General features: G+C 38.2%; 1 protein-coding gene across 2 annotated transcripts; it reads right to left on the reverse strand.

Annotated features, from left to right (window-relative positions):
- Positions 1-4,099: 4,099 nt before the first annotated feature.
- LOC149805017 (galectin-4-like) lies at positions 4,100-41,066 on the reverse strand. Of its 2 annotated transcripts, XM_089946540.1 has the most exons (9): positions 40,909-41,066; positions 40,200-40,282; positions 36,598-36,805; positions 30,228-30,350; positions 25,036-25,110; positions 21,336-21,404; positions 19,884-19,972; positions 13,445-13,661; positions 4,100-7,222 (listed from the first exon to the last, which is right to left on the reverse strand). In XM_089946540.1, the coding sequence occupies exons 1-9, from the start codon at positions 40,927-40,929 to the stop codon at positions 7,106-7,108; spliced, it is 1,002 nt and encodes a 333-aa protein (XP_089802666.1). In that variant the 5' UTR covers positions 40,930-41,066; the 3' UTR covers positions 4,100-7,105. The 2 variants fall into 2 exon arrangements, with proteins under 2 accessions (XP_089802666.1, XP_089802669.1); XM_089946543.1 differs by lacking the exon at positions 25,036-25,110.
- Between the last annotated feature and the right edge of the window lie 31,023 nt (positions 41,067-72,089).

The raw sequence follows: 72,089 nt of genomic DNA on the forward strand, positions 1-72,089 counted from the left end.
CCAGTAGCTTCTCGTGGATCGGTGGTTCTTCCCTGGGTTTTCCAGGGTTCTTCCTCCACCAGTTATACTGGCCGCCATGTATAGCCTATCTTGTGCTGAAAAATGGCGTTAAACCCTAGAACAACAACAACCAGGGTACTTGTAGCTCAAAATTCTGTTATCACAAGTCAGACACGTTGTCAAGAAGCTGTCCACTTTATAGAATTCATGCTTCATATGTAGAGACATTGAACATGTATTCATTTTTGCTGTCTGTTGTGGGGGCCCCGAAATGGCTGAGTGGTCTAAAGCGCTCACCATTACAGATCATTGCCATCTCACCTCTGTCTGCATGGGTTCGACCAGTGTGGGTATGTGAGAAAGCTTGCCAGCAGCTTCTCGTGGGTCGGTGGTTCTTTCCGGGTTCTTCCTTCACCATTTATACTGGCAGCCAGGTATAGCCTATCTTGTGCTGAAAATGACGTTAAACCCTACAACAACAACAACTGTCTGTTGCGATATTAATGTTTAATGTATTAGATGTTTCAGAATTCTAAATTTTACAGTCATTTCCGTCATAAAACTCCATGTTATCAGATAGACTAGACCGTTTCAAGGTGGTCATTTTCATAGCTGAACAGACGAGTTGAATTCATTTGAACATTGCATGCATTAAATAAGTATTGTTCTTAAAAACCAGTGTGATTATATTTTGTTGAAGTCAGATTCATATACAAAATCTATTATAATAATTATCTTGCACAGTCATTATGAAATAATTAATGGTCCATTTAAGTAAATTCATCTTCCCGCATGTGTTATGTAATCATTCTGTTTGTACTCATCTGTCATTATTACATGGCTTATTCACTGCAGACGTTCAAATGGAGTAATTGAACTCCAGGTTTGAAGCCCAGATGCAGCAATTAGTGGTAACATTGGTTTAAAGGACAAGTCTGGTTTTCTCGGTGAGGGGAAAAGGCTCTGGACCAGTGGGTTTGCACTACAAGGAGGTTATCGAGGGATCATTTAGCAGCAGCTGGCCTCGCAAGGCCCTCCTTAACTATTGGGATGATCTGTGGAATCAGAAATGTCTCATGATCCTCAACTGGATTCCACAATAACATGTGTTCCAATTTTGAATCGATCTACTTTCAGTGTCACTATGTGAAATCTAATTAAATATCACTACAAGCAAAAAAGTCATGCATGTTGATAAATCAAATATCAATTGTGTGTCTGTCATATATCATTTGTAATTTACCATCATGCATTGACCATATGTCAATAAATGGACATGTCGTCGGCCATACTTTTATATAATTCCATATACATATGGAATCATGTTTGGTGACAAGTTCCATACATTTACCCACTCACATATGGAATCTTGTTTGGTGACAAGTTCCATACATTTACCCATTCACATATGGAATCATGTTTGGTGACAAGTTCCATACATTTACCCATTCACATATGGAATCATGTTTGGTGACAAGTTCCATACATTTACCCATTCACATATGGAATCATGTTTGGTGACAAGTTCCATACAGTTACCCATTCACATATGGTATCATGTTTGGTGACAAGTTCCATACATTTACCCATTCACATATGGAATCATGTTTGGTGACAAGTTCCATACATTTACCCATTCACATATGGAATCATGTTTGGTGACAAGTTCCATACATTTACCCATTCACATATGGAATCATGTTTGGTGACAAGTTCCATACATTTACCCATTCACATATGGAATCATGTTTATATTTGCTGAAATTCCCTTTGATCAGTTCCATTTTAGGAACAATATTTTCTTACATCAATTGCTGAACTTTTATGAGCATCATTTTGTTATATCCACTGTAAGACTTTATGTACATAAGTAAGGTGACCGTTTCATTCATCATTCATATACATTATATATAAACATGTTATTTGCAAACTTGTGTTTGTGTTTTCACTGTATCCAATGCTACCCAGCTTATATTAAAGATCTGATGCTGGTAGTCAGTGACTACAAGTGGAAGAGAAACTGAAACTGGCATTATGAATGAAGAAAACAAAGAATGCCCAGTGCAAATGTTTCAACATTATGATCCATAGGAACACTCTGTAAATACACTGAAACAAATGGAAACAAAAATACTTGTGAATAAATCCATTGCAAATCATTGTGATAAACTTGTTGTTTGCTTCTACCACCTAATGAGATGTATGGATGGGTTGAAACAGTTATTTGAAATGAATATATATTGTAAACAGTACATTCACGTGCTTCTATCAAATGTCAAATTTGATTGATACAAGCAGAATGAGATTGTTCAACCCATCAAAAGCATAAGCCTAGACATTGAAAAATAATAGTGAAAAATATTTCAAACATAAATATCTGCAGAGGAACTGAGTGCTTCTAAACTGGTAGTGAAAATGGGTAAAATACCACAAATGTTAAGTGAAATATTAATGTTGCATATAAAGCATGAAGAAAATTTGTTTAAAATCTCAATTTGAGGAAGACAGTGTTAGGATTGTGTGGGATATATAGAGGATCTCAATGATTTAATAATGAATGTACTAAATGAGTTGAATAATGTCCAGCTTTTGTGAGCCAAGACTCGCACAAGGTGGACATTATTCAACGAGTGTCAAAAATTTATATTAAATCATTATACATTTGAGATTCTTTTAATCAGTTTTTATTTCAGTGGAAATTATTTAGATGGAAAGAAGAACAAATAATTTCGTTAATTCTGACAGATGTTGCACCTTTCATTTGTTGTGCATAAAAATATTCCCCCAAAAAGTTGAACTAGTATTAATGTTGAAAAGTAGATTATACTTTTTTTACAATCTACAAGTCAAAGAACAAGTGTCCTTCTGAATAAAGAGAATATTTTACATAAAATCAATTTTTAACAAAATGTCCAATGCTCTTGATGTCACACTGTTTGATGCAGTAGCAGTAGGTGGTCCATGTTTACATTACCTAACATGTCACATTCACAACTAAACATTACACTTTTGCAATATTCATCTGAAAGAAGGTTTCCTGGATGCAGAAATTTCCATATTTACTGTAATGTATTTTTGACTGGATATTTGCAGTGACTGACTTGGAACAGCAGACTACAGAATATGTAAACAAATTTCATTTTGAGTCAGAATTGCATCACATATTTACTGCATAAATAATCAGTGGTTGCATAAACTTCTGGAGACTGGTTTATGTCCACGTTCTTCTGTGAACAGAGGTAAGTGTGTTTACATCTCTAAGTTAACATTTAAACCATGCTTGTGTATAGGGTGGATTCCATACTTCTGGTTTACCACTACCACCACCACCCTTGAACCCCAACTTACAGATTCGCTATGAACTGAGCAATACCCTTAGTTTAACTTGTTCTTGTCTTGGGGTTTTAGCTATTTCTCATGTCATGTTATACATGACATAACAATCCCCTGCAGTGGTAAATTGGCCATATAATATTCAGAAAGATGATACCATTTTTCCCCCAATTCCTTTTATGAATCAAATAAAACAAATGGCAACCAAAATGTTCATTGACAACAAAACATTCCAGAAGTTGGAGTTATAAAAGTTTTCCCATGATTGCAGCCAATCATTAAAGAGAATACTGCACAATAATTTCATGGACTTATCTGGACCAGTCACAATCATATAAAGTGAGATGTTCACATGTTATAATATCAAAAATGAAACTGCACACACTATAGGCAAAGAGTACCAAGAATGTGATAAGTCAAAATACCAAGTCATGACTTTTAAGATGGACTGAGGGTCTCATTCCTTTTTGGCTTGATAAGCTGAAAAGTATATAGGTGTCATGAGAAACCTTATTATGCCACTTCATTGCTATTCCAAAAATGTTTAATGTTTTTTTACTCCACATCATCTGCATTGCTTACATCAATGGACTTTTTAAACATTAATTTAAATCTGTACTTCATCAGACTATCGTGAGATGCATATTATTTCAGCAGGAGGAACAAGAAACGAGCAACTGAGGATTGTGCAGTAACCTATTTTTGTTGGTCAATCTGGATTAACTCCATGAAATGGTTTTAACTTTGAAAAAACAGACAAAAACTATTCTAAAAATGATATTTAATGCCAGTAAAAGTTACAATCACTTGCAAGAATAAACAATGATCAATAATACTATCAGAATATTTATGATTAATAAAATTTTTCCATGGTTATTCAAAAAACTGTTTTGGGTACTGCAGCACAGAAAGCACCAAGAATTACCACTTTGTTGCATAAAGCACCTTTCATAGTTTTGGGTTTATATCTTACTGTAAAATACAAAACTGGATGGACTAATACGAGATGCATACATTTTTTGATGAATAACTTGTGATAGCAGCACAAGAAAATAATTGTGGGTCATTATTATTAGAAATATAAAAAAAAAATCACCATGAGAATTGCCTAATGCCACTTGATCTAGTAATGACTTAAGGAGAAAAATAAACCCCAACCTAACTGCTTGCATATACTGTGCTGGCAGATCTAGATTGATAATTTTTTGGAACAGAGTATATGTTTTTACACGAGTAATAACTAATATATATGTATGGCAAATTGGCTTACGACAAGAGTACTCTGAACACTTTATGTACCCATCCATCACACCACCCACCCCATCTTCTAGTCCTCTATGTAATGGTGGCATGGCTGACGTGAGATTACTGACCAATGGGTCTTAATGAACTGAAATTTTGGTCAAGGCATGCAGGCTCGAACTAAATTTGCACACAACCCATCAGTTTCTTGTTATATTTACCATGATTCCTACATTTAATCTGCAGACCCCAAGAGATGCAATTTTTCTGAAGATATACTTAATTAAAAATATAACAAACAATGACTAGTTTTGAAATACATGCACAAAACTGAAATACAAAGCACGTGAAAAATATGCATACACCAAAGATATTTCAGAAACATTTGAATTCTAATATCTAAATGATTATAATCCTTTATGAAGGTTTCAGCTGTAAAACCCATCTTTACAAACCATCCTTTATACCAAACATTAAATGCAAGATAGGTGGTCTCTCAAAAGAGGTAATAATACAACATCATTGATTTGTGCATCAAGATCCTGGTTAATGGCATGTTGGTCTCTAAAAGCAGCAGCCTGGTTTTATACTGTACCATTGAGAACACATAACAGAAGATAGTTTTACCTTTAGCTCTAAATGAAAGGCATCATGCTTTGAGTATTGTAACAAAGTATATAAATTGTGGCATGGATTAATTGTGAATATAGAGAATATTAAATCTTCAATTAGATTTAACCTACTAACCCATGATTGGTTTTATTTGTATTCATTGAGCAAATGCATCCTTATTTTGGGTTTTCCTTGGAGTTTTGTATCACATTAAAAGTAAAATAGCTCCCAAATTTTGACATTTAAAAACTGTATTTAGCATCTTTGAAATTTTTTTATTCTCTCGACAAAAATGACAATTTTCAGTGTAAGATACTCAATTCTTTTTCTCTTTTTGACGTCCTGTCAACTTAACAATATTTAGTTGGTCTCAATACAAGTCCAGAATACTGATACTCAGATATGCATAAATATGCAGCATTTGACATGGAACTCATCCACAAGAAAGTGACTTGTGTTAGTACATAGTCCTTAATGTGAAAAAAATTCAAAATCTTGCACTATTAGCTAACCTTTTGTTAAGAAGCCTCAGTCGTTCTTAACTTCTATGGACCGTTTAGTCTGCTCAACCACATCTTGTTTAATTCAAGGCTTGCTTTATCAGTACTATAACATTTTAAGTATTTTAAGCTCTTGAAATGGACACCGATTGATGTAAAGTAAATTAATTTTAATAAAGACTCACAAATTATAGACCACCTCATTAACTGAAAAACAACCTGTTTAAATTCAGATGTATTTATGAAATGAAATGAGCAATTAGACGTCACATTAAGTGAAAATTAGTGAAACTGTTACCCGAGTAAATATGATGAATAAAATTATAACTCCTGAAGAGATATGACTCTAAAAGATTTAAGGGACAAAAAAGTAATTTGCAATATACTTTCATGATGTGTAAAACATCTTAAAAAATATCTGAAGTTCTACTGTGCTGAAATGTAGTCAAAATTAATCATGAATCAATGCAAGTTATCGAAAACAACATTTACAAGCGATTTCAAAAATATGCAATTAATTTTATTTACAGTTAATTTCTTTTTAATAAAAAATATTATTCATCAAATAAAATTTAAAGAATCATCATTTTCATTTTTTTAATCATGACAAAGAGGTTAGGACTTGGACACTCAGCCCACAATAGAAACATTGTTATATAACATACAATCCTGAACCCATGCTCATAAGTTTGAGTGGGCCTCTCACAAAATGATTTTTTCTTAGCTTTACAATGATTCATCCTAAGTATGAACAAAATCCATCAAGGGGGTTTAGGAAATAAAAGCAAATAATAAAAATGTGAACCAGAACCTTACTACAAATTTGTACGACCATGACTTTGACCACAAGTCCAAAGAGGCAAGTGCATGTCATACAATGAATTTTTTCAGCTTCATAATGATTCCGTTTCAAGCATGATCAAAACCCACCAAAAGGTTATGGAAATATTTGCAAATAAAATACCTGTAACCAAAATGTTACAACAAATTTGTTTTCTTCCACTGTGACCTTCATCAGAAATTCAAAGGGATAAGCGTGCATGTCACAGAATGAAATGCATTGGTTTCATAATACATTGTGCAGTGTATGATGAGAATCTATCATGGTTCCTGAACTGTACACAAATGAAAAACTTTAACCAAAGCTGAAAGATTTGTTGATACTAATACGGCAGCCATTGCAGAAAAATGACTGCAATGTCTCACTTTTCCACTGATTTGGGCTCAACAAAAAGAAGGATGATATACGTGTATATTTTGTGAATAAAGATATGATATCAGAAATAATGCTATAAGTTTATTTATATAAAAGTATTTTTGAAGTTTTGTAATCATGGTCATCCAGACTGGTTTTAAGTTGAACAGCCTTTGATTTAACAAATACAGCAGGTAAACCAGTCAGACCCTGATGCACCACTCTACTGGAAGCGGACTTGGGTCAGCCTTACATCTCCATCAATCCTCAAGGTATCGACACGATTTAGTGGCTGCAGTCGATGACTGAACTCCAAGAGATGCTGGTTATTCACAGCAACCTAATAATGATAAATGATATGTAATATATTTAATATGTCATATAACATATAATATGATCAGGAGGCAGTTAAAGTGTAAGGTTTGTTTGTGTAGCTTTAAAATGCAAGCTAATGTAATTGGAAACCATTTTCAAATTATGTTATAGCAAAAAAAATCAGCATTTTAAAACCATAAGGAAAACAAATTATTAATAATAATCTAAGGATAAACCAGCTCTGAACTTTATATTATAATTTGTTTTCAATCGAACTGGTAAATAGTCAAATATGGCAAATCAATTAAGATGTTGAAACTCTTTTTCTAAACAGATCTAACACAGATTATCTACAGTGACTGTCAAAGATAATCATGAACCATATTAAAATGTTTATTTCCAATCTCAATTAAAATCTTTATTAATAATTATATCGAGTATGTTGGTGTAATATACATTTTAACTGTCTCTAAAGGGTTAATCGACATGCAGTTTTCTTTTGCTCAAAAATTAAGGGTCACAACTCCATTTATAGTACTTATAGTATTCATACATGTATGGTAACTTTCAGTCAACCAGACTCTCAGGTGGCTCTACGAGATCTCCACCATACAATAATCTGGTTAAAGCTACAACGACTGCTGTTACTAACAATGGTGTTCAGTCAAACTTTGTACAAAACAAAATTACAAAAAAAACCAATTTTTTGCTATCTTAAAACCAATCTAGACATAGCTTACACTAGGCCACGATTCTAGTACAAGCTTAAAGAGTCACACGACAGACTGGTCAAATGAAACTAATTTATCATGCTTACTTGACTGCATAACCTCTACAGACCTAGCTAAACCATCATACAAGATAAAGGAATATCAGTTTCTATGACATTTATGTGAAATGATTTGTGAAACAACTAGCATCAAAGTACTGAGAATACTGAAGTGTTATATATTTACATAAGATCAGATGGAAGAAAACTCCAGATAATAATATTTATGGTCCTATTTACAATAGTAGACATGCTTCTCTAAATAACTGAAAAAATCGTCTTTTCATGTACCAAATAATTAATAATAGTAATAATACTGTGATTGCCTTTAACCAGCCATTTCTAATGTTTAAAATATGCCCAAATGTGCAAAACCCAAGAGACACGACTATATATGGTCCAAACCCCTGACCTAAAATTTAACTGAACAAGCCAGTGCATATATAGTTTTGTTAGCTTTATGAGGGCTATAAATAAAGTTGGTTAAAATTTTTAGTAATATAAACTATATTTGGTAACACAGAATGAACACTATGCCATAAACATGGTAGGCATGTTCCTTCATGCCAAAAAGCCATAATCAACTAGTGCATTGGGAGATGGCAGATTAATTGGGTTGATGATTAGTAACAATTGGACAGTGATTATATACAAGCATTATATAGCAAGGTATCTGAGATGCATATGAAAACTGAAGTATAAATATGTGGCATGTTTGCAAAATTCAAAACATACACAGATTTTGCCACTTTACTCAATCTTTACTCAATAACTGTTTTAACAAATGTGACAAAAAGAGAAAACACTTTAAGGAATGATGGACTGATGAAACAAAAAGATATATTTTTCTTTCCTGTGCCATATACTCACATGTATTATCTCACAAGCATAAGAATTGAATGACTAACTTTGAGATGCAAATTTCAATGTGTAGAAATTAAGAGGGGGAAACAGTTATCCTTATAATTCAAAGCTGAATATGCACCTAGCTGGTGGAGAAAATGCGAAGCGGTGAGGTTTTCACCAAAACTCTACAGTTCAATACCAATTAGGATAAAAAAATCTATACTTATGTCATAAAAAGTAAATCCAGCCACAAAAAATATGCATAAATTTAGAGACTTCAAAAAGCAACTTTTATCTTGTTTCTACTGGTAATAGTAAAAGCTTTGAACACAATGAACCTCAATGGATGGTCATAAGGACATAATTTGTTTACAACATGTAACACACAGATTATCTGGAGATGAAAAGACAACAGTTTAACAGGCTACAACAAATGAATTAGATATGTCAGGAAGTCACTTTTTGAAACAAAGAGGAGTATACAGTTTGAAATAATGTGACAGCACATGCAATGCTTTTTTATGATAATAAAAGCTTCAAGATAAAAAATAAAATAAAACTGTCTACATTCCACTGCTGGATTTCAAAGAAAGGAATTTACTCTTGCTTACAAACATCAAAGACATGTTGCCCATATCATACTTGTGTACATGGGGACATATCTATTAAGATATTTCAAAGTCAAGATTTAGTGTAACAGGACATGCGTGTGGTTTTACACTGCAATGAATCCATGTGGACAAGAGAAAACAAGAAGGACCACAATTTTCTAATTTTGCACATAACCAAAATGATGGTAGCTATACTGCATGCAACAGAGTACAGTATGCACTGTGCCACATTCAACCAAGTGGCATTGCATTGGATTGTGTGCTGCATACCACGGCATAGCAAGTGGCATCAGTTAAATTTACAGCAATTTAAATCTCCATCAAATGTAAAAATTAAAGCTGGCTTTTATTATGAAGATTATCGAAACAGATAAAACAAAGGCTCAGAAGATGTTATAATAATTGATCTGGTCAGCCAAACTGCTATTTAACAGCACCTTAGCATATGATACAACCATCAACAGCATGCACCAAGTAGATCTCAATATGTATTAAATGGAGAATTGGTATCTACTGGGTATGACAATTTCTAGGCCCACCTAGTATAGGAAAGTAAAAATCATAGTTGGGCAAGTGAACTTTCCCATATTGCCTTTGCCGGGCTATTATCAAACATCAGACTTTTTGCTCTCTAATGTAGTAATAACATTTTTCCATGCAAACAATGGTTTCAAGTTTGTGCACCATGATATGCAAATAAATGTATTTGCTATATTAATGGTCCATGTAATTCTGACAAAAGGAGTGCCCTAAACAGCCCATTATGCCCCATGTTTAATGGTTTTCTATGTAGATAATGGAATTTTTTGGAGGAGGAGCCACTTTTTCTTCAAGTCACAGTGACCTAGTCCTTTGACCCCAAAATCAATAGAGTTCTTCCTTATCCCAAGTGCAAGGCATCAACAAAGTTTGGCAACAGTATATGCAGACCTACCAACCCTGATGAGTCAGTCTCAGTAAGGCAGTTGCATTTTTTTACCATATAAGACTGACCAGTTTTCAGTAAGGTTTAACAAAATATCAATAACTGCTATTGTAAAGCTGGAAAATGTAATTAAAAGTTTGATGCATAGATGATAAATATTATGTTCAACTGAAAAGTTTGTAAAGGATGCGTAGACTTCATTTACCACTAGTACAGTTGCATAAACTCTAGTTCCAAACCCTATGCAGCTCAATGGCTTGTTGCTATCTCTCAACTTGACATAACTCTTGGAAATTCTTTCCATTTCACAAGATGACGAAGTCCTACAATGTAAGACACATCACCCAACATTTTTGTTCTAGGGGGTGATGGGTCTTACTACATAACAAACAGAGCTGTGTAGTATGTTTTGATGTCGACTAACAGTAATTAACAAAAGTAACATTTTCAGAAATATCACACATAACTGGCAACCAATAATGATGCCTTTCTACAAAGTAAAGTTATAATGTTTTTGTCAGACTTTAACTACCTTGATGTCCTTTCTCTAATAAATTTAAATTCTCACAAAAGAAATGGACCTGCTTTCAAGTTTCGTTGGCCAACATTTCAGTTGGTTGGAAAGCGATGAAAGCCAGGAATGCTGAAATCAGGTTAAGTTCAAATAATATTCTTTAATGACTTGAATAAAAATATATTATGCCTATTGGAACTGAAAGCAACATTTTGTTTCATTCAAGAAACATATCCCCTACATGAACCTACTTAAACACACTTTGGCATACCTCAACTACCATTGCACTGCAACAAATTCAAATGTATGTCAATGGAACATGAAAATGCATCCATTTGCAAGTGTCATATTTTCATTCTGCCAGGATAAAGGCAGCACAGTAAATATATTAATTACATATAAATTAGTGTCGATATAGGCTGCCAAGCATGAGGTATTCCTGAAAGGTTGACTACTCATTCCGATGTCAACCGACATCGGAACACGCTATACAAGGCTGTTATTTGGGTAGTAAAACATCGCACTAAAACAAAAACATGTGCTATGTCTTGCATTGTAGGACTAAAGACGATAGCAATCATATCTCCCACCACGAGACATACTGAAACTGGCCTGTTATGTCTGATAAACGTAATTGTGTCCTTTCCAGCTTATATTCACAAGAATCTGAATACTCCTTTTTATTCTTCTATATTATTAACACTTTCTAGAAGCTTATTTTCCCTTTCATCTTAAACATGCATCGCCAATTTTAAAAATTCTATAATCAACAATTTGATCATGCAGACACCTCGCATGCACAAATATGTGCAGTTTAAAGTGTCTGGGGTGCTGCTCTAAAGTTAGTGTGGTTCCCTGACTAATTTCACTAATTCAGCAATGATCATTTTTCATTAGTTTTTGCTAATATGCTGTAAGTCTGTATTTTAAGGGTAATTTTTGTAAGACTTAAGGCAAAATCATAAGAGTTGACAGGTCTGTATCATAAGGTGGACAACTCGAGTTATTAGGGAGAAATGAAACTGGTAATAAATGGATGGACACATATACACCATATGAAGTTGAAGATCATAACTTGATTAGCTATGCCTTATGGCAGGAAAATTAGGACAGCAGGTACTCAGTGAATGTAATAAGTATCCAAATTATAAATCAACTTTTATACAACTTGAATGAGAGAACTGAGGATTATCATCAAATCAGGGGATTTCCCAATAATGTTAAAATGTAAAAAAAAAATATAAAAAATGCTAATTCTCATATTATAATGACATAAAATATCTGCTACAACCACTTCAATTACATTCTTTCAGTGAAACACTGTAAATTACAACTTGGAAAAGATTTTACTTAGAAAATCCAAGAAAGTTTTTGTGACACTTTTAGAAATATGTGGAAAAACTGCTTAGGTGAATATTGGCTTCTTTTTACATGAATTAGGAGTTTTGGACCAAGGGTTGGCAACCCTGGCCAGAAATTGGTATACATCTGTTGTAAATTCAATAAAACAAATCTGAATTATAAGTGTAAGATTTGGTTCATAAAAATAAAAAAGTAAGAAATAATTATCTGAAGGTGGATTTAAAGTTTAGTTATGTTTTTGTAATTAAAAGTTTCAAAAAAAAAACATCACTTCAGAACAGGTTCTAGGTTTCATTTGATAGAAATATTTTAAGAATTTTCATTTTTTTCTAAAACTGTAGAATTGTTAGCACAGAATTAATAACTATTGTGCTCTTTCCATTTTATTACTATATTAATGAATGGCCATTTTTGAAATTTGAAAGGAAGACATTTTGTAGTGAAGATACCATATATATTCACTTCTAAGCCAAGTTCAATGCACTGGCAGATCTGGGTCTATGCAGTTTGTTGGGAGTAATCTGTAGGGCAAGCAAGAAGGACCATGATTTGCCAGTACATTATGTGATACAATCAAAGCCCATGTTATCTGCTGTGAATTGGACTTGATTTGTAAGTGAGTATATGTAATCTATTAAATATAAAAATAGTCCTGACATCACAAAACATAATTTCCTGCTGGACAAAATGCCCCAAATTAAAGAAAAGCAACTATCTCCTGAACTTTTTATTTTTATTTATTAAAATAATGAAATGATCTGCACAATTAACAAACTCTTTAAGAACAATAACCTAAAGGCCATAAGTCCTGGAGTAATATCTAATTATTGCAAACGCTTAATACTGATAGAATTTTCTTTTTTATTAGAGAGCGACAAAAGTGATTTTCACTGACCAACCACTGCCAGATTTTATAAAATAAAATAAGTAAATAAGATTGAAGTCTATTACTCCTACAGACTAATTGATTAATTGAAATCAATCCCATGCAAAAAGCATTACAATCAAGCCCCTCAAGATGCAGCAGTGTGAGGATTGCAAACAAAAGGGTACACTTTGAACAACTGTAAAATTGTAGGCAGATATTTTTTAGCAAAGAAAAATGGTATAGCTGGTTGATGCCAAGTGCTGTTTCAAGATAAGCAAGATGTTTTTAGAGCAAAAAATGAGGTTTTTTTTAATTGATTAGAGAGGAGAGAAAGTATTAATCATTTTAGTACCTTGTACTGGTGCCCTTCAACTAATATTATCATTTCAAAGGGTACATTGGGCATGAAGGGGAAGTAAGACACGCCTCTTTCCTCAGCACCCCAGTTGTGATCCCGGTGGTTACGGACCAAAGTGTTCATTTCCCCACGGAAATTAAAGCGTGCATCAACGACAATGCCGATGTGATTGGGCTCATGACCCATCCCATTTTGGAGATAAATACTGAACCTGTAAAAAGAATTGTGAACAATTCGAAATATTTCTGATTTAAATATTTTTTAGCCAGTTTCTGAAGCCAACTTTGCCAAATGTGCCTGTAAAATGGAAGAAAAAAACATTAATCCCTCTGGTTTAAAGAAGGAATATAAAAAGCATTAGCTTCAACCTCAGAGTTTATGAACATATGATTTTCCAACAACAGTTTTGAATTCAGACATTGTACATTTTTTAATGAGTCATACATGTGAACCTCCAGGATGAGAGGGTTTCCTCCAGAGATGAAGGGTGTCTCCCATCCTTCTGGTCACTCACTGAAATCTCCCATGGATGCAAAATTATGATTAAAAATGTTTATTTTTTCCATTTCGTTTACACCTTGCTTTAAGTCCAGTCCACCCCTTCAAAAAAGTTGATTTTAAGATCTGAAATGGTGACAAGAATGACACCAGACCATGAAGTTTTATTTACATTTCACACCAATGCCAATCCCCGACCTAAAAGCATGAGATCTCACAGAATTGACTAAATTCTCAGACTACTTCGTCAAACCTCACAGTACTTTAAAAGATTTACAGGTGTATATAACAGTAATTTAGATCAGGACGAGTAGTGTTAAATGGATCCATGTCTGATGTACAATGTATCCGACAAAAGTGTTAAATGGATACATGTCTGATGTACAATGTATCTGATGAGTAGTTATGTAGGATACATGTCTGATGTACAATGTCTCTGACAATAGTGTTAAATGGATACATGTCTGATGTGCAATGTCTATGACAACAGTGTTAAATGGATACACATCTGATTTACAATGTATCTGACAAAAGTGCTAAATGAATACACGTCTGATGTACAGTGTATCTGACAACAGTGTTAAATGGATTCATGTCTGATATACAATGTATCTGACATTAGTGTTAAACTACAACCTTCCAAATCCAGGCCTACTAGACAAAGGGCAGTAACTCTTGTCCATAAATATGGAAGGCCATACACAACTTAGATTTAATGGAAGGCTTATTCCGTATGTCTATCAAAGCAAAGCCCAAATAACTGACAAGGGGAGATAATGGACAAGGAGTTATTGCCCTTTGTTGATACATTTAGATAGAAAAGATGAATTTTATATTTTAGTAGGGCTGAATTTGGGAGGAAGCAGGCTTATATTCCTAATGTTAATTTGATCAGGGGAATTTATTCAAAGGTGAAAAGCAGATCTGGATCTACAAGTTCAACTATTGATTTCAACAGAACAGCAGAGAATATAACCCACTGGTACTACAATGGCAGATCAGGGTTTACACTCGAAACCTGACCCACTAGGGCTTTATACAATGGCAGATTTTGGATGACATTTGTTCTACTACTGATTTCAATAGAACAGCTGAGAACCTGATCTGCTGGTTGCATCATACAATGGTAGGTCAGGGTTTACAATGAAAAGCTGACATGCTAGTGTATTACACAATGGCAGATCAGGGTTTACACTGTTCTACTATCAATATTAATACAACAGTGGAGAACCTGACCTGCTAGGGCAAGTATAAATGTATCTCACACAAAATTTGATCATTATATTAACATAACAAGGAAAATGGAAAGTCCTGAATCCATCTGTTCCATATGTACGCATCTTTTCTGGGATAATAAATTTAAGCTGATGTAGCTTGCTCAGCTATCAGAATTAAATATGGCTGACCCAATTCAATTAATCACTCTGGTACACTAGTAATGGACCACAAAAGTAAACAAAAGTCTACCATTTAATAAAATCATATAATCACCTTTGTGTTTATCACTAATATTGAATATCATATTCAATGTAATACCAACACTTTGTGCTTCCAAATTATTGACTGGGCAAATTTCATGAGGTCAAAGTTCATCATAATAAGTGCACACCAAGACCACATCAGACGCATGTCCATACAAGATGAGTAAGCTCCCTTCATCCATGATGGGAGCTCTTCATTCTAGAGGTCTATATTACCTCTCTCTTTCAGTGTGGCTACACAATGAAACCCATGTAATGTCTGTTTTTGACCAGATCAAGTAAGAAAACAAGGCTTAGACTTGAGCAGTCTATCCCTTCTGTACACATTCTGGTGCATGTGCTTTTTTAAATGGATATTTTAAGCAAGTTTTGATCAAAATAAAGGGGAGGGTACATATTTAAGCATGTTCAGGCATTACACTGGCAATCAAAAACAGTATACTGGAATGTGCTTTTTTAAATGGATATTTTAAGCAAGTTTTGATCAAAATAAAGGGGAGGGTACATATTTAAGCATGTTCAGGCATTACACTGGCAATCAAAAACAGTATACTGGAATGATTTCAATTATTTTTTAAAATATTTACAAATGTCAAGACATACCCATTTCAAGTTTGAGGTCAAACTTTTTTAAATCCAGCAGCAGAAATGTGACATTGTTAACTGAAATAAGCAAAATTTTCAACAGAAACTTATAATTATTCCTGTGAAATCTAGATAAAATACAGAACAGCTTTCTATAAAGGACAACATTCCTGGATCAGTTTCATTTTTTTCAAATCTGACATGAAAAGATACAAATAAACATCACCATTATACATTCTGCAGCAGTTAGAAAAGTGAAATGGATTGAGAATGATGTCACAGCTAGATGTTTGTATCCTGATTTTACAAAGTTTCTGAATGGTTTTGTACCATAACTGATGATTATTCACAATGTAAAAACATTAAGTATTATCAAACTGATTCCATAATTTGCATGTGGTTTTAAACTCGTCTAAAATATTTAAAAATTAGCTATGCTTTTTTTGCTTTACATGTAATCATTCCTTACATATCTGATCCACATCTAGAAAGTCCAACCCTTATATAAGGTAACTTTCCAGCTGCTGAAAAGGTGTCCATGAAAAGGATCTCCTTAAAAATGGACCACTTTTCACTTCTTATCCAGACTTCTCAACACAATTTTCATTCAAAAGATCCAACCTTACAAAACAAAGTTGTATATAATTCTCATGGTGTCTCAGTTCATTTTTATGTCACCTACTTTATTAGAGTTTACTCTGTATACAATTACTGACTTGTATTTCGTATTATTTGAAACACACCGACACACACATGCAGTAATGGCATAGGACTTTTCTGTTTTGGCACAAAGACTTGAAGAACCATTTAAAACCACACACAATTTTAAGTTAAGTGCACTATGAATTAGGAAAGATTTTATCAGATAATCTGACACAATTATTATTTATGCAAGAAATATATTTTTTTAATTCACAGTTCTATTTAATGCAGCTGCATAAGTACTCTGTCATGAACTTTCATATTTACTATTATAATTGCATGACTACCCATGGAGCTATATTCTATCAAGCAAAAAAGGTTTTGTGTGGAAGGTAAGCAACACTTAAATGAACAAATAAAGGTCAGTCATCTTTATAATTTTGAATTGGGGTCTTCTATTTAACCATAATTAATACTCAAGGAATGTGTTTTTCTTTTAAAAATATATCTTAGTGTACCCTGATTAGTCCAAGAGTTCATTTAAAAATAATACAAAATTCTGAGTAGCCCTGGGTGTACCTGGTCTAAGGCACTCAGTTTTACTGATCACTGCCATCTCACCTCTGTCCACATAGGTTCAAGCCTTGGGCTTGGCCAATGAGGGTATGTGAGAAAGCTTGCCAGTACCCTCCCATGGATCAGTGGTTCTTACAGGATTTTCCTCGGTTCTTCCTCCACCTGTGATACTGGCTGCCATGTACAGCTTATATTGCACTGAGAAATGGCATTAAACCGAAAACAACACCAAAAACAAAACTCTGAACTGCAGGGAGATACCTTGTAACACTCAGGGTCCACCAAAAGAACAATATCAAAGTTGACATTTGGAGAAAATGGGAAACAGATGGTATGTTTCTCCTCTTCACCCCAACACCCATCAGCTCGATGATTTTGAACCAAGATTTTTCGAGAGGTACCATAATTAAATCTAGCATCAAAAACAAAGCCAATATCTCTTGGTTCAAATTCAGGACTACACTGTAAGCATACACTAAATCTGAAAACAAAAAAGAAATTGATTTTTTTTTTCCATTGTAAGAATAAATACAATTTCACTGATAGGCAAAAAATTCCCATTATGAATAATTTTATTAGGATTAAATCAGGCATTAATTCAATGAAACACAATAAAAAAACATTTGCAATGGCAGTTTGAATTTTTCAAAAGACGTTACTGTAAATAGTTGCTGCTGTTGAAATCAAATTGATAGTCTATGATTATGAAATGTACTGTACTGACTTTGTAACATTAGTTATAAGCATGCAGTCTGGTTACAGTTTAAACAAATTCATATCACCTTTATAAGCAAGAGATTTTATAAAATACAATTTTAACCATGAGTAAACCAGAGAATGACACCAAACAGCTTTATCTGGAGGACTGTATCGAAGCATAATAATTACATGCATTTACAAGACTCATTGGTATTTTGGGGTTTTCTTTTTGGTCTGCAAAAGAAAGACATTATCTGTTATTGGTGACCGTTTTTCTTATGCTGGACCAAATGCCAAGAACATGCTCTTTTTGATGTTCTCGTTTTATAATCGACCTAACACTGAGATTTTAACTCAAGATAGAGTTTCTGCAAAATATTACTGGTCTGGTGTTCTGCCATAGAATTTTTGTTCATCATTTCTGCTTCAGGAACAGTGAGATTTTGCCCAAGAACAACCCTAACAATTCTCTTCTTGTTGGGGTGAGTTAATTTTATGGGAACACTTTTGACATGTCAAGAATGGTTACGCCCAAAACAGTTCATGGCAACAGCAGCAGCAATAGCCATGTAACTAGCCCAGAACAGGAACTTTTTGACCTTAAGCCCAGACACTCAAACTCATTATTTATGATTATTTCCTTTATATACTCTCACTTAAATCCAACTGCAAACAAAAAAGACCTTGATCTGCCCTGACATAATGTGTGAAGAGATACAATTCTATGCTGTTTGTTCTACTGATTACTCCTAACAAATTGCATAAACCCAGATCTGCTGGCATATTACACAACGGAAGATATAGGTCTGTACAGTTTGCAGTGGGACTCAACTTATAAGCAAGTATATACAACAGTTTACAGAATGAAAAATGTTTTTTTTACTTAAAGACAGATCTCAGCTAAACGAATGCTGTATGAATAATGTTAAAACTGATGAAAAAATGAAAGTCGGGGAAAGGAAAATTGTTCAAAAATCTTTTCAATCTACAGAAAGAGTAATGGACAGGAGAATAAAAGTATTTTAAAGGCTAAAGATGTAGCTTTTCAAGCAGAATAGATCATATGATGGCCTTTCACCCAGCATTCATTAGCACAACTTTCTTATAATGCTGTTCCTCCTAAACTGTTGGGAGAATGGTCCTCAAACATTCATCTCAAGGTCTAGTTGGTCCTAAATGAAAATGATGCCCTTTCTGCCATTCTGAAAATCTTATCTTTACTCCTCCTGAACAGCTGGTGACATTTACATGGGTTTCTCACAAAAAGACTTGTTATGCTTTCTAGTAGGTGCTAAATGAAAATGGTGCTGATTCAGCTTCAAAAATGGCTGAGATGGTGGCCATTTTAAAAATCTTGTTATCTCTCCACTTGAATGGATGGTCAAATCAATTTGGGATTTTCACTAAATGACATGAATCTAACAGTCTTATTAAATGAAAATGGTGCCAATTGCTAGACCATACTTCACAGAATCATAAATTGGGCAATCACACATGGTACATTGATATCTGATTCAATGCAAGTACTATATACAGACATATTATGAAATTTACCATACATTAGTTTTTAGCACAAAGTTGTATGGCTGTTACTGTACTTACAGTACTAATGATGTTTGGGCTGTCAGAACACAATAAAGCTAAAACCATCAATTCTAGTAAGATATACTACACTAAAAAATACTGAAATCTTTTAGCATTGGCTAGAATTTTAAAAAAAATTATTTTAAATGTCATGACATCTTTCATGCAGCATTTATTTTACATTTTACAATCAATCTTCTATTTCCTTTAACACATGTGTATTTATGGAAATTTATTTTAGTTTTCATCAAACTAATTACTGCAACATGTAATAAATGATCAGCAACCCAAAGGAAAATAAAATCTTATGAAAAAAAAAACTTTTGAGTGTACACATTCTACACCCTCATCCATTTGCATTTACTTACCTGGATGGGTTGGGGTTTGGGATTCCACTGATGAAGATCATTTTGCCAGGGTAGATACCACCTGGGATATTTTGCACGAAAGGCACTGGCTGAAACAAAAATCAAATGGATGCTTGAAGTGTGAAACCAAATTTTGTGTTACATTTAAGTTTTAATTCCGAACCAAGTTTATCTTCCCATATCCAACTACGGGCTCAGTTGTCCCATGCATGAATGGAGTTGATATAAATTTATTTCTACTGTTAATGTTTTAGTGGCTGCATCTATCTTCAGCTGGGAAAATTTGGGTTCTGTTGTTTTTTTTACACGAGTCTTCCATTTTAAAATATTTTCTTGAATTTCAGCAGACACCAACGATGGCCCTGAAGGAGCAGTATTTGGCTTGAAAAATTTAGGCACAAATTAACTGGAAGCTCATCAGATCTTGTTTGATAACATTATGCAAGACAAAGTTGAAGGTTTTAATATTTTTTAACAATTCTGTCAAACTTAAATCTGCAAAATTTACAATGTTGATAATTTGAGTGAGCAGTAAACTCTAACAAAAAAAGAGCAACTATGGACAGAAATATACATAGGCATTTGGATAAATTCCGTACTGAAATCGATTCAATATCATTTGCTAATATACTGAGGGGCTACTACACCTTTCAATTCCTTTTCATTTCTTCAAATCTTTTTATTTACAATAGATGAGCAGAAAATCTCATAGTAGTGAACAAACACTGCACACCTTTTTCAGTTTTCTATTTTAAGTCACAAGGGTCATAGAGAATGGCATACTGCTGTCATTTGTACAGTCTTGAAAAGCATTCCAGGGTACATGCTGTCAATATTGTACTGATTAATGGAGGAAGTCAGTTACACATTATTTCTATTTTCAGTAATGGCAACCATATCTGGTGGCAAATCAATACCATTTGCATTAACTTTAAAGGCCTTTACATCATGATACTCTCTGCCAAATCTGTCTGATATGGGACATCTATTTCACACAAAACAAAAGCCAAGGTAGCGATTGTAAACACACAAAAGATACAGGGCCATTCCATATCCTCATTTGACCTTACTTCTGGTGTGCTTAAACACAAGTTTGATTAACTTTCACCCAGCAGTATAGAAAGTGGAAAATTATGAACAGTAAAGAAGTAATTATTTATAACAATGACTGACCACTTCAATAATCTCTGTTGTTATTGTCGTCTGGTTTAACGCCATTTTTCAGCACAAGATAGGCTATATATGGCGGCCAGTATTAATGGTGGAGGAAGAAACTTGGAAAACCCGGGAAAGAACCATCGACCGACGATAAGCTACTGGCAATAATCTCTGTTGATTATGATAGCAAGTACAACCCAAAGCGAAGAGGCAGTCAGTAGCTACAGAAAATGGGCAGGAGTTCTTTTGTTTATCAGAGAAAATACAACTTTGCTGATAAGTACATGTACTTACAGGGTTATAAGCTGGGGCAGCTGGGAACGTCGGCGGAGGGGGTGGGTAGGTACCCATGGCACCAGGATACTGAGAAGAAAAAAACATAAAAAGTTAGCAGCAGAACATTCTAGTAAATGTATAATCTAAGACTGGTCATAAAAAAATTCACAATTAATTTTCAATGTTATAAATACTGTAAAAACAATAATGAATTAAAATATAAAACATGTTAATCCCGTACGAAATTTTCCACATGGATTGGATATGGAATCCATGTGTACTTTTACAGAAATATCCATATGGACATTTTTTTTCTAAAGCTGAACCACTCTTATGGATTTCAGTGCATCCATATGGAAATGTCATGGATTCCTTACATACTCCATATGGAAAATCCCATGGAATATACAAATTAGTCCATGAGATCTGTAAGTTGTTCATATGGAATAAAATTAAAATTCCATATGGAATTTGGCAATAGTCCATATGGAATTGGGAAATATACCATATGGAATTTGTAAATGGTCCATATGGTATTTGTAAATGGTTCATATGGAATTTGATAATAGTCCATCCTGTACAAAAATTTTCAGGTGTACTTAAAGCGGATTTCATTTTATGCGCTTTCTGCCTAAGCCATAAAAAAAATCTGCTTCAGATTTCTATTAAACTGCCTAATGATTCTTAGACAATATTGGGAATCAAAGACAAATATTCACAATAATTGTTTAAATGGATTATTTTGACAGACATTATCAAATAAGATTTAGGTTTTTCTTGTCCTCATTTTCTTTCTTGCATACAAAATCTAATCCATGATGGCATCACTTAAGTCTTTTTCATTTCACTGAAAAGTCTGGTGAGATTTCACAAATATTTCGACCAAAACTTTCAGTGAAATTTTAGTGAGATCTCATTAAAAATTTCACTGAAATATTTGTTAGGTTTCAAAAAAAATTTGACTAAAACTTTTGTAAGATTAACTAAAATTTTGATCATTATATAGTTTTTTTTTACCGAAGTTTCAGTAGTTTTTCAGACATTTCAGAAGGTTTCAAATTAATAATGGATATGAATTAAACAGGACTTTATTAACTAAGGTGATATTAAGTGTGCATGAAAAAAAATATAGATGTAATTATATGACATCCAAGGCAAGATACATGGGAGATAATAATAATAATAATAATGACTTTATTTAGAGAAGGTAAGTAATTAGTTACAGAACTAATCTACCTTGAGGCCTTCCATCTGTTATGTACACTATATACAGTATATACAACATGATGTGAAGAATCTGGCTTGACACTAAATAATTAAGTGATTTTAAAAATCAAAGTATCAAGCCTGGAACATATGCACAGGCATCTGTGAACACAAACATATATAAAATATAAAATATTAATCTGCATTGTAAAATTCAACTGTGAAAATAATGCAAAATTATAGAAAAGTATCTATTTGAGACATTGATTATGAAAAGAAGAAATGCTACGAGCCTCTCTTATGTCACTTGTATTGTGACTTGATTTCTGATTGATGTACAAACTATGATGCTGTTGTGGTCTCTTGAATTAGTCCTTGTTCCATAAGTAGCTCATTGCGGAATTTGACCGGATAGTTCATTATTAAAAAAAGTTTCGGAGACAATATTAAAAAAAGGGTCTGCGAAATTCTGATTTAAAACGGAAAACAAGAAAACTTGTTTGAGGGCAGTTAAATCCAGTTTAAGTTAAACAAAAATACAACTACAACAACAAAATCTGAAGAAAAAAATATAACACGTTAAGATGTGGAAAGAAGTTATTGTGCCCAAAATATAAAAAAAAATTACAGCTATCACAAACAGGAAATATAAATGCTGCTGAAAATCATTCAAATTGCACAAGAAAAAGAAAAGAAATTATTATATCTTATTGATATTTTTTACTGAAATGTCAGTGATATTACAATCACAAAATATCACTATATTTTCAGAATTTTTGACAAACTCTCAGTGAAATTTCAATCAGAAATTCCCACTGATGTTTTCAGAAATGTTGGTAAAATCTCCTAAAATACCATAATTTTAGTGAAAAAGAACATTTGAGTGAATGTCAAAAATGTTCACTGTGATTTTGCTAAAATTTCAGTCAAATTATCACTAAGGTATGATTTTCGTTGTTGTTGTTGTAGGGTTTAGCACCATTTTTCAGCACACGATAGGCTATACATGGCAGCCAGTATTAATGGTAGAGGAAGAACCCGGAAAACCCCCCGGAAAGAACCACCGACCCACGAGAAGCTACTGGCAAGCTTTCTCACATACCCACACTGGCTGAATCCAAGACTTGAACCCATGCAGACAGAGGTGAGATGGCAGTGATCCGTAATGGAGAGCGCTTTAGACCACTTGGCCACTCAGGGCCCCTATGATTTTTGTACAGCATATTTTAATAGGAAGCCAAAAAAAATATTTTTCAGAGTAAAAATCAGATCAAGCCCAAAATCCACCTTGCACCAAATTTTCTTAGTCCAAAGATTCATCTATGCTTGTACCGTTACCAGATATTTTCTGATCATGTCTACATCTTCTCTACTTTTTTTGTTCATGTCTTTGTTTTTAGACATCTGTGGAAATAAATTAAAGAAAACTGACATGCATGTGTTTCTTCAAATTTATATGAATATATATTCATCCTTCCACTTCAGCTACACTGTACTCTAACTCCCATCAATATTTCTATTTGAATCAGATAGCTTAGGTTATTAATTCTTCAGAGATCATTTTCCATGATGCTATAATACATGAACCTGCTTTCCATATGGAAAAAAGTGCTTATGGATTAAAGTTGCAACTTTTTTCCATATGGAATTTTCACTGGCAGTGAAGTACTTATGGAATTGATATGGAATAAATTGTCTGATTCCGTAAGTTTTTCAGTCCATATCTCTTCCATACGGATTCCTGAAGTATTCCATATGGAATCCATGAGAAATTTCTGTATGAGAAAGTGTATATATATATGTCATACTCAGAAGAATATAATCTCACTATGTCAATTATTTGATTGCAAGGAAAATTATACCTGAAAATTACAGAAAGAATCCTTTTCACCTAACACGCATGCAATACATGTGATACATGTGATGATCACTACGATTCCCTAATTCAGATTCTAAAGTGTGGCTCATAAAGTGAGAAAACTAAAACCTCTCCCTTCAGGTAATCATGAATTTCCCAAATTCACTGTATACATTTTTGAAACATCCTCATGAAACAAAGGCAAAATCTCCCTTATAGCTAAAGCTGTTCCAGAAGTATGATTTATGGAATGGCAAAGACAACTAGACAACTTTCTTTAATTACAGTGCCAATAAAAAATAAAATCAAGCTGAAGATGGATTACTGAGAAAAAGCACATCGTGATTTTTTTACAGCACAGTTCTAATGAGCAGTAATTGTATGGACATGGTGCTAGCAAGGTCAAACAGGGGCAAGATTATGGGTTTCTTGTTTCCATGAACAAATATTTGTTTGTCGAACAAAATATTACAAGGCAATTTATGGGGGAAAAGGGATATTGCATGTAATGTCTGAATGGTACACAAAACATTGTGAAGCATGCAATCCTGAACAAAGGAAAATGTGTCACTGTCATAGGAAAACATGGGAAAAGCTATGGTATATATCTCCTTGGTAGACCCCTATTAAGTGATGCTGTGGAACTGATAGTACCTGAACTGTTGAGTGTTGGCTATGATGAACTAGCTTTGATAATCCTGCATGCAGTACTTGTCCAAAAAATGATTCCTGCCAATTGTACATATTACAATGAAAAGTGTTTATTAAAAATATGTAATATCCATTTAAAAATACTCAACAATAATAACACGTGGTTGCTCCATGTAACACTAATAACAGAAAAAGTATGTTTTATATTTGTTGTGCATGGTGAATTTTTGCAGAACAATTGCAAAACAATTTTTATTCACTTAAAAATCTTCTGTTGACTATTTTTTCATATCTGAACATTTTCTGAGAAATAGCATAACAGTAGCTAAACTTTATCTGAGCATCTGCCTCTCAGATCCTACCAGAAGATGTCAGCAATCATTTTTCATATTAATTCACAAAAAGCTGTCCCTGGAACTTAAATTACTTTGTGTTGTCTCACTCATCCTTAGTGGCTGTTCAATCTATGTTTAAAGGTAATAGTCAGCAGTGACATGGAAATAAGTTTATTAAAAAAGCAGACCTGAACAGCAAATAAAGTGCAATTGTTTATACTGTGTTGCAGGGGATGAATGTCAATTAATCTGTCTTGTTTATGCTGTGTTGCAGAGGACAAATAGCAATTAATCCATCTTGCTTACACTGTGTAGCAGGGGATTAATGGCAATTAATCTGTCTTGTTTACACTGTGTTGCAGGGGACAAATAGCAATTAATCCATCTTGCTTACATTATGTAGCAGGGGATGGATGGCAATTAATCCATCTTGCTTATATTGTGTAGCAGGGGATGAATGGCAATTAATCCATCTTGCTTACATTGTGTAGCAGGGGACAAATAGCAATTAATCCATCTTGCTTACATTGTGTAGCAGGGGATGAATGGCAATTAATCCATCTTGCTTACATTGTGTAGCAGGGGACAAATATCAATTAATCCATCTTGCTTACATTGTGTAGCAGGGGACAAATAGCAATTAATCCATCTTGCTTATATTGTGTAGCAGGGGATGAATGGCAATTAATCCATCTTGCTTACATTGTGTAGCAGGGGATGGATAGCAATTAATCCATCTTGCTTACATTGTGTTGCAGGGCATGGATGGCAATTAATCCATCTTGCTTATATTGTGTAGCAGGGGATTAATGGCAATTAATCTGTCTTGTTTACACTGTGTTGCAGGGGAAAGCAGACTTCTGTTCACAGGGCTAAATTTACTGAATATAGCATGCTCTTGTTTATACCACTTTGCAGGAGGAAGCACGCACTTAATCCATAGGCTATTTTTAGAAACAGCAATAAGGCAAGCTCTTTGTGACATAATTTTTAAGTAGTAGTTGGTATGGCTAAAAAGTTAAACTAATTTTAATGTTTAAGTACTAAAATAGTGTGTATGTGTGTGTTGGATTTTTAACATAGCTTTAACAATTTTTCCATCATATAACTACAATGTCTGAAGTGTGGCAGTTATAGGGATGTTTAGCACTGAAGGCATCATGCCACAGACACCGAGCATCATATCCCACCCAGTCACATTATACTGATGCCAGGTCAACCAGTCCTAACATTAACTTCTTAAATGCTGACAGCCAAGTGATGCAGCTGCTAGTACCATTTTTATAAGTCTATGGTATGACTTGACGCTAACTGAAACCACTTCAGATGTTTACGAGAACCTCTTGTTTACCAAATTCAGTAAATTCTACCTTTGAGTTTTCATACTGTTAAGATAAGCACAGTACACAAGTCTCTTATGGCCTTTGACCTTCAACATGATACCATATAAGGGATCTCAATGAATCAATTAGTCACATGCTAAGTTTGATAAAATCATAATTTTTATGTTTATTTTAAAAGCACAAGTTACTTAACTGGTTCAATCAATGTATCCTTTAGATATATGAATAAACTGTTTGATAAAAATCCATTCATACTTGAGTTATCATGCTAACAACCCATGCAAGATAAAAATTAGTCATGACTTTTGACCTTGAAATCAATGTCAGTGCTCACTATTAATGTATTAATTAGAATGTACAACTTCTGGTATAAAATTCATTTGTATAAGTAAAAGTCCATGTGTTCATAACTTCAATAAAGTAAAAACATAAGCAGTGACCAATGATTTAGCCCAAGCCTGAGTGGGTATGGTTTTCAAACCTGTTCACAACAGGATGGACATGCTGGTCAGTAGAAATTTCATCTAGTACCAAAATACTGCATGAAGTGCTTTAGTGAAAACACACTGTCAATGCCACCATTCATACATGTTGCTAAAGTGTTATAGCAAAAACTTTTGTGTCAATATGTCCATCCATTCAGTAGAAATAGCAAGGTTTGGATAGCCCTGAGAAGATTTTTAAAGAATTTTTTCTTAATGAAAATTGAACCTTTTCCATCTGTACATGTATTTATTATTTTATATAAATATGTATAAAAGTAACTGAAAAGTACTACACTGTGACAGACAATACAACAAAAGTATAATTCTCTCTCTGCATGGTAGCTACAAGTGTCAAGTGTTTCTTGATCCACCCAATTTTATTATTTTTTATACAGCAAAAATAAAATGAATTTAAGGGTTTTAATGGCTTTTATTCCCTCCAGTAAAGTAAAAAAAAGTCTTGGCAAATTTATTAAAAGAGTTTTTCAAAAACTTCATGGGCTTTTCAAGAAAAACATAAACTTCTTTAAAATTCAAGGAGTTTCTAAGGCTATCACTCAAATTCAAGAGTTTGTCATGGCTGTATGAATGGTGAATAGTCGTGTACAGATTTTTAAAATGTCCATCATGGCAACCATTACAGAGTTTGGATCAGCACCATTTTAAATACAAGAACAATGCTGCAAGAATGCTGGTATGGACATCCAATCACAAGTTAGTGTTAGGAGATCTGACCTTTAAGAGGTCACAATGGCATTATTTTCATCTAGAGCCAACTACATATAATGAAAAGTATTTTAGCAAAACCCCATATCAATACATCATTCCTCCATCATGTTAAAATCCAGTTGTAACCATTACTACTTAGAACTAACCAGACATCATAAGACATCATTCTGTGAGACTCATTCAATACGACAATCTGTTCATCAGAAATGGCTGTAACAAAATTTTCAAGATGGTTACTATGGCAACCATATTAGCGGTCTTATCAACTCCATTTCCATTTAGGCCCAGCTACATCCCATAAGAGGGGCCCAGAGTGGCCAAGTGGTCTAAAGTGCTCACCATTATGGATCATTGCCATCTCACCTCTGTCTGCATGGGTTCAAGTCTCAGGTTCAGCCAATGTGGGTATGTGAGAAAGCTTACAAGTAGTTTCTGGTGGGTCAGTGGTTCTTTCCGGGGTTTTCCTGGGTTCTTCCTCCACCAATGCTACTGGCTGCCATGTATAGCCTATCTTGTGCAGAAAAATCACATTAAATCCTACAATGACAATATCCCATAAGAAGTCTTTCAGTGAAATTCCATTCATTACAACGTCATAGAAATAGCTATAACAAGATTTTAAAGATGGAAGCCATAGCCATCATTTTGGAGTTCTAATCAGCACCATTTTTCTTTAAGGGCAAAATACATATGATAATAAGTCTTTTTTGTGAAAATCTCATTTTAGTATGACCATCTGCAACAAAAAATTTTCAAGATGGGTACGATGGTAGCCACTGTAGAGATGTGTGAGTGATTTGGATTTTTAACGTAGCTTTAAAGAAAATTCATATCGCTACAATGTCTGCAGTGTGGCAGTTTATAGTGATGTCTAGCACTGGGGCATCATGGCACAGACATGTAGCTTGATGGCCGACCCAGTCAAATTATCGTGACACCAGGCCAACCAGTCCTAACACTAGCCTCTGAATGCTCAGCGCCAAGCGAGGCAGCTGTTAGTACCATTTTTACAAGTCTTTGGTATGATTCAGCCAGGGATGGAACCCAAAAACTCCTGCATCTGAGGTGAACACTCTAACGACTAGGCCACCAGAGCAGTCAATGTGGATGTCTGATCAGCACAATTTTAATGAAGAACCAACATCATGAGAATTCGTTTATGGAAACCTTGTTCGGCTAACATGGGTAAGTGAGAAATCTTGCCAGTAGCTTCTCATGGGTTGTGGTTCTCCCCGGGATTTTACAGGGTTCTTCCCTCCACCAGTCATACTGGCTGCCATGTAAAGCCTATCTTGTGCTGAAAAATGGCATTAAACTCTATAGCAATAACAATCATTTTCATTTCAGACCAACATCTTAAGAAGTCTTATAGTGAATATACCCATCCAATCAAGAATAGTGATAGCATGAGTCCCAAGATGGCATAGTGACTATAATGGACATCCAAGGGGATCCATCTTCATCTAGGACCAACTAGACACTTTGATGAATGTGTGAGCGAAGTTTCATGGCAATCCTAGCAGTTTTGCAGAAGAAGGAATAACAAGCTAGTGCTAATAGACACGAGACAATGGACAAAAGGAAGCAATATATACAAGAGTGGTTCAACTTCAGTCACCCATGGCCAAATGTGGTTCACAAGTCATTACTTTATCGCCCATGTTCATACAAAAGGTCAGTTCTATAATTAGAGTATGATATATACATATATATATATATATATGTATGTATATATGTATGTATGTATGTATGTATGTATGTGTGTGTGTATATATATATATATATATATATATATATATATATATATATATATATATATATATATATATGACCAGTAGAATTAAAAAGTACAGATCTCACAAGATCCAATTCAAGTTCAACAGAAAACATTTTAAACAGGGCAACTGTAACATGAAATACTGTCAGGTTATAGTGCCCTAGTTAGAATAAGGTGCTGTAACTTTATATACATTCCCTTAATCTTCCTTGCTGGTTGCAAGATCAAACAACAAATATATACCAAAACAAAATTCCTTTAACAGAAGTCAGTGCATGTGAAATACAGGCAAGTCAAGCAGCTTAAATACACACTGTTACTGATATGTATCCATACCAAATCTTATCAAAGCTTAAGTGCATGCCTTTGAATCCATCATCAGAAAGTTAAAGGTGATTATTTTTTGTTTTAAATCAATGGTCCACAGTATTTATAGTTCAGTATTACTATTAAAACCTGAGACTGTTCTGAATGAATACTGGCACAAGTTATGGGTAAGGGTCACATATAAAAAAAAGTTGCGTACAAAAAATGGTACTTCAATGCGAATTTCAAGGATTCTAATGCCTCCTTCTACTATCAGATGAGTTACAGCTGAGATTGGTGTTCTGTGTCTGTACTCGATGAAATGATGTCCACTGACTGACACCTGTAACATAATTAAAAGCAATTAGAAAATTAAACAAATCAGTGTTTGCACAACCAACCATATATATATCTAATAGTGCACAAGTTAAGTCCTACTGCAGAATGCATAGATGTAGATCTGCCATTGCATAACACACCAGCAGATCTGGGTCTATGTGACTGATTAGGTCTGATCAGCAGAACAAACAGTACACACCCTGATCTGCCAACACATTATATGACAACAGATCTGGGTCTATGTGACTGGTTAGGTCTAATCAGCAGAACAAACAGTACACACCCTGATCTGCTAATACATTATATGACAACAGATCTGGGTCTATGTGACTGGTTAGGTCTAATCAGCAGAACAAACAATACTCACCCTGATCTGCCAACACATTATCTGACAACACATCTGGGTCTATGTTGTTTGCAGCTGGACCCAGTTTGTACATTAGCACCATATATACTCTCTTACAAGTTTAGTCCAACTGGAAACCGCACAGACCCAAATCTGGTGGTGCATGAAGTACCATCAGATCTGGGTCTGTGCAGTTGTTAGAAGTAATCAGTAGAACAAAGAGTATATACTCTTGTCTGCAGGCACATTATGCTAACACAGATTAGGATCTGTTTGTATGTAGTTTGGATGGTAAAACAATATATGTACATGTACATGGTATGTTTGTCTTGATGCGAATGTTATGACAAATCATATTTAGTATTGTTGTGACCAATGACACAGATTTTAATCATCTACTTCTACACACATATTCATATTTCTTTTTACAACTAAAATTTATTTTTATTTACCTTCCACTGAAACTAATTTCATTTGTTCATTTTCAGTCAAGTTGCAAACAAGCAGTCTGCATACAAATTTGTCCATATTAATTTAGGTAATGCAATTAGTCACATGATGAAGATAAAATGTCATAATCTGCCATAAATAAATTAATTAAACAGCAGATGACACTATTTATTGCATTTACCAGCATGTACTGCGCACCTAACTGCAAACAACATAAACCAAGACCTAATTTAGCAAAATACATTAAAAAAATCTGGGTCTAAAATGTGTGCAGGAAATACAGAAGTAAAACAAAGTACAGACAAATTAAGCAGGCACCATCCATTTAATGGGGCGGGGGACCCTGCACAGTTAGACATGCTATTCACAGGCAATTATGCAGTAGTACACATAGCTGCACATACTCCTTGAAATATGTATATGCTAGTGTATAACTTTGATCACATTATCCTGACACCAGGCCGACCAGTCCTAACACTAACCTCTTAATGCTGAGCACCAAGTGAGGCAGCTGTCAGTACCATTTTTGTAAGTCTTTGGTATGACTCGGCCAAGGATCAAACCCACGACCTCCCACAGCCAAGCCGGATGCTCTAACCACTAGGCCATCGGAGCAGTCACAGATTACATGTAATGGATCAACCATGTAATGTGATAAGGCATGCCGGGAAAGTTTTGAAAAAAATGCCTGGCCCTCAAATAGCTTGGCAAAAAAATATCCTTGCTCTGCCGTGTAGAAAAAAAGAAGGCATTCCATCCATTATAGCATTTATAAAAATACGTTTTGCAGTACAGTTCCAATCAACAGCCACCCACCACCAGCTTATGATATGTGGTTGGTAACACATTTAATTTTGGTGATTTCATATGTTAAATTTATTGGTACACCATCAACTTAAAAATGTATTTACTTTATTAAAATGGTGAACAGCATATGTCTGATTTGATGCTAAACAGTGTATTGAAGATCTGGGTCCTCACTGTTCAAATTATAAACTCAAGCAAATAGCACATGTCTAGATCTGCCTTCATACAGAGTCTAGCACATGTCTAGATCTGCATTCTGCCTTCAGCTATATCGAGTCTGTTCTATCAATAACTTGTTGCATGTTTACACATGTCCTGAACTTTCCACTACTGCTGGGTCGTCTACATTATTAAGTGAGCATCCTGTTAGCTTTAACCACTTTATCTTATGCACAATGAGTCACAAGTAAATATCCCCCACAAGGTATTTACCACAATTTTCCAACGATAAGGTCATGTCCAAACCCACTGCTAAAAGAATGTAACAAAGTTTTAGTTAAGAAAATCCCTGTCCATTCATAATATTAAAAAAATCCCATATCACCCATATCAAGCCAAAATCTTTAACAATATTTTTATCTTCAGTATCTAATACCAAGAGACCGGATACCCCCATTATCCACCAATATCAATGAAACCAGGATCTTGACCTCCAAAACTTCATGCCTCTACAGTAAAGGTGATTAACAATGTAAACAAGGGATTGTCTCTGAGAATGTACAATGAATGAAAGTTCACAAGAGCAGTTTAATTCAGCATGTATGCATAAATCAACCCATGTATATAAGACTTAGCAAGCCAAGTTTTTTTCTAGTTCCTCAACAAAACTAGGGGAGGGCTGGGGTGGCAGTGATAAAAAAAAATCCATTGGTAATTCGGCACAGTTTAATAAAACCCTTGCAGAATAATCTGCCAACTCATGTGCAGCACACAAGAGGCTCATATGATGAAAGTAGGAAGAATGTGCAAATAAGCATTTTACTGGTACGTCTCATGAGCTTTGATAGGGCGGCCACTGACAGAATTCATGAATACCAGAAACTCCTTTGCATACATGGATAGATATTATGTTAAGGAGGCAGACCGACTGAAAACCTGAAATGATTATAAAACCAGATGAACAGCTTCCCTAGCTTTTAGTTAGTTGCAAAATAAAGCTCCCCAAAACCTCATTCTATGTGGAAAGCTTCTAAAAGTTAAAACCCATATGAGGTCACAAGCTTAATTTTTATAACTGTATACTTTTGGCATGCTCAGTAAGAACTTCCTGAAACATTTCTTGTTAAATGTAGTTTTGGAGACAAATTCCAATGGAGCTTGGAATTTTTACATGCATTTGAAAATCAGAATTAGTACTCCAGCACAAACAAACTTGCACCAATTTTCAAGCACATGCCTTATCTGAAACAAAGTTTTGGTTGTAAAAAGTGGACTCCGCTAAATAATCAGTGTTAACAGTTAATAATAGCAGTCACTAGATTTCAAAAGACATTTAGAGCTAGTTTTAAATGAATTTGAAACTACAACCTGAAGAGTTTATGATTTAATTCAATATGCTACAGTGCATAAGATATATGATGATTTCTTTTCTTTGTATTGATTAAATGTATATATCAGGCAATTAGGATTATTTGTATTATTCATGAATTTAAAAAATAAGGTTTTATCAATTATTTTTTTATACTACATTCAAAACCTAACATCTGAGCAGCCTGGGTTGGCTACCATGATGTGTCCTAATGGGCATGGCACTTAGCTAAAATTCCCTTGGCCCTAAATAACCAATTCCCTTGACCCTAAATAACCAATTCCTTTAGCCCTAAATAACCAAATCCCTTGGCCCTATATAACCAGTTCCCTTGAGCCTAAAAAACATATTCCCTTGGCCCTATATAACCAATTTCCTTGGCCCTAAAGCACCAAATCCCTTGGCCCTAAGTAACTAATTCCCTTGGCCCTAAATAACCAAATCTCTTGGCCCTATATAACCAATTCCCTGTGGCCTAAATAACATACTGGTATTCCCTTGGCCCTATATAACCAATTTCCTTGATCCTAAATAACCCATTCCCTTTACTCTAAATAACCAAATCCCTTGGCCATAAATAACCAATTCCCTTGGCATTATATAACCAATTTCCTTGACTCTAAATAACCAATTCCCTTGACCCTAAATAACCAAATCCCTTGGCCCTATATAACCAGTTCCCTTGGGCCTAAAAGACATATTCCCTTGGTCCTAAATAACCCATTCCCTTGGCCCTAAATAACCAAATCCCTTGGCCCTAAATAACTAATTCCCTTGGCCCTAAATAACCAAATCCCCTGGCCCTAAATAACCAAATCCCTTGACCCTATATAACAAATTCCCTTTGGCCTAAATAACATATTCCCTTGGACCTATATAACCAATTTACTTGGCCCTAAATAACCTATTCCCTTGGCCCTAAATAACCAATTCCCTTTACCCTAAATAACCAAATCCCTTGGCCATAAATAACCAATTCCCTTGGCATTATATAACCAATTTCTTTGGCCGTAAATAACCAATTTCCTTGGCCCTAAATAACCAATTCCCTTTACCCTAAATAACCAAATCCCTTGGCCCTAATAACCAAATTCCTTGGCCCTAAATAACCAATTCCCTTGGCCCTATATAACCAATTCCCTTGGGCCTAAAAAACATATTCCCTTGGCCCTAAATAACCCATTCCACAGGCCCTAAATAACTATTTAAGTTTCTGAACCGTAAACCACTAAATCAACAACAACTAGCCCTTCAATCACACAAGTCTCAATTTGGTGTGCTCATATCTGGTGTGGAAGTGAGAAAGTTGGCCAGTAGCTTCCTGTGGGTTGGTGGTTCTTACCAGGGTTTTTCAGTTCTTCCTCCGTATACTGGCCACTATGCATAGCCTATCATGAGCTGAAAAACGGTGTTAAACCCAAGACAACAACAACTACTTAACAACTAATTTGAATTTGTATAATGTCAGACTGACATAAAATCTCTTTATGGTGTGATACACCTCTCTAAATAACACACACCTGGATAACTTGTAAATCCACTTATAAAGCATGGTCAGGAGTAGATCCAATTTATTTTCTAGAAAACACCAAAAAGAATTGGTCCCTATTTATTGAATGTGAACAAAATTTCAATCCAAACTAGTAAGAAGAATTTTGTTATATTGCATTGTTTTTCACATTTGTATCAAAATTTAATCTAAGGTCAAAATTTAAAATTCTATTAATGTTAATTTATCAATGTTTTATTTATCAAACATGTTTTCAGGTATAAATTGTCTTGCATTGCAATTAAGTTTTGAATAAACTGAATAATTCTTATAATTAAGGAAGATATAACAAATTTAGTTTTGTGTTTCAAAAGCACGTGGCCCAAAACTTGCACCCTAGGTAACACCAACACTGCACACTTTCTGACAGTTGTCAAACACCTTGTTCGCTATGAAACTCAAAAAGTCTTCATGAGTAAAGTTAAATTATAAGTCTGGCATGTAAATTATAAGTTTCACTAAAATTGGCCACAAATAGTTTGGACTGAGAGGACACAGGTCACAAATATTACTTCTGATTCAGTACCCATGAATGTAGTCCCAATCTATTTTTAGAGCATTTTTAAAAATCTCATTTTGGTGGTGATGCATGCATTAGATTTAGGCATTTCTGGTACTGATTTAAAGAAAATTGTTTATTCATAGAATAAAAGCATTCTCACAGTTGTGGCTGAATGTAATTTGGTGGCATTGCACAGTGAATAAAGAGGCATCTGCTCCTGGTCTGGAAGTAAGATATGTGACCCACTGCCTGTTGATTCGTTTACAGTGCAGCCTCTCAAAAAAAAAAATACAGGTTAACCTATGACAAACTTCACTGAATTCATATCTGATGATATTTGGACAAAAAGGAAAGTTCGATACTGACAAATATTGGGACTACGTAGGAAATTTAATTGACCAAAGTCCTGTCAAGTAGAATGCACCTTGGATTCTTGAGTTCCCATAATACACTTGACAACTCAAGAGAACCCACTGATAAAACAAGTTTGAGACTTTATTTTAGCTACAAATAAATGCCCAGCTAGTTAACCTAAAACAAGAGGCCAATTCCAATCAGTCATGGAATACTCTGCACTGGGCAAATGTATAGGGAGGGTGGTGCACTTCCCCTAGCAATGGACTTCTGCCACAATATTATGCAGAAGCAGACCAGGGTCTATTCTGTTTCCATGAACTCATACTGTAAGTTGCACAAGCTGCATGGGTACTGGCTGATCCCATGATGCATTTTGCAGTAGCAACATACTTTACGTGTTTGCCAATTGGATGCATGATATGAATGAATAAATAACAGTATGAATTTTCAACTCAACAATTTATCTAACTCTCAATATGCATACAATTTTTAACTGAGAATTTATTTCCATATGGGTCAATTATATTTAAAGGCAATGTGCAAATAAACAAATGATGAGAGTAACAGGAACATTTTAAGAGGTTTTTGAAAATTGGTGTTAGTCTAAATCATGTTCTCACATGTGACAGTACATGTACATGTTGGTAGAGAGATAGGCAGGTAGGTACAAGTATAGCTGTGAAATATCATGCTACTGATGTTACACACCCACCTTATACTTGTCATGTTTGACCAGGATTTGCACATGAAATTTCTGGCCCTTGTGGAAGGGAAATCCCCCATCTCTCTCTTCATAACCCCAGCTGTTTCCTGATTGGGTGTTTCTTACCACCTGGTTCTCATCAAATCGGGGGTTGAAAACAAATGGTGTGTCACTCCGTGGATTTATGCTTGGCCCGCTTTGCAAACTTATGATGAATCTGCAATATAAATTATACCAAAAATGAGTAATGACACTGGTAGGAACTGTAGTCAAACATTTTTACCAAGGCAAACTCTTCCTTGTGGGTTAGATCACATGTACAAATACTCAACACATAAAGGGGAGAGGGTATTTATTTGATGGAATGAAGAAACACCCCTATAAAAAAGGAGAAAAAAAGTAAAAACATGACAAAATCTACATGAAAGGCAACTAGATCTCTGCCAAGCATCAGTCAGAAAAGACCAAAATATTCTTGCATAAAATAACAAGGTCAATGGTTAACGTGCATAAAAATATATTAACACACACTTGTACATGTATGTTTACTGACAAATCAACATGATCCTAGGTATACAGTGCTAAATAAATGGCTAAAATTATAATGGGCAAAACTGCAAAAGAAAACTTTTTAAATAATCCACATTCTTTAAATAAGCAAAAGATTTTTTATTCTGAGGGAACAACATCAAAAGGAAATCTGGTTTCAGTTATAATTTATTTTCAGCAAAGTACCTCCTCTCCTGCATACCATATATGCTCACTTATAAGACCAGTCCAACTGCAAACTGCACAGACCCATATCTGCTGGTGCATAATGCGCCAGAAGATCTGGGTTTGTGCAGTATGTTAGGAGTAAACAGTAGAACAAACAGCACAGACCCTGATCTGCAGGCACATTATGCTATGGCACATCATGATGGTTGTTATTTGCAATCTGATGACTTACAGTCTGGTATATATGGTACTGTAGCACTGCAAATGTATTTATTCATGCATGATGAATTCATAAACTGAAAATGTCATCACATTGTGAATCATATATTTTATATATTGTTTCTGTTAATATTCATAACTAAAATATTTGGACAATCTGTTGTTGTATCACGTAATATTCAAGGGCACTTACAGACCTAGCCTGCTGCCTAAATGTGACCTTGACTCGTGCATAAAATACTCAGCAATCTTACCAACTTCCAGGACAAAGCAGTATGTAAATGGGAGCTAGGGAGAAGTTTTGTTTTTCCCCAAAAATTGCAAACCCAACAACTTTGTGACAATTAAATGGTTGGTCCCTAACTGATGTACATTGTATTTCTAAACTGTTACAGTAAACCAAAGTTTAGATAAAGTATTAAACCTGAATTAGATACATTACACATTTTGTCTGCATTTGGTTGTTGTTGTTGTTGTAGGGTTTAACGCCATTTTGTCAGCACACGATAGGCTATACATGGCGGCCAGTATTAATAGTGGAGGAAGAACCTTGTCTGCATTTGGATTATGCATTTTTGAGAAATATGTTTATGAATATAGTTCCCATACTATGACTGGTTTTCCCAAAAAAAAGATAATTTGATAAAGATTGATAGGTTTTACAGTATAAAATGTTCAAAACCAGCCAAAGGACAAAGTAGTAATTAAATGGAATATCCACACAGACTGTTATCATAGAGATCAACCACAAGGAAATTAAACACCCACATTCATGGTCATAAACCACAGATGAATGACTATTTAAAAAAGCTTACGGATTTAAGCAAATTAGTTTTCTCAATCTTTAACTTAAAATCTATCATCTGAATATCAATTACTCTAATTTTCTCAGTGAGTTTTGTCATGTGACTCAACAAATATCTGCCATTTTGTGAGTTTTTGTTTAATCACATACCTGAATAATAAACAATAAATCCACTATAACAGGAAATTTTAAACATTCTGCTTACTATATAGGGGCCCCGAGTGGCAGAGTGGTCTAAAGCGCTCACCATTATGGATCACCACCATAGCTTACTAGTAGCTTCTCGTGGGTCAGTGGTTCTTTCCGGGGTTTTCCTGGGTTCTTCCTCCACCATTAATACTGACTGCCATGTATAGCCTATCGTGTGATGAAAAATGGCGTTAAACCCCACAACAACAACAACTTACCTATATACAGATGCTTGCTTCAATGTGCACATGATAGTCACATGAGAAAACAATGGATACTTGAGATGAGTCACATAACCAGTGCAACCAAAATATTCACATATGTGAATGATCTTTCATCTCATCTGACTGATTGCTGGATCAGACAAAACAGTCAGATGTAGCCATGAAATTCTAATTGGCTTGGGGGTTGATTTATTGGACTTATTTATTGGACTATCATTTGTTAACATTTTCACATATTAGTATATATATCATAATGTAATCTAGTTTCTGCTTGCAATTAGAATTAATAACACTGCACAGCTTTTGCTGGTTCATTTAAATTGAAGTGACTATACTACATGGCAAAATGACCAAAGTGGGGACAGAGCTATTAAGAGAATAATCTGGTTATTCTGGTGGTATGCAATTTATTAAAAAGTCTTACCTTTTAGCAAAGAACATAATGTAATTTCCCTAATGTCATATTCTTGGGATTGAGATGGGTCAGTATAAGGAAACTGAAGCATGTCAACGTTTCTGTCAGTTTATACCCAAATTCAATAGATTAAGAAAGACCTTGTCAGTAACATATAAGTAAAAAGTTTGATATGCTTTTGTCAAAAAGTTTTGATATCCTATCAGATAACGATTCAAGTTATGGTTTTATGTTTCTAATGGACCTGATATTGTTAATAAAGTAAATAAAATTTGAATATGGTTCTTTTTAAATTCACAAAGCCTGCGAGACTACCCTCCATGTCTAAAGTTTATATTGATGTGGTCATGCAGGCACATTTACTCAACTTAAATATATAATATTAATTGTTATTCTAAAATTTAATACTAATATAGTTGAACCAAAATCTATTCAGTTATGATCACTGAATGCTCTGCACCTTATCTGTCCTGAAGAAACTTAGCCAAAATTGTTTGATCACCATGGACTGAGAAGACTCAGGTCACAATGGTGGTGAGGTACTAAATTGGAAAATAGCATGTCAGGTCTAATTGTCACAATACTGGGTAGGATGACATTAAATCCAGTTTGTATTAGATCACACCTTTAGGCTGACCTCGTCCAAATATCATGTACTTTAACATCAAGTCTTGCTGTACATATTTGATGACCTTTCAAAGGAATATTAAAGTATGAGGATCCAAACAATGCAAATTGCCATTTAAAGGTATGTGTAATCAAATTCTAAAACAAGGCACCAGTTACTGAAATAATCACTACTGAACACACATATGACCTGTATGACTTTTTCACTATAGGTGTTGCAATCTATATTCTTGCCACTAAATATAACTTTTTTTCGTTATAATTTTTAATTTTTGTTACACTGTGCCCTGTTATAGATAACTTTTGAACAATTAGTTTTGTGCTGAATTTTTTTAATTCAGTTTGGCCCAAATACACAGTCTAATGACCAAAATGGGCACATAAATCTTATGAAAATAGAAAATGCAATACTCACTGTGAATGGTGGTGTTCAGCAACTCCATGAATGTGAATCTGAGTTCCATCCTGTAAACTAACAGGGCCAACATATGGAGTTTGCTGAAATATTAAACAAAATTATTTATACACAATATCCGATTTACTTGAATGCATTTGATCTTCAAAAATGATATTATTTTAAGACAATCTTAAAATACACATACATAACTGCTAGGCAATACCCACTTAATCTACTACCCCTCCCTCCATCTGATAATCTCTAATTAGAAATTCAATGCAGAGAAGTCAACTAACACGAATATACAGCTTAAAATAAAGTCCGAGTTTCCTTTGACCCTTGTCACCCCATTTTGGATATTTGGATATTTATGTTGGGGTGTAGGGAGTATAAATATCCAAATGGGGTGGCAAGGATAAGAGGAAACTCGGACTATTTAATATGTTGTGGTTAAAATGATGACTGGTCAATAAAATGAATACTGATATTAAATATACCAGAACAAAATACTGATATTAAATATACCAGAACAAGAACAGACGATGTAAAACGTACAAAGCACAAATAGGCCAATATGATATAAAATCTACCCATCACTAACAATAAGCAATACAAGCCAACCCTGAAAAAAATATGTCTAATATTTCCATAAAGCAACTTTGTCTACATGCTTATACTAATGTGAATAATTGTATACGATTACACAAATTATCGGAAAGTTTCTTACCGGATTGACGATTGTTGCCATCTTCGATGAACTGTTAGTGTCTGTACAACCCTTGACAATAATCTCGTGATACGCCGGTGAGTGGCTTTATGAGAAGATTTTTGACACCGGTGGGCGGAGGTGGTCAGCTGATGCAAATTTGACACTGGGGGTAAGACTGTTCATGGAAAAATTATTCTCGAGAACCATCGCGACTCCTATAACAATGAGCTTTATTTTTCTACCCACATGTACAGTGGGTTTTTTTAAAATGAAAATTATTGAATATTTATTCTTTTATCTTTCAGATTTTAAAACCATTCTTGATGACGCTGCTTCACAATTACAAAATGAACGAGTGTAAGCCACAGGCAGCTGATCAAGCGGGAAACCAATGATAACACATTTGGGAGTTAGTCCAGCAATGTAAGACATAGCACATGTTGTTTTTGTTTTAGTGCTATCACCGACCCACCCCCACAAAAATATCGAGTGATGTGTCTTACGTTGTAGGACTAAATTGAAATTGGAAGTGCATTATCATTAGTTTCCGCCTGAATCAAGTGCCTGTGGTCTAAGCCAGGGACGTCATTTCAACTTTTTCGGGGGGGGGGGGGGGGGTGGGGGGCAAAACTTGATTCAGGCAAATATCAACGCGATAGTAATAGCAGGAACGTCATTTCAAATGCCACCCCCACCCCCCACCCCCGACATCCCTGGTCTAAGCACTGATTTGCTGGAAATAAGTCTGTACATGAGCGGTGGTCACCCAGCAGCAGAGAGGGTGAACATACCACTTGCTGGAAGGTCCATTTTTGAAGAAAAGAAGTTTCCAACGGAAATGAAATATATAAGGTCAATAACGTCAAACCGAAGCCTCTAAATGACCGAGAGTTTCTTTTATTGGGTTAGCTCATTTTGTTACTTTATCTTTGTCGCTCGTGTTTTTCTAAATTTGTAAATGATTTATTTATCCTACGTGACACTTATTTGCGGTCGCACCCTCCGTTGCTGTATTGTGTGAGTAATTAAATCAGTATTATACCAGTAATTGAATCTTACACTAGTAGGTTAGCTCGAGAAAGATTAGAAGCTATTAGAAGACATCTTCCTATTCGTGATGCTCTCAGACAAAAGAATGCAAGAACGCCAGGAAGCACAAGTTGAATATGCAGAAAATAAAGAGCAATTTTTAAAACCTGTTACAAAGGTTACTGAAAGAGTTGCAGAAGCTACTGAAGGTCTTCTTTCCGCGTTAAAACAAACGGCTGAACAAACTGAAAAAATTGCAAGAAGAACTAAGCAGACAAAAAAGATTTTGAGAGCTCTTTCAGGCGAAATAGTTGCCAATCAACCTTCTGGTAGAGAGGAATAAATACTTGAAGGTATTAGTGAAATAAAAAAATCTTGCACCAAAATATAAAGTAAGAAAAGAAAATATTGTATTGATTAATAAATATTGAGAAGGTGATATTGATGATCTTAAAAAAAGTTAAAGAGAAAGATTTACCTCGTGTTGAAATGGTAGGTTTTATTCGAAAGGATGAACTTTTGAAACCTGAATATGTTGGTGTAACCGATGATAAATTTTTTAAATCGGTATATCGTATATATTACAACAAAAAAAACAGACTAGAGATGATGATCTAAAATATCAAAATTATATTACATAAATAAATAGATTATATGCAGAGTCATAAAACAAAACCAATTACACCTATTTCAACCGCCACCACAACCTCCTGAACCTGAACTCAACAACAAAAGCAACAATATCTACGACAAGAACAACAACAAAAACAACTAAAACTACAAAGATTAACTAAAGTTAGAAATAAATTTACACCTGAATGTTTAACAATTATTAATAAAGCGAAATTCGATGATGAACTATTAGGTATTGCCGTAAAATAGGAAGAACGAGATAACTATTTGAAACCTGAATATAGATCTTTGACAAAAGATGATTGGATTAAAAATGTGTTTTTCGCCTATGGTCTTCATCCTATTGATGATTATGGTAATGATAAACCGCTTTTTCAACAATTTAAACGTAAAATAGAACAACAGAAGACAATAACTGATCCGCCAATATGTGGCCGTGAAGTAATTGCTGTACTCGACGCTGTGTCATCATCAACATTACCACCCCATAAAGTCGTACACGAGTATACGAGTAGACGCGTCTTAAAGTATAATGGTTGATATTTACGGAAGATCTTCTTTTTTAATCGACATTGCCTAATTACACCATCATGAGATTCCTCGTAATCATTGATGATAAGATGTTTTACAAATTCTTTTTGCTCCATTTTATATAATTATATTATTTATTTGATCAAGTGAGACGTCAAAGTACACCGTGCGTACAATCCACTTCAGCCACGAAACAAGAGCTTGAGTGATTATATCCTATGTCTCGGCTCTCACCGGAAGGAAAAGGTGTTTGAGCGTGCCACAACTTGTCTCTGTGCGATTCAAGTAATTCAGGATCTAGGATGGCTGCTGTTCTGGACCTGATTATAGAAGAGAGTGAGCGAGTGACGATTCTGGTAACCGAAGGACAGTCACCTAATTTTGGCTACAGAGCCTGGTTGTGTCAAGAGAACCACCCAACACTCCGATCTGAACTGAAGAAAGTATAGGTCGCCTTAAAAGGCATGCAACTCAATTACCCTTTTGCATGCGGATGCTAAAGCTATCAGGAAACATGTATTGTTTAGTAGTAACTATAGCGAAGTGTGGGTTATAGGCTCGAATCAAATCTCAGACTGGTATTGGTTCCATTTGGAAACAGAGTGAGGGATATTTGTCCATTGAGGGCACAATGGGCTCAAAGGTCCGATAGGTCTTTATTATGCCGCCAAACATGCCTGCCATGATGCCGGAATGTGTCCAATATCATGTGGTGGTAGCGTTTAAAAGAGACTGGTCCAACTGTTTTTCATCAAAGAGCCAGAGAAAAAAGTTAGCCAGTTGAAGGGTGGAGACGCTTAAAGGGACGTTAATATTAGTTTGCCACCAATCTCTAAAAACACGCCACTTTCTCTCATAAGCCTTCAATCTGGAGGGCCTTCTTGCTCTCGAGATTCTCTCTACAGTCGAAGGTTTAAATTATCTGTCTCGCAAGGCTGTCCTGATAAGAGTCAAGCGTAGAGAAGAGGACGGTTCGGGAAGGAATGAAACACCAGTTACCGTGGTTGGATTTGAAGATTCAGGCTGGTCTGAATCTTCCTAGGCAGATCTATCTCTTCATAGGACAGATCGGTGGCTTAGAACTTGTCCCAACTGAGAGAAGCTATCAGAGTCATCTTGTAATTCTGACTCCTTAAATTCTGTATTATGTTTGGTATCAGGACTGCATGAGGGTAAGCAAATGTCCACAACCCTTCCAACTGATTGGGATGCCTCAATAGCCCAAGCTTCTGGCCCTGGCACTCAAGTAACGAAGATGGGTAACTTGTAAAGCCACCTTATCGCAAAAGGTTGATCATCGGACGCACCCAAACTTCATAGATCCGAGTGAAGACCGATTGATAGAGAGACCATCCCGTGTGAAGGACTTGACTTCTCCTGGATAGAGTGTCGACCAAAACAATGAGTCTGCCAGGAATGTGTCTGATTCGTACGTTGAACAGGAGAATATCGTACCAACGTAGAAACTGCCTATCAGAACACACTGGTAGGATGATTTGGTGCCTCCCTGTTTGAAGAGATAGGTCACCGCCACAGAATTGTCGGATTGAATGAAGACTGTTTTGCCTGTGAATCGATCTTTTTCAGAGGTGAAAGGCGTTGATGACAGCATTAATTTGAAGGATATTGATGTGTAGGGGACGTTTCCCTGGCTCCCACGTGCCATTGACGGTAGCGAGGTGCGGCAACAGATGGGCACCCCAACCGCGCGCACTTGCGTCGGTACATACCATTATTTCTGCTTGTGGCTTCGCCTCCGGAATTAACACAGTCATACATGAATCTTGTACATTGAATTCGAAAATATTAAATGAAAGTCACCTAATGTTTGTAAATATATATAATGCACACACTTCATTCTCAGCATATTTATTCTGAAACAAATGACCAGAAACCTGTCGGTATTGCAGCAAAGTGGAGAAAACCAGATTCATCAAGTACTGAGCACTTGTCAGCGATGTTTTTTGTTTGTATCATGTGACTACCGCATTGACATGTGCTCTATGCTTGGTGAGTCTGGTTTTCTAAAAGCTGCTGCAACACATTTCTGGTCGTTGTTTTCAAAATAAATATGTTGAATAATGTATGTTCTTTCATCTTTCTATAAAGACTTCGTAACTTTCGTTTATATTTTTGATTTCTGTTTTCCTACAGCAATATTGAAAATGTTTTTTTTTTTTTTTATAGATCACATGACTATTTGACTTCTGATGTCATTCGCGACCATCTTTAACACGATGAAACCACCAAAGAATTGTATGATATGACATAACTGCATCCTTAAGCTTTATCGAAGCCGACCTTGATATCAGTGAGATAGTGCTGTAAGAGTGCCCGGATTTAACAGTTTGCTATTCGCTCTTCTCTGACATGTTTACGTCAGTGTTATGCATGACTGTTACGTCACACGCATATAACTGTGCCCAGCGTACAGCACGAGCAGCTGACGTTTGTTGTAAATGACCCCATATATCTATCTACTGGTATTAAATTAATAACAGGTTAAAAGAAACAACAATGTATTGTTGTTGTTGTTGTTGTGGGGTTTAACGCCATTTTTCATCACACGATATGCTATGTATGGCTGCCAGTAATAATGGCAGAGGAAGAACCCGAGAAAAGCCCGGGAAGAATCACCGACCCACGAGAAGCTACTGGCAATCTTTCTCACATACCCACATTAGCCGAATCCTATGCTCTAACCCACGCAGACAGGGGCGATATGGCAGTGATCCGTAACGGAGAACGCTTTAGACTACTCGGCCACTCAGAGCCCACAACAATATGTAACAACATTCCAAACTCTTCAAAATAGCCCTCGTGTGCACGTGTCCCAACCCAAGGGCGATGACCTAATGCCTGTGTTAGAGGCACATGTGAATTTATCGCCTCATGCCCATTAAATGGGGGCCCTCCAGCCTTTAAACCACAGGCACTTCATGGGGAAAGCAACGATGACACTCCCAATTAACAATTAATCAAGTGTCTGTACTTTAAACACAGAGTTATAAAGTGGCGATCTAAACAGTCTCCATGTGGTAGCACAGTAGCAACATTCCCCGTACCTGGGGTTAGACACAAACATTCTTTTGAGATCTCCATCTACAAAACTTAAGAAATTATTTGAGACTTAGCCCCACCCACCCAACTTCTCCAGCCCCAGGGGCAGTATATAAAAGTCTTGAGATCGTTTAGTACATCTACTGACCTATTCCCAATCAAATCCCAAAGTTTACAATCTGTATATTCTGCGATAGACGTACAGATACCAACACATACCTGACTACATAATAGCTGCCTTATTTTTAAAGTGACGGTACAAAATCCATATTTTGGTATTCATGCACAGAAACAGGAAAATGCAACAGAAACTATACATTCAGACGTTTAGATATGTTATCTCATGACCCTTTCCCTTCAATTCCAGAATCAAGGCCAGTTATTCAATCGAAAGTACTCGCTACATGCTAAAGCGAAAAGATAAAACATATAGCGTATATAGGATATAGGCGAGGATCCTCATCCTTTACATAGTATCACTCATAGGCTATCGTGACGCCAACCCCCTAGGTTATAACCAGCGGAATACTCTCTTGTATTTTGTACGCCCGCACGATATTTTATAGTCCTCTAGGTAGATAACTGAAATATTTGCACAGAAACCATCTTCTTCTTTCAGTCAAGGTGACATTGACATTAATCCCTTTTAAACCCCAAAATTCGACGGACATCTTCCTAATCCGAAGTGCAAGTCATCCACAATATTTGGACAAGGTATGTGATGTAGAATTAAGGTTACTGTGCGGGAACCATTTTTCTTCCTTTGGTCATTGACCTTTACCTTTGACCCCGAAATCAATAGACTTCTTTCTTACCGTATTGAAAGTCATCCACAAATTTGGTTGATGTATGCCATGCAGAACTATCGTTGTTGTTGTTGTTGTTGTTGTAGGGTTTAACGATATTTTTCAGCACACGATAGGCTATACATGGCGGCCATGGTGGAGGAAGGACCCGGGAAAACCCCGGAAAGAACCACCGACCCACGAGAAACTACTGGCAAGCTTTCAAACATACCCACATTGGCTGAATCCGAGACTCAAACCCACGGAGACAGAGGTGAGATAGCAATGATCCGTAACGGAGAGCGCTTTACACCATTCGGGGCCCCAAGAACTAACGTGGTTGCATAGAAAGAAAAAAAATCTAAAAGAAAATGTCCGACAGTCAAAATGGCTGTTTTTCACCGTTTGGACCACAAATCAATGACTTCTTTCAAACCACAACTGCAAGCCATCCTACCGCTCCGGTGGCCTAGTGGTTAGAGTGTCCGGATCCGGGAGGTCGCGGGTTCGAACCCCGGCCGAGTCATACCAAAGACATAAAAATGGTACTAACGGCTGCCTCGCTAGGCGCTCAGCATTAAACGGTCAGTGTTAGGACTTGTCAGCCTGGTGTCAAGATAATGCGACTGTGTGGGACATGATACTACATGTCTGTGGTATGATGCCCCCGTGCTAGTAATCACTATAAACTGCCACAATACAGACAAGTAGAGATACCACTGAATTTTTTTAAAAAGCTACGTTAAACATCAAAATCACATTTACACACACAAGTAGTGAATGGGGATACTATACGTACAATGGGAATTAGCATTAAAAACACCCCTGGGTCAATATACGTACAATGGAAATTTAACATGGCGAAAAATCGTGGGTCAATATACGTACAAGGGGAATAAACACGGCGAAAAATCGTGGGTCAATATACGTACAAGGGGAATTTATCATGGGAATAGAGTTTGGGCTTGTTTAGGGACAAGGGGATTTTTTTGTAAAAAAAGGGGTAGGCAATTGAAAAGTCATTCTCTTTTCGAGAAATATGGCTGGCCCTGAAAAGGGCCTTTGGGTTTATGTTAATGTTTCCATTAACATAAAGGGCACCGCATTGGTCTTCTTCTTGTCCTTAGGCTGCGTCTCACTGTTGGCCCGTAAATCAGCACTCTTTTGAGGCATCCTTGTCTTTCGACGTAGATCCTACATATCCACAGACTGGTGTTTGTCCTGTGGACAACGGTCCACTTGGATCGGACATACATGAGCATGTCCGTCCTGAACATCATGGAAGACACAAGCGTAGAAGATTGCACATCGGTCCACATCTTGAAGCGACGAGAACAGGTGAATCAATGCACTGAACTGCGCTTATTTATAGGTAGAGGTAGGATTGAAACGGATTGAGTTCATTCACCAATCCGAACACGCGTTACAAAATTCAGTCAGCACGCATCCAATCCGAAGAGAGCAGTCTGTGACGTCATGTAGTCTATATAGATTCGCTAGCGCTTGTGTGCAGTCAATCTATGCGACAGTGATTCAACATGACGGAAACTCAGAAAACTATCCATTGGGGTGCACCAGCAGGGGAGACTGCCCAAGGGAACCCGGACTTACTTTCAGAAGAGGTGAATTGGGATTTTGTGGATTTTCTCTCCTCGCACGAATTTATTCCGGAACCTTCGTTACCTTCTTCATTACCGCAAGTGGAGAATTTTAGACAGAGACAGAAAGAAGAATTGGAGAAATTTATACAACGACAAAAGGAAGCGGAACAAGCTTTTCTCCTACAGCAACAGCAGCAAGAAGAAGAGGTAAGAAAAAAAAAACAACAGCAACAACAGCAAGAAGAAGTAGCAGCAAAGAAACAAGAGGGTGAAAATCAAACGGTCACGGTACTGTTGGACATTTTAGCGGAGTTAAGAAGTCTGAAACAAATGTATCAGACTTCTTTATTACGACCGAAGAGAATACGACCTTCCCGAGCTAAACACGTTAACCCTGTGACTAAGCCTACCGTACCACCCTTAGTGATTTCAACCCAATCATCATCATCATCAACATTACGCAGTCCAGAAGTAGGCCTTGGCCGTGGCAAAGGCTTAAGACAGTTAAAGTTGATTGCTTAAACTCACCCCTACACCAAAATAAAAAGGCCCTTTTCAGGGCCACCCACATTTCTCGAAAAGAGATAGCCCTTCAATTTTGCCAATAACTCAAAAAAAAATAACCCACCCATTTTACCCTTATAGTACGTGTCTGTGTACGAGTGCTTGAGTGTAGCTTCTTATTTTAAAATCAAAACTCAAAGACACTTACCTTGTATCATTAATTTATTCTTTTCTCCATTTTTTACAATCCAATTCACAATTCACAACATAACACTTTAATTAAAAGTTCATTGACTTCTTCTGTCTCCTTGTTTAGTCTCTCTGTTTTTTAAATTTTTTCACCGTCACACTCTTTTCCTCTTCTTCTTCTTCCTCCTCGCTTTCTTCCCTTCTTCTTTTCTTCTCCTGTTTCTTTTTCTTCACCTGTCTTCTTTCTTCCTCAGAAGAATCCCTCTCTTCTTCTGAAGAATCCCTCTCTTCCTCTGAAGAACCTCTCTCTTCTTCTGAAGAATTCCTCTTTTCTTCTGATTCCTCTTGTTTCTTTTTTGGGCAATCTGGAGACCAATGTCCTTTTTCTTTACAATAATAACAGATATCTTTACTTTTGTCTTTTTTAGCCCCTGTTTTTTTCTTTTTTGACGGTCTGGACACTCTGAAGACCAATGCCCTTTCTTCTGACAGATATAGCAAGTATCTTGACTTTTATCTCGAAAGGAAGGAGAGTAGTCCGTCGGCTGGTCTGAAGAGAATTTTCTAATGACCCCTCGCAAAGCTCTGACGAAACGTTCGATTTGGTTAGTCTCTTCCATCGTTGTGCTCGGCTTGAGAGTGAAATGAATAGTGAAAGGACAAGACACACACCCTTTTATATACGCTGGTCTGCCATGACTATAAATTAGTCTATGGTGTTTAAACTTGAGTCATTTGACGTTTTGCACTCAAGATGAAACGATCCTATTCATTTTAGAAGAGAGAAGAAGAAGAAAGTAAGAGGCAGAAACGTGATCTATCGCCTCGTACCAGGGCTGAAATCTTGGCACAAATTCATGCCAGTGATTTTGAAGAGGACATGAGTGAACCAGAATCTGAAACCTCTAAACCAAGTTCGCCACCCTTAGTCAACCCTGAAAAATACTATTCCATTCGAGAGACGGAAAAGCGCTCCTCTAGAAAATTTAGAACCACGGCTTACAAATACACGGTGAAGTTTAAAGATTTCAAGGCTGAAGTGCCGTTAGAGAAAGCAGAAGTGTTTATCACTGGGGTGTGGGATTCTTTGCTCACTGCACTCAAGCGACAATGTCAACCCAAAGAAGACGATCGCTTGAGACTTTCCATAGAACACGACGGTTTGAAATCCCCTGTTTGGATCGAGTTTAGCACCCCTGCAGAATTGACCGCTTCCAAAGTCATGGACAAGATTCAACACGTGCAACAATCTAATGACCAGTTTGACATCACCGATGGAAAAGCCACATTGGACATGACCCACGTCTCTCCTCCTCAAGGGGCCGGACGCAAAAAGATGTTATTGGTGAACGAGCTTCGCAGCATTAAGCGTAGCCTTGTCCAAATTCACAATCCTCATGACCAGATGTGTTTAGCCCGTGCCATCGTGGTGTGACGAACTTATGCCAACAAGAACGACACGGTAGAATGGAAAAGAACCTGGAACACTATTCAACGTTCCTATCGAGCCAAACAATGAAACAAAGCAGAACTCCTGTTGCAACAAGCTGGGCCGTCCAAAGACACACCCTGTGGCATTCCTGAGATGCAAAAATTGCAAGATGTTCTAGCTCCACGCTACACCTTGAAAGTGCACCCTCAAGAAATGCGCGGGCCTTTGTTGTTTCGAGGCCAAGATTTTAAGGACGGAAAATACATTCATGTTTATTATTACGATGACCATTTCGATACCATTACCACCATCACCGGATTCCTGGGATACGGTTATTATTGTGAGAAATGTGATTATGGTTATAACAATCGAGAGCAACACAAGCATTGTGGATTGAAATGCCCAGGATGTTTGGCCTCTCCACCCTGTCTGAGCGAAGAACCAGTGCCTTGTTCAACTTGTCTGCGCACGTTTGTCAGCCCTACCTGTTACCAACAACATTTGAAGACGCAAGGTTCACAGCAGAAATGTGCTTGTCAACTGCTGAGAATGTGCCCTACCTGTGGACAAGGCATACGTACCAATAGTACCAAGGCACACGTATGTTCAGGAAAGAAAAAATGTCACATTTGTCACCACATCGTGGACTTGGAACACCAGTGCTACGTGCAAAAATATCAACCCCCACCAGAGAAAGAGGACGGTCACAAGAAGAAAGGCAATTTCATCTTTTTCGATTTCGAATGCATGCAAGAGACCGGCATTCACATTCCTAATTTCTGCGTGGCTCATCGAGCGTGCGAGAAGTGCATTCAAGAACCTATCTTCAGTCATTGCCCTCACTGCAGCAAGATTCCTGGAGGGCGTGAAAAAATCTTTCGGGGACCGAACACGTTAGCCGATTTCGCTCGATGGGTCTTAGACCCCATCGACAAGACGTGGAGCAAAGAGGACATCGAACGTTACGGAGATTGTCATCGTCATGCCACGGTGATGGCTCACAATTTCTCCGGATACGATGGACAGTTTCTTCTCAGATACTATACGGAACATGGCACCGAACGTCCTAAAGTGACTTTGAACGGAGCCAAAATCATTTTCATGCAAGTGGGACAAGTGCAGTTTAAAGATTCGATGAGTTACTTGGCCATGCCTTTGAGTCGAATGCCTAAAACGTTTGGAATGACAGAAATGGCTAAAGGGTACTTTCCACACTTTTTCAATACGGAAGCCAATCAACATGCCGTTCTACCCCATTTGCCTGAGGCTCACTATTACGACCCCGACAACATGCGTACCGAACAACGAGAAGCTTTCTACGCTTGGTACCAGGCTCACGCCTCGGACCCTTTCGACTTTCAGGAAGAAATGCTGAAGTATTGTCGTTCCGACGTGGACATTTTACGGCGTTGCTGTGGAAAATTTCGAGAACTGTTCATGGAACACGGAGGGGTCGATCCTTTGAAAGAAGCTTGCACCATTGCCAAAGCGTGTTCCTTAGTGTATCGACAACGATTCATGCCTGAAAAGACTGTGGCTGTCATCAGTCCTCAAACGACCCACTATGTCAAGCGTCAATACTCGGTCAAAGCCCTGCGTTGGTTACATTACTTGTACGACAAGGATGACAAGTGGATTCAGCATGCCCGCAACGGAGGGGGTGAAAAGACCATCGGAACGTATTCGGTCGATGGCTGGGACTTAGAAAACCCCAAGATCGTGTACGAGTTTAACGGTTGCTTATTTCACGGATGTCCCGTCTGTTACCCTGACCGTGGCACTAAAAATCAGTTTTTACAACGAACCATGGAAGACTTGTACCAGGACACTTGTCAGCGACGCCTAAAGTTAGAACAGCAAGGATACCAAGTGGTGGAAATGTGGGAACACGAGTACGATCACCGAATGAAAACCGATCCCGAGTTTAAACGCCTCGTGGAAAGTTACCAGTTCATGGACCCGCTGAACCCGAGGGATAGTTTGTACGGAGGAAGGACCAATACCGCCTGTTTGCTGTACCAAGCCGACGAAGAGAAAGGAGAAGAAATCAAATACTTGGACGTGTGTTCGCTGTATCCCTACGTGTGCAAATATTGTCGCTTTCCTGTAGGGCACCCGCAATTGCTGACGGAACACATCGACCTGAAAAACATTCGACAATACGAAGTCTTGATCAAGTGTAAAGTTTTGCCTCCCACGGACTTGTACCATCCCGTCTTACCTCACCATTGTCAAGGCAAACTGATGTTTCCTTTGTGCCGTACTTGTGCCGAAACGTGCAACCAAGACCAGCCTTGTCAGCACACCCAGGAAGAACGTGCCTTGACGAGAACCTGGGTCAGCGTAGAATTGTTCAAAGCTCTGGACATGGGATACCAACTGTTAGAAGTGTACGAAATTTGCCACTTTCCTAAGACACAACAATACCACAAAGGTGATCCCAGTCAGAAAGGCATTTTCGCCGACTACGTGGATGCCTTTTTGAAACTGAAACAAGAAGCCAGCGGCTATCCTTCCTGGTGTCACACTCCCGAAGACCAAATACAATTCAAAGAGAAATACTATGAACAAGAAGGCATCTCTTTAGACCACATCGAAAAAAACGAAGGCAGGCGATCGTTTGCCAAAGTGATGTTAAATTGCTTGTGGGGTAAAATGGCACAACGACCGTGTTTACCCAAGACGGAATATTTGACAGAACCTTCCCGCTACTTCCAGATGATTCACGACAAAACCAAATACATGAAACACGTGGACGTCGTTCGAGAGAATTTGGTCTTGGTCAATTACGAAGAAGATTTGGACTTTGTACAAGACGACCCTTTTGGAAATGTCATCATTGCGGCTTACGTGACAGCTCATGCTCGCTTAAAATTGTACGAAGCTTTAGAACTGTTAGGGGAACGCGTCCTGTACTTTGACACGGACAGTTGCATTTACATCCATCACCCGAGCCAACAGCACCCTGACATCGAAGGAGACCCTTTAGGAGCCTGGACAGACGAGCATCCCGACGACAAGATTCTAAGTTTCGTCAGTGGTGGTCCCAAAAATTACGGCTACGAATACCGGGACAAACAAGGAGAAGTTCACACGACGTGCAAAGTGAAAGGACTGACTCTGAATTATCGTACCAGTCGAGTGGTCAATTTTGGGGTATTGAAAGAAGCCTTGCAATCGGGAGAGGATGGAAACTTTAAAGTGACCACCTATCAACCGAACAAGATTGTACGTTTACCCACTCATCACATCGTCAGTCGGCCCTTGGAAAAAGTCTATCAAATCGTGTACCAGAAGCGAGTTCGACTTCCCAATCATTTCACCTTACCGTATGGACACGTTGGTATAAAACATTGGTTGTAAGAGGATAGTTACCCCACCAGAAAGATGACTTCCCCACAGCAAGAATCGAGTGAGAAACCCGATGAGAACTCCAAGTTCAAACCCTACCATTTTCCAGTCTTCTTACCTGACTATTGTGATTGTGCTCGTCGATTGGACACGTTTCAGAAATGGCCTACGGATAGGGAAGGATTACCTTCTTCGCATGTTTTAGGTAGAAAGGATTTGTCTGCTTCGGACCTGAGTCAGGATTGGGATACGAGGTACAGTGTTTCGCTTGCGGACTGAAGTTACGAATGGATCTATGTATCTATAAAGATTCAGCTATTCTGGAACATACTCGATGGTCTCCGCACTGCCCTTACCTTTCTATGGCCTTTCCACCCATCACACTACGCTACAATGTTGACGGTACCTTAGAGACGGTACCTTCCAGAACAGGACACAAAAAACGTAAAAAAGGAAAGATGTACAAGCTGGAGACTACATTGCGATTAGTATAAAAAGTGGCTATGGTCAAGATCGATAGTTCGTTGTGACTACCAAGACCGAGCAAACATGATGAATACTTTCAGAGAAACACAGAACAAGTTGTTTAGAAAAGCACAATTCAAGTGTGAGGCTTCGGAAGTGGAATGCGATTGTGAGCCTTGCGATGGGTACGATGCTGTACGCTGTGACCTTAGCGATGCCGTAAAGCATCATGGGAACTTTAGTGTCACTACCCCTATCATGGAAAGGGATGCTGTGCGTGTCAAACCTGTGGGATGCGAAAGTGATGCCGCTCGTCCTCTTGGACACTTTACTGGGTTTAAAGGGGAATGTTCACCTTCACGTCTACTTCCCTACGGATGTCATCCAGCCCTGAGCAAACTCCTGCCCATGTCACTCAACCCTCATCGAAACGAACCTGTGAAAGACGAATATTCGTTTCCTGTGCGTTTGTCGGAATGCTGCGACTTTGAAAATCGTCTTCAATCGTTCAAAGGAAAATGGCCTAAGTATCTGGGAGGACCGACCCCCGAAGAATTAGCCAGAGCCGGATTTTTCTACTTGGGCGAAGGAGATAAAGTCAAGTGCTTCAGTTGCGGTGTGTCACTTCACCACTGGGAACCGCAAGATTCGGCCTACGTTGAACATGCTCGATGGGCACCGAATTGTCATTACTTACCCTTAGTGGGACCGAGACATTGAAGTAACTTACCATAATCTGCTCATGGATACTTTACAAGAGAACATTCGTGCTTTGCCTGTGGAGTTGAGAGAACGCATTTACCGAGAGCTGGTCAAAATACAAGTGAAACGTAAAGAACAATTGCATCCGTTACGTCACCGGTGTTTGAACCACTGGTACCTGAAGGCTATACAAGGATTGATTCAATTGAAAGTGTTCCATCGGACAGACATTGATGAACGATCCTCTAGTTTTAAAAAGGATTGTTTTGTTATGGACGATTCTACCTACATCATTGTAAACTTACTGCATCGAATTCCAGAGGAAGAGTTAACGAATTACCAACATCTTGAACACAATGTCAACTTAGTGAAAGAGGAAACTTCTGAACGAATTGTAATGTGCAAATTAGTAACTAAAGGATTTAAATTCGACACTGAAGTAAAACCATGTTTGTGCAAAGAGTACATTTCTTGTGTCAGACCAAAGAGGATTTAGTATGACCTATTCATGGATACTTTGCTACAGAACATTCGTGCTTTGCCTGTGGAGTTGAGAGAACGCATTTACCGAGAACTGATCAAAATACAAGTGAAACGCAAACTCAAAGTTATTCATCCGTTTTTAAATTATGCTCTGTTCCAAAGTACAAGAAGACTGATTATGAGTGGATATTACATCAGGCACAAAGTTAAACGAGGCTATTGGCCACCACCCAACGATTCCAAAAACAGTGTATATACTTATGGATACTTTACAAGAGAACATTTTGGGCTTGCCTGAGGAGTTGAGAGAAAGGATTTACCGAGAGCTGGTGAAAATACAAGTGAAACATAAAGAACAATTGCATCCGTTACGTCACCAGATCTTTAACCACTGGTACCTGAATGGTATAAGAGGACTGATTCGTCAGAAATTTTTTCAGTGGTCAGACCTTGTTGAACACTTTCAGTTTGGGGATGATGATGGACTAGACGTTCGTAATTTTGGTTACTTAGAGATTCACTTACTGCAACGTATTGAGGAAGACGAGTGAAAGGATTACCAACATTTGTTACATGGAACCTGCTTAGAAAAAGACGAAACATCTAGACAAACTCTGACGTTTCAGTTACAGTATGTAACATTTAAATTCCCTACTGGAGAACGAACATGTTCGGTTAGAAATTACCTTTATTGCTTCCGAAACAAAGACACTATAAAATCAAGTTGCCATGCCACGGATTATGTCACATATTATTGAACAGATTCCGTGGAAGGTACTCAATGACCATATTCAAACCGTGGATCATTACCATCAATTATTACAAGAACTGTATCCATTCAATTTGGGACGACAAGTGGTGTGTGTCTTAGTGACTTGTTTTCTGGGATTTCGTTTACCAGCCGATTCTTTGTGGACTCTTTACGATCAGTACTTACCACCTCAATGGCCTTAAATGGTCACGAAAAACTCCTTTTGCTCAAAGCCTTGCGTTTTCATCTGGATACTTCTCGACCTCAACAGGAAAAAAAGATTCGTCAACTTTTAGCTACCCAAGATGTGTATGACGATGTGTGTGTAGCTTGTGACTTACATCCCCATTGGACAGATGTCCGTGCCTGGAAAGAATGGGGATTGAGGCTTGGACCCAAGAAGTGGCCCAGTATGCACGAGAGTTGTTCAAGGAAAAAAGTTACTTTTCAACCCGTGTTAGTGACGGTGCCAGAAGAACCCATCACCCAGGACGGGACTGTCGTGGACAGGCCTGAAAGACCCTTTCGGGAGGACACTTGTGTGACCTTACCCCCTACTATAGAACTGGTTAGAACATTACCCAAAACATGTTGTTGTTGTACAGACACTTGATTTTATTCCACGTTAATGGTTATCATGTGCCTTTTATTCTTGTACTTAAGCCTTTGGCTTTTATGTATTTTTGTCTTTCGTATTCATGTTTGAAAAAAAACATTCAATAAACGTGTTCTGAAAAAGTATATAAACTCTTGTCTTGTTTGTTTTCGTGTCACAAGTGACATTTCTCACACAATGGCTACCTCTGCTGTCTCTGCTCCCTCTTCCTCTACTGTCAAAGTCATCGACGAACACTTAGATCGTGCCAGTTGGCAGGCTTTGTATCTTTGCCATCCCTTTAACATGCTCATTGCTGGACCTAGCGGTTCAGGCAAAACCGAATTCGTCAAACGTTTGATCGAACATAAACATCATTTGATCGATCGGCCACCTCAACGAATCGTGTGGTGTTACAAAGAGTTGCAATCGGCGTACAACCTCTTGCGAGAAAGTCAAGGCGATTCCATCGTGTTTGTGGAAGGCATTCCTAAAGAAGACGACAGCATCGTCTCTGACTCCCGTCAAACCCATTTGGTCATTTTCGACGACATGTTAGGAGAAGACGAAGAAGAAATTAAATTGTGGTTCACGCGCAAAGGGCATCACCGTAATGCCAGTGTCGTTTACATCACCCAAAATTTGTTTCAACAAAGTAAAGCCCATCGCACCATCAGTCTCGATGCGCATTACGTGGTCTTGTTTAAAAGCCCTCGAGATAAATCGCAAGTGCAAGTCTTAACCAAACAGTTAGGAACGACTTGGCTGACTCAGGCGTACGACGATGCCACTCAAACGCCACACGCCTATTTACTCGTCGATTTGAAACCTACGACTCCCGAGGATTTGCGATTTCGTACCCACTTGTTTCACCACTGGTGCCAAGACGGAGGGCCTGTCCTGTACACGTCTCCGTCCTCGACTTCATTTCACTCCCCATAAAAAATCTATAAAAACCTCAGACCCTTTTTCGTCTGTCTCACACAGTGTGAACATGACGTCCCTTCAGTCGCATCTTCCCGTCAAATTGATTCGTGCCTTGTATGGCATCAGTCGAGAAAAAGATCCACAAACACGAGCTCGTGTCTTAGAAGCTAGTCTCAAAGAAGTCTTACGATGGTTCACGGTGACGGCACGTCAATTACTCCAAGGAATCATTCAGATTCCTCATCAAACCAAACGCTTTTTCGATCGAAACAAAGTCGCTTTGGTCCTACTGGCCCATCCCCGCATCGACACTCAAACCAAAAAACAAATCATTTTGAAACCTGGAGGGAGCGGTACTCTAGGAGGGGTCATCATTCGCTCTCTCTTAAGATGGGATCCTAATGCCCCCAAACTTCTCCCCAAGAAAAAAGTCCAACGAAGCCCCAAGAAGAAAAAGACCAGGTCCCCAAGGAGAACTTCTCCAGTGGCAGGACCCTCCTCTTACCAGACACCACCCCGGAAAAAGAAAAGAAGCCCCCAGAAAATGAAACAGAAAAAAAGTCCCCAGAAAAAGAAAAGTCCACAGAAGAAAACTAGTCGCAAGAGAGGCACTTCGGCCGGGACGCAACCTTACACTCGCAAACCACGACTTGCCACAGCGGTGACTGCGTCTCCGGTAGCCTCACGTTCATCCACTTCTCCGTTAATGACACCCAGAACTGAAGAGTACTTGGAGACGTTGATCACACCAAGAACTTCTCCGTTGATGACCCCCAAAAGAACTTCCCCAGTGGCAGGACCCTCCAATTTAGTGGCAGTGGCTGCTGCTCATAAAGTACCTTCTCCCAAAATCAAAGTCCAAGAAAGATCGGGCATATTACAAAGTTTACTGGATTTGTCCAAGCAAGAACTGGCTCGATTTAGTCCGTTACGTACCCCTGCACGACGTGTCATGCCTGTCCTCAAACTGATACGACGTAAAGACAATCAGTGGCGACGCGTTCCAGTATAAAAAAGGCCTGTGACCAAGTAGGGTATCAGTGTTTTTTTGGTCCTCCTGAAGACTCAAAGATGTCACCTTCCAGAAACCCCAAGGAAAGAAAAGGAAAGGACTGCCACGTTTAGCCAAACATGGGGACATGTTATCTGTCCTGTCCAGAGCTTCTCCACCCCTACGAAAAAAACTCATTCAAACGGCCTCCAAAGAGGTCATCGATACCGTGTGCGAATGTTGTTTGAACGTTTTGAAAGGCACGATTCCTTTGTCCAAACACCAGAAACAATGCTTAAGCAAGCATCGTCACGTTCTTCGCCAAATGGTTCGAAAGAAAATTCCCATTCGTCAATAAAAGAAGATGTTGGTCCAACGTGGAGGTATTTTACCCCTCTTGTTAGGTCCCATACTGAAAGGAGTCTTAGGAACCATGTTGGGAGGACTGGTGAGAGCAAGATAAAAAGGCCCTCGGAAGTCCCAAGATCTCAGAATTGACCCCTGACAACCCCATGGAAGGACGAAAACTAACTTTAGTGCCTTACAAACGATGGATGGAATACCATCGATGGCAAGAACAACGCACCCCGCATTTACCTCCCAATCCCCATTTGAGCGAGATGTCCCAGTTACAACACGAATTGCAGTCCTTGATGGATCGCCAACATTTGTCCGAAACAGAAAAATCGCAAAAGTACGGTCAACTCTTGCAACGACTGCAACTCTTTCACCAGAAAGCTTTAGACGAAACAGCTCTACCCACTCTGAAAGATTTTAAGACCTTGATGAAAAGTCCAGCACCATCACCAGTACCAGTACCAGTACCAGTACCACCAGTACCAGTGACCAAGACAGAAAAAGGAGAAGAAGAAGAAGGGTTTCAAACTCCACCAGAAAAAGTATGCAAGTTAACAACACCACCTACCTCCAGAATTGGATGGATTAAAAAGATGATGGCCACCCTTTCTTCATCACAAGAGAAAAAGAAAGTGAAGACAGAAGTGAAGACAGAAGTAAAACAAGAACCGATATCCCCCGCTCAGACATCCTCCTCTTCAACACCTATTGCCGGCGGCACACGCAAAGCATTGCAATCCAAGAAAGTACCCCAAGAGAAAAAGAGTAGCGTCCTCCAAGAGTGGGTGTCTTATTAACACAAAAAATAAAAATGGAAAAAGTCTTAGCCAGCATTTACTACGATCCCTCCCATCCTGCAGGTTACGCAGGAGTTCAAAAATTGTATCGTGCTGCCAAAACGCGACTGAAAAGTCTCCGTTTACCTCAAGTGCAACGATGGTTACAAGAACAAGCTACCTACACTTTACACAAACCCATTCGACGCAAGTTTGCCAGAAGTCGCACCCGAGTGGAAGGTATCGATCATCAATGGCAAGCCGATTTAGCCGATGTCTCTCATTTGGCCAGCTACAATCGCGCCTACAAGTATTTGTTTTGTGTCACCGACGTCTTTTCCAAATTTGCCTGGGTCGTGCCCTTGACTTCCAAATCGAGCAGCGAGTTAGTGCGAGCCCTGCAACGGGTGTTGAAACAAAGCGGTCGTCACCCTCTTCGATGGCAAACGGACAAAGGCACCGAATTTCTGAACCAAGCTTTCCAAAAAGAATTAAAGAAACGTGACATTCATTTTTTTACCACCGAGAATCCCGAAACCAAAGCCAGCATCGTGGAACGTTTTCAACGCACTTTGAAAGAACGCATGTGGAAATATTTTACGCATCACCACACTCTGAAGTACATCGACATCTTACCGCACCTGGTGCAAGCGTACAACCAATCTTACCATCGAAGCATCGGACGTGCCCCGCAAGACGTGACTCCCGACAACGAAGTGCTGGTGTTTGAGCGTCTGTTTGGTACGTCCCCGACGAGGGCTGTCGCCAAGAAAAGTGGAATGTTGGCCGTAGGAGATTGGGTGCGCATTGGCAAAACCAAACGCACTTTTGACAAAGGTTACTTACCTAACTGAACGACCGAATTGTTTCGTATCACTCGACGAGTGCATGGCCGTCATCCTGCCGTCTATAAATTGGAAGACATGAATGGAGAAGTGCTCAAAGGAACGTTTTATTTGCCCGAGTTACAACGTGTCACCAAAACAGAAGACGACGTGTACGACATCGAAAGCATTCTCGAACGCAGAACCCGTAAAGTGGGCAAACGAAGTGTCAAAGAAGTCAGAGTACGTTGGAAAGGATATCCACCCAGTTTCGATTCTTGGATCGACGCTTCGCAAGTCATCGACTATAAAAAGAAGTGACCATCATGCCCTTTCACACAGCAGACGCAGCTACGTCGACCACTCCTTCTTCACCCAGTTCTTCTGTGCAAGATTTACAAAAACAACCCTTGTGGGTGTGGTGTGGAGAACGTGTGCCTAAAACGCAAATCGTCTTTTTCTGCCAAATCTTCGTGGTGTATTGTGTCATCGGGGCAGCCATTGCCAATTTGAGTTTGCAACAAGGAGACAAACAATTGTGGACCATTTTATTGAGCAGTTGCATCGGTTACCTGCTTCCTAATCCCTCCCTGAAATTCTCCTCGAACGGGAACCTTGTGTCCAGTGCCAGTGTCAGTCACCACTCCAACCACAATCAGAACCCCATTTTAGACGGAGACACGCCTCTGACGTCCAGTAACCCCTCGGAGAGCCACAGAACTCTGGAATTATGAGTCACGAAAACCAATTTTACTTAACCTTACCCAGTGACAGTTCCATGGAGGTGTTTCCCAATAACACGTTGTGCTGTTACACGGCCAAATTACCTCAAGCCATCCCCTTAGATCACGAAGCCCATTGGGAAGTGGCTTTAGTAGAAATGATTCACCCGACCCAAGTCCTCAATGTCCTTCCCAATCAAAATAAATTTTATGTGGAAGTTCATGACGAGCAATTGCAACAGTGGATGGATAACCATAGCAAATATGAAAAGAAAACCCCTAGCACAAAAAATCAAAGGTACACCATCTATCACTTGTTCATTCCCCCAGGCTATTATTTTAGTGGTCAACATTTGGTCAGCACCATAGCCACCAGGTTTAATGGCGTGTTTCTGAAAGCTTTGGAGGAAAACAAAAAAGGTGTCGTCACCCTGGAGTACCACAAAACAGCTCGTCGCTTCCTGATGAAATTTCCTGAGGGGCGTAAAATGATGTCTTTCTTATTTTGTCCTGAATTGTTTGACATGTTGGGCGGAGACATGGAGCTGAGGAAGAAAGTAGAACAAAAAGGACAACCCGAATTACCAATCATTTACGACAACGGTTCTTTTGCCAAGTATTTTCGTACCCCGGTAGAACTGAACCAAGGACTGAATTTGATGTTTGTGTACTCCGATGTGGTGGAGTACAACGTGGTGGGACACACCTCCGTGCCGTTACTGCGTGTCATTCCTTTCAAAGTGGATTCTGCCGCAAACGCTGACGAGGAAGGTGGAAACACTTACCACGTCCACCGCGAATTTGTCCATCCTCACTATTTGCCGGTCAGCAAGTCGTATTTGGACACGGTCAACATTACTATAAAAGGTGATTTGGGGCAAAATATTCCATTCACCAAAGGAAAAGTCACGGTGAAACTCCATTTTCGAAAACGGTTCTCTCACGACTCGTAAGTAAGTCATGTATCCAGTGTACCGAGGGGTTGCTCGACAGCGAGGACACGGTTTAGGAGATATGTTAAAATCAGCCTTTCGTTCGGTGGCCCCGGTGTTGAAACCGATGGTGACACGCGGATTGCACGCCTTGAAAGATGCGGCACTGACGCAAGGCAAAGAATTTCTCCAAAATGTCATCATCGACAAACAAAACCCTAAAGAAGCCTTCATGAGGGCAGGCAAAAATGTCTTGCTACAAACGGGCAAAGACATTTTAGGCCGACGAGACACACCTATAAATGCCCTGCACGCTACCGAGTCAGGCATTCAGCAAGGACAAGGCAGAAAGAGACGACAAAGAAAACACCCTTTCACCAGACTTCAAGCGAGAAAGGCCAAGAAAAGAAGAACCGTTCGAGACTTAGACGTTTTCGATTATTGAGAAAGAGACAAAAAAATGATGCACCGAGAGTCTTGCGCTTGTTCCAAGACGGAACTGGATCTGTTTGCCATGCCCCCCACCATGATGACGATGCAAGAATCCCAATGGGTGGAATTTCATCCCGTCTCCTCATTGACCGATTCCGCTCCCATCGAGTTTGAAATCAAAGGACAGCCCGAAGATTACATCGATCTGAATAGCAGTTACTTGTACTTGAAAGTCAAAGTTCAAGATAAGACTGGAGGTGATACAGACACTGAGCCAGTAGCTCCCGTCAACAATTTCATGCATTCCTTGTTCAGTGGAGTGGACTTGTACTTGAACAACAAACTGGTCAGTAGCAGCATGGATACTTACCCTTATCGAGCGTACCTGGAAAATCTCTTGACGTACGGAATAGATGCCAAGAACACTCATCTCAATGCCTGTGTGCTATGGGAAGCTGACGAAGCTAACGAGTTTGAAAATTTCAAAACTGATGAAAAGAAAGACAACAATGATGGATTTGTAGAACGAAGAAAGAGAATCATGGGACCCAACAAAAGTTTAGAACTGATGGATCGTTTGCATTTGGACATGTGGTTGCAAGAGAAATATTTGCTAAACGGGGTGAATGTCCGCCTGAGACTGAATCGGAGCATTACCGCTTTCCATTTATTGGCTGATACTGACGATAATTACAAAACCAAAATCGAAGAAGCCAGACTCTACGTACGCCGCGTGGAAGTGTTACCTAAAGTGGGTAACGACATCAATCAAACATTGAGCAGAACGACCGCCAAGTATCCCATACGACGCGTGGAAGTGAAAACCTTCACCATTCCCAAGGGACAGCGATCCATGATCGAAGATCATCTGTTCCAAGGACAGCTACCCAAACGTTTGATCGTTGGTATCGTCGAAAATGAAGCCTTCAACGGAGCTATCGCTAAAAATCCTTTCTACTTTCAACACTTTGGCGTGTCCAAGATCGAAGTCAGTCGCGATGGCAAGACCTTGTGTACCCGACCTTTCGAACCTGACTTTACCAAGAAGAATTACTTGAGATAGTACTTGTCCCTGTACGAAGCCACCGGACAGTTAGGAACCAACACCAGTCATGGTATTACGTACGACGATTATGTAGGAGGCTATGCTTTGTGGGCTTTCGATTTCACTCCAGACCAAGGCAGCGACGAGGGACATTTCCACCCTATAAAATCCGGCCAGATTCGTGTGGAAATTCAGTTTGCAAACCGAGACCCTGATGTAACGGTGAACGTCATCCTGTATGCAGAATTCGATAATACGATAGAAATCAACAGTTTGAGAGAAGTCATTCTAGATTATTAGAAGCTATGGAAGACTGTTATCCCTCTTTACCTAGTGGAGAAACTTTGGAGATGAAATGTGAGGAGACCATGGAAGGAGAATCTCAAGACAAAGACGAAGAAGTTGTCATAATGAAATCGAGATGGCCAGAACAAGAAGCCCATTTAGTCTCCTGTTTTGCCAAACACTTGGTCGAAAAAATGACGGAGTTGATCAAGAAAAATTGCTATGGATGTCAAAACGATCATCCCAGTCAAATTCAACACGATAAATGCCTGATGCTGAGTCAAGAAGAAAAATTGGACGAGTATCTGGACGAAGCTTGGAGTCTCATCTCGGACGAAGACGTGTTGCACCAGTGGTATAAAGACTTGCGTGAACATTCTTGTCCACCATTAACCACTCAAGAGATCCATCGTATCGAAGCTCTTCTGAATCAAAGTGAGGAGACGAAACGAAGAAACGGTTATTTGTCCGACATTTTCAAGCAAAAAGTCAGGATCGAATTGACGACTTATTATTACCTGTGAAGAAGAAAAAAAGCACACACAAAACATGGATACCTGGGAACTTTATTACCTTTTGAACCACAGTTCGTATACGGCTTCTTGGAACCCTGTCGTCTGTGCTAAAGATGAACTCCCTCATCGCAAACCTAAAGACCATCAAGCTTACGTGATCAACACGGACGACAGTCATCTCCCAGGAACCCACTGGGTAGCCGTCTACTTTCCTCAAGAAGGATGTGTGGAATATTTCGATTCGTACGGATTGCCCCCTTTGGAAGACGATATCATCGACTTTATGAGAAGAAATGCTCAGACCACATGATTCAATAACGTGAAATTACAAGGCACAGATTCCTTGGTGTGTGGACAGTAGTGTGTGTATTTTCTGCATCATCGCAGCCTGGGCTATTCCTTAGAACATTTAGTGACTCATTTTGATCCTCGTTCTTCTGCTAGAAACGATGTGAAAGTAGATCGATGGTTTTGTGACCATTATGCTTATCTTTTGTCTCAAGCTAGGAAACGTAGTGTCCATCAATGGCCTAATGATTTCCAACAGTGGAAATCACAATTTCATTCACAACGTTGTCAGCCCTGTTTAAAGTAGATTGTAAATTGAGGAAAAAATGTTTGTGATTTGAAAAAATTGTTTGATGTTATAGTGTTGGATTATTGTTAAAAATGTTAGAGTTGTTGTTTAGTGTTAAGTGATTTTTGAATAAAAAATGTTGTGTTTTGAAAAAAATGCCTTTGTCTTTTGTTTAGCTATAAGAATGTTGGATTGATGCTCTTTCATTTCTTACTATCCCTCTCATGACACTCACTGAACGTTGCGGCTCGAAAACCGTGTGGGGGATGTTTTCCTTCACGTCCGCGCTTTGACTTTATGAACCGGGGTTGTTTCCAGTCTAACCATCCATTGTCGACTCATCCTCCTAAGAAGATGTACTCCAAACTAGCTAAGCTCAACGAAGCCTACGTGAATTTGCATAGGGTCAGACACAGTCTGATATCGAAGCCAGAAGAAAGAGAATGTGAGAATGTTAAAAATCACTGAAGACCTGATAGAAGAGCTCTTCAGAGAAGAAATGAACAGGGAAAAAGAAGAATGGACAGAGAAGTACAGACTTCAGAGACAGCAGCAACAGCAGCAACAACAACAGCAGCAACCTGAAGCTGACAGAGGCTTTGTCGATTGTCGTATCGACACCAAAGAGTTCTTCTTCTCTTTCCGAAGAAGCAGACCTATCGCCAGAAAGTCTATCCTCAGAGGACATCGCATTCTTAGAAACTAAAAAAAGATTGCCATAGCAAACAAAAAACAGCCCTTTTCAGGGCTACCCAATACTCTAGAAAAGAAATAACGATAAATTTGCCAATGTGTGTAGGTAGAGTAGTGTGAATATAAACACTAACTCTTTTTTAAAAAATGTGAGGGTATGTGTTTGTGTGTTTGTAAGTGCTCACGTACGTTGGTATGGATAGTAGATTAAAATGATGTTTGTTTTTTTGGTTGTTAGAGGTGTAGATTTGGGGTTAGATTGGATTGCTTTGCGTATGTGGATAGTCTATTGAAGTGATTAATGAAAAAAATTTAGAATAGGAATGGGTAGCATAAAAAAGTGAGTGAGTGTTTCTTTTAGGTCCGCGCGTTGTTTTTGGTCATGATCTAGGTAAGATCAATTTAGTTTCAGGGGATGTTTTCCTTCACGTCCGCGCTTTTAGTATAAATTAAAAACTAATCGTCAGTTGGGCTACCCATCGTCGACCTGTTAACAGCAAGACAATGAATACAAGGATTGTGAAACTGCTAGAACTCCAGATGCACCTGGAATATGCTAGGCGCATAGTAAATGAACTATCAGCGGAGGCTATCGTAGAAGAAGCAAGAATAAAGAAGGAAGAGGATGAGAGAAGAGAGAGGGAAGAGGAGGAAAAGAAAATAGGAGAGAGGATAACTTATAAGATACCAGAGACAGAGGATTGGGGTGCTGAAGCGAATCATCCCGCCTCTGCACTCTCAAGACAAAAAGTAAAAAGAGACTGGAATCGAAGATATGAGTGTGGCGCCAGGCCTTGAAGGTGCAACCATTAGATAGATGCATCTGGAGTTGAAAAAAACCAACAGCCCTTTTCAGGGCTACCCAATACCCTAGAAAAGAAATAACTATTAATTTGCCAATGTGTGTAGGTAGAGTAGTGTGAATATAAACACTAACTCTTTCTTCATAGTGTGAGTGTATGTGAGTAGTGAATGGGGTCACATTAGGGACAATGGGACTTAGCATTAAAAAGACCCCTGGGTCACTTTAGGGACAATGGAAATTTAACATGGAGAAAAATCGTGGGTCACTGTAGGGACAATGGGAATTTAACATAGAGTCTGGGTCTGTCTAGGGACAAGGGAAATTAACATGTGAATAGAGTTTGGGTTTGTCTAGGGACAAGGGAAATTGAATATGGGATTTTTTTTTTTTTAAAAAAAAGTTTTTTTTAAATTTAAATTTAAATTTAAATTTAAAAGGGTAGGCAATTGAAAGGCTATCTCTTTTCGAGAAATATGGCTGGCCCTGAAAAGGGCCTTTGGGTTTATGTTAATGTATCCATTAACATAAAGGGCACCGCATTGGTCTTCTTCTTGTCCTTAGGCTGCGTTTCACTGTAGGACCGTAAATCAGGACTCTTTTGAGGCATCCTTGTCTTTCTACGTAGATCCTACGTATCCACAGACTGGTGTTTGTCCTGTGGACAACGGTCCACTTGGATCGGACATACATGGGTATGTCCGTCCGGAACATCATGGAAGACACAAGCGTAGAAGATTGCACATCGGTCCACATCTTGAAGCGACGAGAACAGGTGAATCAATGCACTGAACTGCGCTTATTTATAGGTAGAGGTAGGATTGAAACGGATTGAGTTCATTCACCAATCCAAACACGCGTTACAAAATTCAGTCAGCCCGCATCCAATCCGAAGAGAGCAGTCTGTGACGTCAGTTGGTCTATATAGATTCGCTAGCGCTTGTGTGCAGTCAATCTATGCGACAGTGATTCAACATGACGGAAATTCAGAAAACGATCCATTGGGGTGCACCAACAGGGGAGACTGCCCAAGGGAACCCGGACTTACTTTCAGAAGAGGTACATTGGGATTTTGTGGATTTTCTTACCTCGCAAGAATTTGTTCCGGAACCTTCGTCTCATTCTTCATTACCGCAAGTGGAGAATTTTAGACAGAGACAGAAAGAAGAATTGGAGAAATTTATGCAACGACAAAAGGAAGCGGAACAAGCTTTTCTCCTACAGCAACAGCAACAGCAACAAGAAGAGGTAAGAAAAAAACAACAGCAACAACAGCAAGAAGAAGTAGCAGCAAAGAAACAAGAGGGTGAAAATCAAACGGCTACGGTACTGTTGGATATTTTAGCGGAGTTAAGAAGTTTGAAACAAATGTATCAGACTTCTTTATCACGACCGAAGAGAATACGACCTTCCCGAGCTAAACACACCAACCCTGTGACTAAGCCTATCGTACCACCCTTAGTGATTTCAACCCAATCATCAGAAGTAGGCCTTGGCCGTGGCAAAGGCTTAAGGCAGTTAAAGTTGATTGGTTAAACTCACTCCTACACCATAAAGAAAAAAGGCCCTTTTCAGGGCCACCCACATTTCTCGAAAAGAAATACAATTTCAATTTGCCAATAACTCAAAAATAAACCCCACCCATTTTACCCTTATAGTACGTGTCTGTGTATTAGTGCGTGAGTGTAGCTTCTTATTTTAAAATCAAAACTCAAAGACACTTACCTTATATCATTAATGTATTCTTTTATCCATTTTTTACAATCCAATTCACAATTCACAACAGAACACTTCTTCTTTCTCCTTGTTTAGTCTCTCTGTTTTTTTAATTTCTTCACCGTTTTTTCCTCATTTTCTTCCCTTCTTCTTTTCTTCTCCTGTTTCTTTGCCTCTTGTAAATAGAATTGTCTTCTTTCTTCCTCTTCTTCCTCTGAAGAATCCCTCTCTTCTTTCGAAGAATCCCTCTCTTCTTCCGAAGAATCCCTCTCTTCTTCTGAAGAATCCTTCTTTTCTTCTGACTCCTCTTGTTTCTTTTTTGGGCAATCTGGAGACCAATGTCCTTTTTCTTTACAATAATAACAGGTATCTTGACTTTTGTCTTTTTTAGCCCCTGTTTTTTTTCTTTTTTGACGGTCTGGACACTCTGAAGACCAATGCCCTTTCTTCTGACAGATATAGCAAGTATCCTGACTTTTATCTCGAAAGGAAGGAGAGTAGTCCGTAGGCTGGTCTGAAGAGAATTTTCTAATGACCCCTCGCAAAGCTCTGACGAAACGTTCCATCTGGGTAGTCTCTTCCATCGTTGTGCTCGGTTTGAGAGTGAAATGAATAGTGAAAGGACAAGACACACACCCTTTTATATACGCTGGTTTGTCATGACTATAAATTAGTCTATGGTGCTTAAACTTGAGTCATTTGACGTTTTGCACTCAAGATGAAACGATCCTATTCATTCGAGAAGAAAAAAGAAGAAGAAAGTAAGAGGCAGAAACGTGATCTATCGTCTCGTACCAGGGCTGAAATCTTGGCACAAATTCATGCCAGTGACTTTGAAGAGGACATGAGTGAACCAGAATCCGAACCCTCTAAACCAAGTTCACCACCCTTAGTCAACCCTGAAAAGTACTATTCCATTCGAGAGACGGAAAAGTACTCCTCTAGAAAATTTAGAACCACGGCTTACACCTACACAGTGAAGTTTAAAGATTTCAAGGCCGACGTACCCTTGGAGAAAGCAGAAGGGTTTATCACCGAGATGTGTAATTCTTTGCTCACCTCACTCAAGCGACAATGTCAGCCCAAAGAAGACGATCGCTTGACACTATCCATAGATCACGACGGTTTGAAATCCCCTGTTTGGATCGAGTTTAGCAGACCCGCAGAACTAACCCCTTCCAAAGTCATGGACAAGATTCAACACGTACAACAATCTAATGACCAGTTTGACATCACCGATGGTAAAGCCACACTGAAAATGGCTCACGTCTCTCTTCTTCAAGGGACAGGACGCAAAAAGGTCCTACTGGTGAACGACCTTCGCAACACCAAAAAGAGTCTCGTCCGAATTAACAACCCTCAAGACCAGATGTGCTTAGCCCGTGCCATCGTGGTGGGACGAACCTATGATAACAAGAACGACACGGTAGAATGGAAAAGAACCTGGGAGAACATTCGAAAATCGAACCGAACCAAACAACGAAACGAAGCAGAACTCCTGTTGCAACAAGCTGGCCTGTCCAAAGACACACCCTGTGGCATTCCTGAGATGCAAAAATTGCAAGATGCCCTAGCTCCACGCTACACCTTGAAAGTACACCCTCAAGAAATGCGCGGGTCTCTGTTGTTTCGAGGCCAGGATTTTAAGGACGGAAAATACATTCATGTTTATCATCACGATGACCATTTCGATACCATCACCAGTATCACTGGATTCCTGGGATATGTTTATTATTGTGAGAAATGTGACTATGGTTATAACAATCGAGAGCAACACAAGCATTGTGGATGGAAATGCCCAGGATGTTTGGACTCTCCACCCTGTCTGAGCGAAGAACCAGTGCCTTGTTCGACTTGTCTGCGCACGTTTGTCAGCCCTACCTGTTACCAACAACATCTGAAAACACAAGGTTCACAGAAGAAATGTGCTTGTCAACTCCTGAGATTGTGCCTTACGTGTAGACAAGGCATACGTACCAACAGTACCAAGACACACGTATGTCGAGGAAAGAAAAAATGTCACATTTGTCACCACATCGTGGACTTGGAACACGAATGTTACGTGCAAAAATACCAACCCCCACCAGAGAAAGAGGACGGTCACAAGAAGAAAGGCAATTTCATCTTTTTCGATTTCGAATGCATGCAAGAGACCGGCATTCACATTCCTAATTTCTGCGTGGCTCATCGAGCGTGCGAGAAGTGCATTCAAGAACCTATCTTCAGTCATTGCCCTCACTGCAAAAAGATTCCTGGAGGGCGTGAAAAAATCGTTCGAGGACCGAACACGTTAGCCGATTTTACCCAATGGGTCTTAGACCCCACCGACAAAGAGGACATCGAACGTTACGGAGATTGTCATCGTCATGCCACAGTGATGGCTCACAATTTCTCCGGATACGATGGACAGTTTCTTCTCAGATACTATACGGAACAAGGCACCGAGCGTCCTAAAGTGACTTTGAACGGAGCCAAAATCATTTTCATGCAAGTGGGACAAGTGCAGTTTAAAGATTCGATGAGTTACTTGGCCATGCCTTTGAGCCGAATGCCTAAAACGTTTGGAATGACAGAAATGGCTAAAGGGTACTTTCCACACCTTTTCAATACGGAAGCCAATCAACACGCCGTTCTACCCCATTTACCTGAGGCTCACTATTACGACCCCGACAACATGCGTACCGAACAACGAGAAGCTTTCTACGCTTGGTACCAGGCTCACGCCTCGGACCCTTTCGACTTTCAGGAAGAAATGCTAAAGTATTGTCGTTCCGACGTGGACATTTTACGACGTTGCTGTGGAAAATTTCGAGAACTGTTCATGGAACACGGAGGGGTCGATCCTTTGAAAGAAGCTTGCACCATTGCCAAAGCGTGTTCCTTAGTGTATCGACAACGATTCATGCCTGAAAACACTGTGGCTGTCATCAGTCCTCAAAAGACCCACTTTCTCAAACGCCAATACTCGGTCAAAGCCCTACGTTGGTTACATTACTTGTGCGACAAGGACGACAAGTGGATTCAGCATGCCCGCAACGGAGGGGGCGAAAAGACCATCGGAACGTATTCGGTCGATGGCTGGGACTTAGAAAACCCCAAGATCGTGTACGAGTTTAACGGTTGCTTATTTCACGGATGTCCCGTCTGTTACCCTGACCGTGGCACTAAAAATCAGGTTTTGCAACGAACCATGGAAGACTTGTACCAGGACACTTGTCAGCGGCGCCTAAAGTTAGAACAGCAAGGATACCAAGTGGTGGAAATGTGGGAACACGAGTACGATCACCGTATGAAAACCGATCCAGAGTTTAAACACGTTGTGGAAGGTTACCAGTTCATGGACCCGCTGAACCCGAGGGATAGTTTGTACGGAGGAAGGACCAATGCCACATGTTTGCTGTACCAAGCCGATGAAGAGAAAGGAGAAGAAATCAAATACTTGGACGTGTGTTCGCTGTATCCCTACGTGTGCAAATATTGTCGCTTTCCTGTAG

This window comes from Sinohyriopsis cumingii, chromosome 2 (assembly GCF_028554795.1).
Source record: "Sinohyriopsis cumingii isolate HCF-2022 chromosome 2, ASM2855479v2, whole genome shotgun sequence".
NCBI classification, from domain to species: Eukaryota; Metazoa; Mollusca; class Bivalvia; order Unionida; family Unionidae; genus Sinohyriopsis; species Sinohyriopsis cumingii.

Excerpts from the sequence above, each read along its gene's own strand:
- LOC149805017 (XM_089946540.1), bottom strand. The coding sequence starts at position 40,929 with ATGGCAACAATCGTCAATCCG. Across the intron at positions 30,351-36,597 it reads TCAAACATGACAAGTATAAG|GTGTCAGTCAGTGGACATCA; the intron begins GTGGGTGTGTAA and ends ATTATGTTACAG. Across the intron at positions 7,223-13,444 it reads TTGAAGGGCACCAGTACAAG|GTTGCTGTGAATAACCAGCA; the intron begins GTACTAAAATGA and ends TATCATTATTAG.